We start from the raw sequence: 72,089 nt of genomic DNA, 5'->3' as shown, positions 1-72,089 counted from the left end.
AGCCCAGGCATGCCAACTGTGGGGTCCCTCGGACCTGGTGTTCCCATCTTGGTGCCTGCCCTGGTTGTCTAGCTTTGGCCACCACGGCTATTATTATTCCAGTAAATGCCCACTTGTTTGAAGTTAGCCAGCATCAATTTCTGTTGCTTGCACCCAAATAACCCTAATGAAGCAGTGTAGGAACAAAGGGAGGTGAAGCTGGGGACAGATCCTGCTGTTTGGCCAAGCTAAGGAATTGGACTGTGTTCTGATGACTATGGGATCCTGTGGGTTCCTCTGACACTGCCCTTCTGAGATCTTTTGATTACGTGCAGGTGGCTTCTTACCCGCAGGGATGACCTTTCTTCTACCAACCCTCATCCAGAATTTCTCCCTTCCCCACCCAAGCCAAGTCCCTGCCCCTCTCTATGATTAGCAAGCAGCTGCCCTCAGGCAGAGAGCAGAGAGCCAATGGCTTTGAGCTTGAGATGATTTATCTGTTTCCTGTGCCCCCCCACACCCACAAATGGTCCCTCCATGGCTTAGATAAATGCCTCTAAGACTTTATCCCCTGCCACATTCCAGTGAAAGCAAAGTCAAGTGAGAAGGGAGGAGAAATGGGCAATCAGAACATCCTACATATTATAGGATCCAGGGAGGGCGCTCAGGAGGGGGCCAGAGAGCCCGAGGTTGAGCCATGGCCCCAGAGCGCCTCCTGCCCTTGAATTCCAAAGCAGCAGGAGCCAATCCCTGTATCAAACAGCCAGCTGGTGACCCCAATCCTTCTGCCCCAGCGGTAAGCTCTGGCTATCGTTTTTCTAAGAATACAGTCAATCCCCTTTCCTGTGAGTTCCACCCCATCCTTCCCCCTCGGGTCAGCGAAACCCTTCAAAGAGGAAAACCCACAGCTCGGCTTTTGTCCGCTGCCCTCCCAGCTGTAGCCCAGAGACCCGCAGGCTGGAGTCCCAACTGTGAGGCCCAAGTCAGTCTCCAGCTCCATGCCCATGTCCCATCTCCACTCTCATCAAACTCAACCGGTCCTTGGCCTCCCCCTTCGGTGACCCGCACTGAAGGGTTGACAGGGAGGTCCCTGACCCCTCCTTCACCTGGTGGAGGCTCCTTGTCACGGAATCCAGGAGAGACTTAAGGGCGGAATTGCAGGCAGGCAGCTAGGAGGGATTTCAGGAAGGCCTGGAAAATGGCTGGGGGTTTCCAAAGTGCACGTGTGGGCAGTGCCCCAGGCTCCTGAGGGAATATTCATTTTTCATGCACAACCTGCCCATATCTGTGGGCAGGTTGCTTGGTGATCTCTCCAAGCCTCAGTTTCCCCATCTGTAAGACATGCTTACAATTTTGCGACCTCAGGGGGTTGTTCTGAGAGTTTTTATTGAGAAAACACACAGAATGTACTTAGTACGGTGCCTGGAACATAGTAAACGCCCCCAAAAATGTTTGTTGCAGAAACAAATGTAGCCCAGTTCCAGGTTCTCTGAAGCCCCTGCACCTCCACGAGACTGTCTCCACCTCCACAAGACTGTCTCCATTTCTTCCCTGACGACAATATTTCTGTTCTTTGATCCACATCAACTTCTTAATCACTTTGCAAGGATGGGAATGAGGGAAGTAAAACATGCCCGAAAAGTCCTTGAAATTATTGCCATTCAGGGATCAGAAGACGAAGATTAGTTGCCTGTCTCTGTCTCACAAACAAATTAACCAAGTGGCAGCTTTTGGTGCCAAATATGATTCTTGTCGAAAGGATTAGACGTAGTAAATCCAGCTACAATATACTGTGATCGTGTGTGTGCGTGTGGGGTTTTCTTAAAAGCAAATCTGCAATAATCGTACATTTACAACTAATAAATTGGGTCCTTTAATTCCTCTGCAGTAAGCCTTTGAAATATAATCTGTCATTTCAGACTTACAGAACATGACTTTTCATAATTATAATTCTCCAGCACACATGACTACTTATAATTAAATTCACTTTTAAGAAATCCAAAGCTTTTTGTGTGTGTGTGGATTATCTGTTTGTCTGATGTCATAATGGTAAAATGAATGTATAATCTGTTGAATAAATTTGGTTAGTTCTTATATAAAAAACACACTCTGCTATCGATCAAAACCTGGAAAGATAAGATGGTGAACGAAGTATACACTATTTCTCAGCAACAGGCTTAAACAAAGGCAGAACAAACCCAAGCATGTCTTCTCATCCCTGCCACCTTTTAGGGCTGCTAACCCCATAAAAGAAGAATGTTTGAAAGAGTTGAGAAAACCCAAATGTTAAATTATGGCCAAATGATCTGCTGGAGACCCATAAATTTTGAAAGGCAGTTGAATAAAAGCCCCAGAAAACAGACCCGAAATGGCCCCAAATCAGTGAATACGTGCTGGAAACATACAGACCCATAAAAGGAAGGATAACCACACAGGAAAAGATAAGCAGAGAAAGGAAATGGGAACCTTGAACTCAGAGAAACAGACACAGCATTTGTGGTCTACAGGTACCATCTTGAGCTTTTAATAAAGAATAGCCTAGAAGCTATGTTGCAGTTTTGCAACTCTTGACATAAATGACTTAATGTTTCATTCTTCAGCCAAAGGCCAAGTCTGGATGGACTTGTGGAAGTGTGTGTTCCCTCCTCGTGCCTCCAGAGAAGTAAACACTGCCTCAGAGATGGGATTTCAAGAATGACAGGACAGTTTTCCCCATCAGCGGAAATGTCCTCCAAGGTTGATACCTCTGCCTGAGGTCCAGGAGATCACTGCCAAGGTAACAATTTTTCCTGAGAGATGCTACTTGAACGAGAGTCAAATATTTAGTCAAATATTAGTCAAAAGGAACCTGGGTACCTTTTGAGAGGAAGGGCTCCCTGGGAGAAGAGCCCACCCAGAGTGCCTTGCAGTCCCATGAAGCCTTAGATCAGCCCGTATCTTCAGGCCCTGTCTCAGGCGTCTCTTCCCTCCTTCTGGGGAGGCATTTATGGAGACATTTCTTGTGGTTATGGCCTGGGTGGGGCACAGGGAGGAAGTTGTGGCAGACTCAGGCAGGTGAGCCTATTAAGACCAGCTTAATAGGTGAGCCTATTAAGACTGAGGTGACGTCAGCACAAAGGTTAGCATTGGCCTTGGGCCTGAAATGAGGTTAAGGACCAGACCAGAGGACTTCCCTGGTGGCACAGTGGTTAAGAATCTGCCTGCTAGTGCCGGGGATGTGGGTTTGAGCCCTGGTTGGGGAGGATTCCACATGCCGTGGAGCAACTAAGCCCGTGTGCCACAACTACTGAAGCCTGCGCACCTGGAGACTGTACTCTGCAGCAAGAGAAGCTACAACAGTGAGAAGCCGGTGCACCACAATGAAGAGTAGCCCCCGCTCGCCACAACTAGAGAAAGCCCGTGCACAGTAACAAAAGAACCGACGCAACCAAAATAAATAAATAAAATAAATTTATTAAAAAAAGAAAGAAAGAAAGAAACAGACGAGAAATGGTAACAGATGACAGCTTCAAGTATCAAAGAAGAAGCCTAAAGAAGGGAAGGCATGAGCCCAAGGTCACATGCAGCTTAGGAGCCAGGATAGGCCTCAAGAACGTGACTTTGGGGATTCCCTTGTGGTCCAGTGGTTAAGACCCCCTGCTTCCAATGCAGGGGGCATGGGTCCGATCCCTGGTTGGGGAACTAAGATCCCACATGCTGACTTTTGATCCTTGGTCTGTGCTTAAAACACACGCGCGCGCGCACACACACACACACACACACACACACACACACACTATTATTTAAAAACTATATCTGGCTGCCTCCCTCTGTCAAGTCAAGATAAGACCAGAATGGGGCTGGAGATAAGATTGGACTTGGGGGTAGACTTATTTCTATTTCTATCACATTCCCTTATACCTGGGAGCATTACTGAATATTCACTGGATGGATGGATAGATGAATAGATAAGTGAATAAATGGTTGGATAGATAAATGGATGGATGGACAGACGGATGGATGGATGGATGGATGGGTACTGAAATTAAAGAAGGGACAAAACTGAGGCCTAATAGTTGCCTCCTAGGACTGAAGGCCAAAGTTCATCCACATAAATGCTTCATTTTGGTCATAGAGGTGACCCACACAAGGGCTTTAAATATTTAAAAATGTTAAATATTTAAATAATAAGTAGCCACTACAAAACCAGGAGATTTCACATTAAAAAAATACAGATTTCTGGATTTTCTTGAAGAAAAATCAGAAGATGGTGTGACACGCAGCTTGCATCCCACATATAAACAATCTTGAAGCTGAGTAGCAGCTGCCCCTTTCAAGGGGAGACTGATTTTGAGATCACCACAATCCCCACCACTCCCTACTACCCTGCATCTTCCCCACATCCTCAGTTATGTCCCTCGTCTAGCCCCATAGGTATCTGCATTTTCATCTTCTGAGTTAAAAACATCCCTGTGTCGCTCCTGTTTCCCTTGGTTCACCGATGCTGCCCCAGTCACTCTGAGGCTGTGTTTCCTCACTTTCCTTCCCCCTGCTCTTCCACCCCGCCCCTCATTCTGCAGTTTTGGGCTACGTACCCAGGTGATGTTAACCCCTGCCTTCTAACTCGGGCAACTCAAGATACAGGGAAGGCTCAAGCAGGTATCTGCAGCCCACCTCCCTCCAGTCTCCCGAGGGGATGGTAAAGGGTCTGGACAAGGGCTCCCCCATGGCAGAGAAAAAGGGTGGGTCGAGTGTTTGCTCTGAGTGGACAAGCAGGCAGGCTTGCGGGAAAGAACAGCCTACCTTCCAAAAGTGAAAATGGAATGATTCCCGAAAAAGTCCCCAGTTGCATTTTTGTATTTCATTGACTTTTTTTTTTTTTTTGCGGTACGCGGGTCTCTCACTGCTGTGGCCTCTCCCGTCGCGGAGCACAGGCTCCGGACGCGCAGGCTCAGCGGCCATGACTCACGGGCCCAGCCGCTCCGCGGCATGTGGGATCTTCCCGGACCGGGGCACGAACCCGTGTCCCCTGCATCGGCAGGCGGACTCTCAACCACCGCGCCACCAGGGAAGCCCATGTAATCTTTTTAAATCTGAAAATTTCTGAATACTGAAACACATCTGGCCCCAACAGTTTCAGATAAAGGTTTGTAGTCTTCTACTCAAAACCAGGAAGTATTTTTAAGGTTAACTTAATCTATGTCCTGCAAACAGATTGTACCTTTTTCTTCCCCCCTGTGCTATACAGTAGGCCCTCACCAGCCACCTACTTCATACATAGTAGTGTACATACGTCAATCCCAATCTCGCAATCCATCTGCCCCTCCCCCTTGGTGTCCATACGTTTGTTCTCTACATCTGTGTCTCTCTTTCTGCTTTGCAAATAGGTTCATCTGTGCCATTTTTCTAAATTCCACATATATGCGTCAATATACGATATTTGTTTTTCTCTTTCTGACTTACTTTACTCTGTATGACAGAGTTTCAGTTTAGGAAGGTGAAAAATTTGGGAGATGGACAATGGTGAGAGTTGCACAACGATATGAATGTATTAGTGCCACTGAACTGCACAGTTAAATATGGTTAAAATAATATGTTTATATTATGTGACTTTTACCACGATAAAAAAGCATTGGAAAAAAACCCAGGAAGACTTTCGCGTAAAACTCAATAGTTCCAGCTTCCTTGAAGAGGTGGCAAGAAGGAATTCCTGGCAGTCCAGTGGTTAGGACTCCACACTTTCACTGCCAAAGGCCCAGGTTCGATCCCTGGTTGGGGAACTAAGATCCTGCAAACAGTGCCGTCATGCACCCCTGGGGTGACAACTGTTGAACTCTGAGAGGCCCCTGCCCCCTTGGAAAGGGCCTGCCCTCTGCATTCTGGCTTGGTCCCCACTGCTGTGCACCCATAGGCCAAGATAAGCCAAGGATAGAGAAGGTTCAGACAATCCTCTTTCAAGGTGCGGATGTGGGGTGGTGGTAGGGACTGTGGCAGCCCGCAGTTTCCTAATGTCATTCCTGGGTACCTCTGTCTCCCTCAGGCCCACTGTTTGTCATCCCTGTGAAGCTGTGGAATCCTAAGAGCAGAGCTGGACAGTCTCTTCCACTCTCCAGCATCAGTTCATATCACTGTCACAACAGCCCTGGGCGAGCCTTATTCTGTCCACTTTCAGGTGAAGAGACAGAGGGTCCAACATACTCTGTGTCTTGCCCAAGGCCACGCCCTTAGGAAGTGTCGGGGCTGGACCTGAGAGCTTCCCTTGGCCATCATCTATGGGTCAGTCTGGAGAAGTGACTGGAGGAGGGGACCCCTTGACCTGGTTCAGGTTTGAAAGGAGGGAGAGGAAGAGAGTCAGTGTCAGGAAAGCCCAAAATTAGAGTAAATGGAGGATGTGAACGTGAAGAGCTTTCCGGTTGTTTGGTTCAATGCTCTTGTTTTCTCCCTGGAAGAGATGGAGGACGTGGTGGCTTAAAGGAGACACAGTAGGCTGGAAATAGAGGAAAGGGTCATCGTAGTCGTAGTAGGGACCTTAACTCTGGACTTTGCCATTTAATATCCTTCTCCCCCTGCAACCTCTTTAACTTGCTTAGCTAGAGGGAGGGGAACTCTGGTCTGTCCATCCGTCCAACCATCCGTGCCTGCGGGTCTTTGTTCTTTCGCCCCCTCCTCCAGAGCATGCCCATGGGTGATCTTTCCATGACACTTTCCCTCTTAGGACTTTGAGAAGTAAAAACCCGAGCCCCTGCTGTCGTGTAGCCACACTTGAGCCTGGAGGAATGTTAAAATTCAGCTGGAGAGACGCCTAGTGAGATAGAAGCATAGATAAAAAAAAAAAAAAAAGGGATTTCAGGCAAGAGGAAAAAATAAAATAAAGAGACGTCTCTTTAAAATGTCCTGTGAAATGGGGAGCATTGGCCCCTCGGCACAAACGTCCACGGGAGAGGACTCCTTTGGAAAGCGGTGAGTTTTGTGTGAGCACAGACGCATTTTGTTTTCCTAGGAGGAATCGATGATTAAATTATCAGAAACCAAGCTCAAAACCAGGCTGCTTGCATATTCCCCCATACCTCCCCAGTGTCTCCTGCTTATGAGGTGTCAGCTTTATCTCGGAAGCTTTAGTTTAAATGCCCAACACATCTTATTAATGAAAGTAATAAGCTGTTGTTTATATATGTCATAATGGGGAAAGACTATTTAATATAAATCTGACATTTAAATTCCACTTAGTTCTGAGATGTGGACCATATCAAGGCGTAACTCTTTACCCTGGAGTAAAAACTCCCTGGGTCTGCATTTTCCAGCATTGAAGTTTTCAAAGTAATCAGGTTCCTTTTCTTTTTTTTTTTCCAGAGGAACCAAATTGTGAAGACATCTGTTCTGTTATTAATTTCACATAAATCTTAAGCTCCTCAAGGCCAGAAATGAGGCTTCATTCACGTCGAATTAATGAAACATGATTGTAAGTCCCTTGCATGGAAATGCTGTCACACAATTCTGAGCTGCTTAGAGCACTGAGTAATCTCAGAAACTGCCAGGGGACAGCCACGTGAAATCCGCCCTCCCCTCCCCCCAGCCACCCGAACACAATATCTGAAAATATCACAACACTAACCATATCCTGAAAGATTAATAGAGAGATGAACATTTCTGGGAAGTGAATCAGACTTTCTCGGTAAAGGATACACATATCCTAGGCAAAAGCAGATTGCACAGTGTAAGAGCTCTTCAGATACAGTTTAATAACTGTGCCCCGGGAGGCCCTATGTACACCCGAAAGGGGGGGGGTTCCTGAGATGCCCTGCAAGGATGTCTTTGGAGAGGATGTTGGAGATATGGGTCAAATCTGGGCGGCATAGATTTGAGATGGGAAACCTGGGCTGGCCGAAGCATGATACATGTGTTGGGTGTGAGAATGTGTGTGTGTTTATGTGTGAATGAACATGTGTGTGAGTGCGTGTATGAAATCAAGTTTGTGTGTGAAAATGTGTGCGCTGTTTATGAGTGTGCGTGAGAATATGTGTGCGGGTGTCTGTGTGTAGGAATGTGGGTGAGTTTGTGTGAGAGCGTTCATGATTTTGTGTGTGTGTGTGCACGTGTTTGGTGTATGTGTGAGGGTGTGCGTATCCAGAATGTATGAGTTGGTGTGTGTGTGTTATATGTGTGAGCATAAGTGGCACATATGTCCGGAGAGCACCCGTGTGTGTAGGTGTGTGAGCTTATACGAGTGTGTGAGTGTGTACATAGGAAACCTCTCTGGATGGACATGAATTTGTCAGTGGGAGATGCATCTCAAATAGCTCAGCACAATCTTGTACCCGGCTGAGCTGTTCTTGAAAGAAACTTGCTTCTGAAACTTGCTTCTGGGCTTTTGCATGTGTGGGGCATGATTTTTTGGTCAAATAACTGAGATTTGCCAGCAGAAAGAGTGTCTGGAGGGAGACAGGGAAGGCGGGGGGGCCTGAGATTTCTTAATCAAACTTCCAAGTGTTATTTTTGGTCTTCCGCTGAGCTGGGACCCCAAAAAAGCATCTGCATATGATATTTACATCTCAAAGCTTCAGAGCCTCATTAGCTTTGATATTTATTTATTTATTTATTTATTTGCAAAAAGGAATTTAAATCAAACAGAGAGGCACAAAAGCAAAACCTTTGAATACAGGGCAAAATTAATTAAAACAGGCAGCCAATGGGTAGAATGGAATACAACAGAATTCAGAGAAAGGACAATGAAAGTAATTAGACTCTGATGGGAAAAATCCCTCGTTTAGAATCTCCTTTCTACCACCTCCCCCCCCCACCGATGTTTTAGTGATCATCTACTGGTAATGAATAAATCACCAATATTGATATTGGAAGAAAAGTTCGGAATTTGAAACGCTGTTTTTCCAGAAGTTTCCTTCTTCATTTTCCTAAGACTCTGATCTTCCAAACTAAGCCAATCAGATTATTGGAGGTTGTGTTTATTATATTTTGGAGAAAACAATCTAGTCTGTACCAGCAGCCGTCCATCCCCAAAATAGCATGTAGGTGGGCTGAATTTAACTGACAGCAGAGAAAGCCACATTCAAACGCAAGGGATGTTGAACTCCAACAGTTAGCATTAACCCAAGTGGTGGAACCAATTTGTGTATATGAACAGATACAGTCCCAGCCACATTTTGCCCCTGGATGTTTTGAGGCTTTGCTTTACCATCCATGCTTTGTAGATCTGTGAAAAACATTTCCATCCCTCCAGTTGAAAAACCCTTCACCAACAAGATAAGAAAGACTTTTAGCTTTGTTTAGCATAAGACTACATCAAGGGGTCTGGCTTTCTTGTCGGAGTTCTTTTGAATGAAATGATCAGTTAGTATTTATGCATTTTGTCCTTCTGTATTATGCAATAGCACAAATGTACAACTGTCATAGTGGGACAATTCAATGCATAGCCAGGCTGTCACAAAGTTTTAAAGTTGGCCACATGTGTCTTTGGCAAGTCCTAGGTCCGCTTTCAGCTTCATTTAGAATCTCCTTTCTACCACCCCCCTCCCCCCAAGCCCAGCACTTAAGTCTCTCAGGTTGACCCTGGGTCATTTCCAGCTTCAAGAGAGTGGACTTTGAGAAATACCATGATAAGCCTTAGTTCAATTTTAAAAGATGACGAAAATGCTAATGGGGAAATTTTAGGCTTTGTGGCCGTTGGATGAAAGAGATATTTTTGAACAAAAAAATCATTCCAATGATTCCTCAAAACAATTATTCTCCAATGCATAGAGATAGGCTTGTTTTGATAAGTCAGTAAATTAAACCAGATCTCAGTTTTCCTCTGTGTAAAGTGGAAGGAGTTGAATTGGAACTAGAATGATCTTTAAGATTTCTCAAAGCAGGTATAATTAGTGATTCTGGTGCACACACATACACATATATATGTGTGTATATTATACATATAAATTACACATATATATAAATTACATATATATATATACAGAGAGAGAGAGCGAGAATAACTTTTCTATGTACAATGAAAATCAAGGGTCTCACTTATAAGTAGTATACGGATTCATTCATTCATTTATTCATTCATGTGTGTCTGTCCCCCATGGGCCAGGTCCTGTATCCCACAGTTCTTCTACATCATTTCATTTAATCCTACAACAACCTTTTGAGCTGGGTTTTCCTAATGCGAGTGATAGTCAATCTATTAAACTATCAATACACTACAATAGGGGCCAAACAGAAAGGACACGGAGCAAAGCCCTTGTCTGTGTCAGCTGTTCATTGCAAGATGAGAAGAGGTGCGGCTTTGGAGGAGGTAGGGAGAGCCAGGGTGGCTGGTAAGATGGAGGGGGGCTTGGGAGGCTATTTAACAACTGACCTGGGAAGGGCTTTCAGTTTTAAACAACCAGGACAAGCTGGACCACTAACCATATCTGGATATGGTTGAACTTCAGCCCTGATTTTCAGTCTCCAGATTCTGCAGAGGACAGAGATGAAGCTCTGGGAGCGCAAGTAACCTTCTCAAGAGCAACCCACTAGGCAGTGACAGGCCTGAGTTGGAAGCCACTTTAAGTCTTTAAGACCCCAAAGTTCACGTTCTTAACCATCGTGCTGACTGCAGAGATGCCTGTAAGCTGACCTCAGTAAGTCCCAGGGTGGCCCAGTGCTTCTTTCCCAAGATCCCAAGGAGCTGTTCCAGAATCCAGTTTGAGTCAGTGTAGAGCTGCCAGATTTAGCAAATAAAAATACAGGACACTCAGTGAAATCCGAATTTCAGAGAAACAGCCCTAATGTTTTTGCATATTTTAGCATATTGCACGGTACAGAGTTATACTAAAAAATATTCATTATTTATCTGAAATGCAAATTTAACTGGACATCTTGTATTTTATCTGGCAAATCTAACTGGGGGGTAAGGGAACAGTCACAGGGATGCCAAGACATTTCAGTGCAGAAATATTTTCTTTTCTAGGAGCTCCCTTCTCAGAAGCTGATAGGTCTCAGGGCAGTAGGAAATCCTTCTAACCTCACTCCTTGTACTTTCTTGATTCTGAAGTCAAAATGCCAGGGCAGAGGTCATGTAAGCTAAGACACTGCCTCTTCCGGTCCTCCCTCCACACAAGAAGGCAGAACCCACGGCACGGTGGCTTGGCTTTGAAGCCAGGGAACATTGTCCACGAGGCGTGTCCTCCTCTCCAAAGCACATGGAAACTATTGCCTTCCAGAAGGTCTTCATGGTTAGTCTGCTGGAAGTCTCATGGTTTTTCAGCTGCAGTTATAATTTCTGTAGCACCCCCTGCCCCAGCTCAGATGGTATTGATTAGAACACATTGCTTTTGAAAAGAAAACTGCATCTTAATTAAAGGTTGGCAATCCAAAGCCTGTTTGCAGATGAGAAAAATTAAACAACTACTATGAAGGGGGCAGTGCATCTCCTCTGTCGGTTAAAACCCCAGTCCATATGCTGAGGCTCTCCCGTGTTTCAGGCTATCCCCTCATCTTCATCGGATGCTGTAGGTACAGCAAATAGAAATGAACCACAAGACTAAAGGGAGGAGCTTTCGGAGCAAAAACGGGCTTGTCTTCTCTGGTACTCATTCCCCTTCATGGGCTGCAGCCCAAACACAATGCCTGGGCTGGGAGTGGGGTTAGGGAAGGTTGTTTGGTGTCCAGAAATCAGCCCCATTGTGCACCCCGGTGCATCGGAAACTGAGCCACTGGTGTGGATACTGGGCCTGGTTCTGGGGCTAGGTGGAGGCTGGAAGGATCTGGCCTTTGCCTCACTTCTGAACCAAGATGGACATAAGCTGGTGGAGGATAAAAACGCTGCTTCTCTGGGGTGGAGGGCTTCTTAACTTGGGTCCCATGGAGCAGAAGCCCCTTAAAGGATCCATGAAGCCCCTTAAAGGATCCACTTGCAGCATTCACCGAGTCTGTGAACTTAGATGGGAAAAATTTACACACACGCGCACACATACACACCCATACACTTTTTTTTCTAATTCCTAACTGAAAGTTAGCATCTCCAATTTTGAATGTAGGTAACAAACCATCACCATATTGGCACGACATGTGGCTTCTGTCATCAACAGAAATCAAAGATATTTAATGTCACATTTATAGTGGCTCTAGGATATCGTAAACTAGACTCATGATATCTTGAAATTATAATAGCTATTAGATCCACCTCTATGTCTTGCTATTTAAAGGTTAATAGAAGCACATGAATTCCTATATCTTTTAAAATTATTTGAATAGCTGTCATTTAATATGTTTTTTCTTTGTCATCCTATTTTTAAATTTTATGCCTGTAAAAACATTATCTGTAACAAACCTTGAAGACGTTAAGTGAAATAAGCCTGTCACAAAAGGACAAATACTATATGATTCTACTTATTTAAGGTACCCAGAGGAGTTGAATCACATTCAAAAAGAGACATTGTTCTGTAAAGGGGTTCATGGTACAAACCAGGCTAAGACACTCTGATTCTGGGGGAACTGCCCGTTTTCATACCTGTATATCTTCCCAAGTCTGCTCTACCTGGAGGAATCTTCCTCCCTCTTCAGGGCTCAGCTCAAATGCCACTGGCCTTGTGGCTCTTGTTCTGTCCCCAAGGCTCACCTGGGGATAAATTCTTCATATCCCTCTAGCATCCCTCTAGCATCCCAGTTGGACCCTGCTGCCTACCAAGAGCCTGAGGTTTTGCTCTCTGCTTTAGTTAGGGGTTATTAGGCAAGTATCAGAGAAGTGTTCAAGCCATGTTAGTACCAAACCGAGACTTCTCCTTGGTGCAATGAGGAAACTTGCTTTATGAGTCAATATCACTTAATGCTTTGTCCACATACCATCCACATATATCTCAAGGTAACTTCCCACATTTTGTGAGACATTACATAATCTTAGTGAATCTATAGATCCTAGGATGTTTGTACTATCAGGAACAGCATTTTACAGAGGAGGAACTAAGACTCAGAAAGGTGAACTTGTCTGACCCCAGAAAGTTTTTGCATCGAACATCCTTCTGTAGTGATGTTCCTTAGGAGAAGCCCAGGGCTGCATTAGATGAAGATCAGAGAATCTGGCTTTGAACCTGACAGAGAAAAACGACAGACTAAACAAGCAAGGACTGTCAGATCCTCAGAGTGGGAAGGACCATCTAGTTTGTCCTACCTGTTTTAGATGAGGACACTGGGGCATGGGGAGGGCACACAGAAGAGCTGAGGCCAGGCTTGTGGCCCCGGTGCCCTGGCACCAGCTCAAGTGCTGGTCCAGGCTTCCATCCTCACACAGGTTTATACAAACTATGGTTTCTTCTTCAATCTGCATCCTGGAGATGGAGGGAATGGGAGAGAGGGTCTGGATCTGGAGCGTGTTCTGCTTCTCAGAACCCATGTCACTTCTTGGGTGGACACCAAAACCGTGGTCGCAATCACTGTGCTAGCCCCTTGATGTGGGTTTTCTCAATGATTCCAAACTTCCATCACTTGTGGCTCCCTTTACAACTTTGGCCATATATGAGTGTCATTGAAACTTATCTACTTAGTGCTCCCACCCCCCTAAATGGACCTGCTTTTATTGAAACTTAAATCCATTTACTTACAAAGTGAAATTTATATCACCAGTGTAAATAGAAAGCCAATAACCATATACATTACTTCCATCAAAAACTTTTTCTTGGGCTTCCCTGGTGGCGCAGTAGTTGAGGGTCCGCCTGCCGATGCGGGGGACGCGGGTTCGTGCCCCGGTCCGGGAAGATCCCACGTGCCGCGGAGCGGCTGGGCCCGTGAGCCATGGCCGCTGAGCCTGCGCATCCGGAGCCTATGCTCCGTGGTGGGAGAGGCCACAGCAGTGGGAGGCCCGCGTCCCGAAAAAAAAAAAAAAAAAATTTCTTAAATTCTACCTCGGTATCGCTGCCTAGAATAGACTCAGCACCTTAAGTCTTCTCTCTCTTTGTTAAAACAAAAAGAAAACACTTGTTAGGTGTTAAAGACACACTAGCATCAAATGGAGACTTTCTTGATGTAATTAGGAGGGTCAAAAGGGAATTTACAAGGACATAATGTACTAACTGTGTGAATCAATGATAGTTACTGTCTTACCTGAGCATCATCTAAAATCCTTTTGGGTGTCATCTGTGGTCTCTGTGCATCTCCAAATACTTCATTATCCCAGTTCCTCTTTGAAACAACCCTATGCTGTTAGTACTAGTTAGTATTGCTAGTAGCAGTTATTACTAGTAGTAGTTAGCACTAGTACAAGTTAGTACTACTAGTAGTTAGTACTAGTTACTACTACCCCATTTGATGGATACAGAGAGGCTGCTCGGTTAGCCCGAGGTGGCACAGCCAGCAGGGGCAGCCCTGCTCTCGTTGACTCTGCAGCTGGGGCTCCTCTCCCCCAGGCTGCCTGACCACAGTGGTGTTCTCTTCCATGGCTACATCTGCCCAGGAAGAGAGCATCTGGCAGTATCCTGTGACTCCTCAGGAGCTGCCTAGGCCAGGCGTCCATCCAAGCACAACCTCCACTGTACAGGGCCCCGTGCTGAGACAGAGTGCCTACCTGCAGCCCCGCCTGTGCAGGACAGAAATGCACGTGCACAATGCTGGACCTCCTCAGACTTAGCGAATGACGATGACACTGATGCAGGAAAGGAGGAGTGGACAGAGGGGGAAGGAGGTGAGGGCAAGGGATGGAGAGGAGGAGAGGAGCCTCAGGGTCTTCATCTGGAAAACAGGGATAATAAATCCTACTGCAAGTCTGTTCTCTATGTCTGTGAGTCTGCTTCTGTTTCTTAGATAAGTTCATTTGTGTCATATTTTAGATTCCACATATAAATGATATCATGTGGTATTTGTCTTTCTCTGTCTGATTTACTTCACTTGGTATGATAATCTCTAGGTCCCTCTGTGTTGCTGCATTTGGTATTATATCATTCTTTTTTATGGCTGAGTAATATTCCACGGCATATATATGTACCACGTCTTCTTTATCCATAATGGAAAAGAATATGGAAAAGAATGTATATATGTATAACTGAATCACTTTGTTGTACAGCAGAAATTAACACAACATTGGAAATCGACTATACTTCAATAAAATACATTTTAAAAAAACCCTATTTCATAAGATAGGTGATTGTCAGGAGGATTTGAGCACATAGTAGGTGCTTCACTCTCCCTCTTCTCTCCTTTCCCCTCCCCTCCTCTCTCTACGTACACACAAAATACGCACATGAGTGTGTATATTGTTTTAAGTGAAAAGAGGGATTTTGTAGTTGAGCACATGAGAATAAATGTGACACGTGGGACAAGAAAGACACAGGCAGATACAGCCCCTTGAGTTTCAGGGCAACCTTACCAGAAGGTGGAGTAAGGGGTCCCTCAAGAGGGATCGTCTGACATGGACCAGGAAGTCCCTCATGGCCAACAGCCTGTAATCCCACCATTGGAATCTCACGCCTTTGAGCTTGGCTCTGGCCTCGCTTCTGTAGGTTCCCTAGAGAAATACAAGAGCCGACACATAAAGCAGAAATGGGGATGTCAGGTGCCTTCGTTCAAAAGAGACTCTGGGAAAGGGGGGACCCCAAGAAATGGAAGGAAGGGGCAAAGGACTGGACCTACCCAAGGGGCGTGCCTTTCCCTCCCCCGTGGGCTGAGAGATCCTGAGGCGTCGCACGTGCCTAGGCGTGGGTTGGGTGGCCAAAGCCCGCAGATTGTAAGAGGGCAGAGGAAACCATTCTCAGGGTGCGGGGTGCGTGCCTGCGCATCAGTTTCCTCCACGTCAGCCTCTTATCTCCCGCAGGCAGAAAGGCGAGGCTGATGTGAAGTGTCGATTACACCCAGACCAGGCCTGCTTCTCATCGCTGGCAAACCACTTCCTTCGGGCTCCCTTGAGCTCGGCACATCTGGCAACCTGGTGGGCTTTTTCTCAGGACCAGGGAAAACAAACACAGCGGCGCGGGTGTGCACGCTGTATAAATATAGCCGCGGTGCGCCAAGAAGGCTCAGAGGGGGAGCCCGGGATCAGATGTTCTAAGTTGCTCTGTGCGCTGCAGTAAGCCTGTCTCCTCCGCGGGGCCTCAGTTTCCTGAACTGTAAACTTGTGGAGGGGCGACAAGGCTAGTTGATGTCTAAGAACTCTTCTTGTTCTTTAACGATGTGGATACCCCTCTTGGATAAAAATACAGATACACAAGAATGCACAGAGTAATACTCGTGAATTTGAGTGCGTACTGAAGCCCCATCTCTGCAGGGCCAAATACCTAGACAGTCAGAAAAATCCATCTTGACAGAATCTCAATTATCAGCCAAAGGGTGGGACTGATGCAGACTTAAGGGTCATATTTTTTTGCTCTGAGTTAATGAGCTTAATCTGAACCCAGACATCAGAGTTCAGCCACCGGAGGCTTTCTTTCTTTTGCACTGTATGGTATTTTTTAAAACCGAGTAAACATTTGAATAACAAGATTTCCCATGAAAATTCCAATATCTGACATCTCTACAAAAATCAGCGGATCTGAGACCATCAGCAGGAATTGAGTCAGCCTGTCACGGCCATAGTCTGTTCATCCTTGTCCCTACTAGGTGACATTAATGTCACCGAACCCGGCCTAGGTGTTTGAGTTTGAGACTTTGTTTTACAAGGAGAATGTCTGGATGCTCCAGGCAGAAAGAGAGACACCCCAGTTGGAAGTGTTATTCTCTTCCCTGGTGACTGATAAGGGCACAGCCCTGAGTGTGCCCCGCCTTAACCTGGTGGGCTTACCTGCCTCATCCCAGAGCCGGCCTTGCCCAGTCCCCTCTCCCTCGTTGGCTGTGAACAAGGCTGGGGACATGTGGCTGTCTGAGCCCTCTGGAAGACTGGCTGCCCCGCCCCTCAGAAGCAAGTATCAGCCTGAGCAGGGCTGGGGCCCATATGCGTCCCAGAAACGTCCCAACCTCCCATTTGATATGGGTTTCCTGCTCAACCTTGCAGCATCTACTGCCAGCTCGTGGCTTTCATGTCGTCTGCCCAGGGCCTTTTTCCAACGTGTGAAATTGCATTCTCTTTTTTTCCTCAGGTGGGTCCCCCTGCTTGCTGAAGGGGTTTTGAGATTGAGGCTTTTGCAAAAAAATGACTTTCTGGGGCTTCCCTGGTGGCGCAGTGGTTGAGAGTCCGCCTGCCGATGCAGGGGACACGGGTTCGTGCCCCTGGTCCGGGAGGATCCCACATGGCGTGGAGCGGCTGGGCCCGTGAGCCATGGCCGCTGAGCCTGTGCGTCCAGAGCCTGTGCTCCGCAAGGGGAGGGGCCACAGCAGTGAGAGGCCTGCGTACCGCAAAAAAAAAAAAAAAAAAAAAAAAAAAAAGACTTTCTGGGTTAAGGCTTTTGCAAAAATGACAGTTCGGAGAGACTTTTCCCTCCCTGACTTTCAAGACCCCTCCTACCTCGCCTGTCTTAACTCTCCAGCTCTGTTTCCAGCTGGCTGTGCCCCAGCGGAGGCCGGAGAGGGACGGCTGGGGGCGATAGCCAGAGAAAGCTTCCAGAGGAGGGACTACTTGGCCATGGCTGTGGGTCGACTGCTAAACATGGCAGGTGAGTCACGTGAGGAAAAGAGAAGAGCCGGTGGCAGGTCACCGAGGTAGGAAAGTGTTAGGCATATTTTGCGCAGCATTTGGTGGGAGGAATGTAAGGCACCTGCGGGCATCTGTTTTAGGGGCTTGCGTACTAAAGGATGGTGAAGGAGGAAGAGTATGCAGGACCCAGAGTGCCAAGGGCCGTGGATGTCATGCTACACTTTGTCCTGCTGCCAGCGGAACCATTGGAGGTTTAAAGCCACAGAGCAATGCAGTCAGATCTGCTTTTTGGAAACAACGGACCGACTGGAAGAGAGACAAGGAAAGTGGAGAGAAAACAACAGCAAGTGTCCACACCTGAGACAGTGGTTGAACTGGATGGTGGTGGCCTGATGGCGGGCGGTGGGTGAGGACACCCACTTGATGGGAGGGCCACTTCTCTGGATCGGGTGTGGAAGAGGAGGAAGAGGGATGGGTTGGAAGTGATCCCAACGTGCCTGACCTGGGCTCCTGGGTATCGTGACTCCAGTAAGACTAAAGAGGGGGAGTAGCTCAGGGGAAAACCCAGTGAGTCTGGTTTTACACTTAGATAAGTAATTCATATATAAAACAGAGATGCAGTCTTGGATTTGTGGTACCACTTTGCACACTCTCCAAACTAGTTATGGGCATGCATGCATGATTTTTGAACTCATGAAAGATTCATGCTGTGTTGGCACACAGAGCACTTTGGTGTCAAGGAAAAGTCCTCTTCTTTCTGCCCTTGCTGCTAGGGACCATCACTTCAGCCTTCCAGGCCTGGCTCAAATGTCATCTGTTCCAGGCAGAACTCCTCCCAGGTTCCGATTTCATAGCAGCCCTCACTCCATGGACCTAGAGTTCACTGTCAATGACTCTCTCTCAGTGATAAGCATATTGATTTAATCTTTAAACCTGCCACCTGGCACAGTGTTAAATATATCGAAATTGTCACTAAAAGTTGAAGAATGAATCCATATTTTTTATATCCTTCTTACAGCTTTGGATTCAAGGCACAGAGAAATGCAGCCACTGGTCCCAGATCACACAGTGAGCTTAGACCAGATCCCCAGGGACTTTTCTCAGTTTTGGTCTTTCCCAGTGACTTCACATTCATGTTTTACAAAACACTTATCTGCCCCACACAGTTATTTAGAAGTTAGAGCCCACATGGAAATTGGGAGTTTTCACAACTAGGTCTGAAATTTTTGTTTCTTTGCATAAGTCAGACAATCTGGAGACATTGAACAGTCTCCTCTTCCCAATTTTCCACACTCCCCACCATTCCCCAAGATTCCCCCAACAGTAGGGAGGGAAGACAGTTGCTGTGTAGTATTGTGCTTGTATTGTTGTTGTTGTTGCTTTTTCCTGCATAGAGGAACATTATTATACAGTCACGCCCTTAACAAATGTGGATACAAAATGAAACTGGAGTGGGCCTTGTGTTTGGAGAGGATGAGAGAGGACATATTTTTTGGTGGAAGTAATGACTATTTCTATGTGCTATCTTTAATATGCAAATGACCCCCTATTTCCCTCACTTTCACTGTTACTCCGGTGCCTAAGGACCCAAGCATCAAGGCCCCTCCCACAGAGGCAGCTGGACACAGTGGTTAGGAGCATGGCTTTCTGGGTGACCTTGGGCAACTTCCTTAAACTCTCCCTGCCTCTGTGTCCTCATTGCAAAATGGGGTGATGATGATAATTGTACTTCTTGGAGGTGGTTATGAGGACTGAATGAGTCAAGAAGTGTAAGGAGCTCAGAAGAGCCCCTGATCACTAGCAAGTGCACAGAAGAAAGGAGCTATTTTTGTCACTATGATGCAGGGTAATATATTGACATTCACTTACTAGTTAATTGGCTTGGTGAACATCTATCGGTAGATGCGTTTGAAAAATGCCAGATTATAAATTTTAAAGGTTTCTTGGTCTAGGTCTGTAACTCAGTGGTTCTCAATCATGATGTTCATGGACTTATCTGGGGAATTCTGACAAAATACTGATGCTGGGGGCCCCACCTAAGACCAAAGAACAGATACTCAGGAGGCAGAATCCATGGCTCTCATATTGATGACAAACTATGTCAAGTTATGGTCAAGATGGGGCACTGTCTTCAAGCCAGGGCCAGGTCGTACATGACCCTGATAGTGGGTACTTCCTTAACTTTTGCACTCCGGTCCCTCATTTGCCTCGCCTGACCCTGGCCCTGCCCCAGACCTCTAGAACAGAAACTCCATGAGGGCAGGGATCTTTTTTTTTTTTGGTCTATTTTCTTCCTCCTGCTCTATCCCCAGTACCTGGAAAAGCAGCGAACACAGTATGCCCTCAATAAATATTTATTGAAATAATAGCTGAATGAATGAGCCCATCATCCTAAAGTTCGAGCTACAGCTGCCTCTTTGCTGGAGACAGCTGTGTCTGCTCTACACAAACCAGAGGAGCATAGTTCGGATGCTGAGCGTTTCTAGAGGGAACCTTGGAGGTCAGTTGGGACAGGAGTTCCCAGAGCAAAGGCGTTCGGTCTCACTCTCAAGATGTTTGCCTTACCCGCATCCCTCTTGAAATATTATTTCTTTACATCAATCCATGTTTACTTATCTATGTTTGTCTGATAAAGAAGCCTTTAAAAATCAGTTCTGTAAAGGAAAAACTATTTTTACTTGCCATGAATGGGTAACTGTAAAAATAAGGACAGGGCTTCCCTGGTGGCGCAGTGGTTGAGAGTCCGCCTGCCGATGCAGGGGACATGGGTTCGTGCCCCGGTCTGGGAAGATCCCACATGCCGCGGAGCGGCTGGGCCCGTGAGCCATGGCCGCTGGGCCTGCGCGTCCGGAGCCTGTGCTCTGCAACGGGAGAGGCCACAACAGGGAGAGACCTGCGTACCGCAAAAAAAAAAAAAAAAAGGACAAAAGAAAGAAATCGTGTTATTAACTTTAGTTGAATGCCATTGCCTGTGGAGGGATGGGAGCCTGAGTCCTCCTCTCTTATTATTATGAAGGGAGGTCTAAGAACATAAGAGAGGTGTTAAAGACATATTAGTTTTGGACTGGCAACTTTCTCTTGGGGGGAAGCAGAAAGCTTGAAAGACAGCTCAAAAGTGATACCTTTCTCCCTCTGTATGATTTAATGCTACATTCAGGTTTATCACCCAATCCCATCCATATGGTACCCAACCATCATCGTGCCCATCCCACTGGGGAAATCCTCAGTTAGTCCAACTCTCTCATTTTACAAGACTTTTAAGCTCAAAGAGGAGAAGGGTTTACCCAATGGCACATTCATTTATTCATCCATGCATTCATTTGACATCTATCTACGGAATGCCTCCAATATGCCTGGCACTGTGAACGAGACAGGCCCAGTCCCTGTTACCATGGAGCTACCATCCTAGGGCCAGAGGAGGGACTCTATCCCAAGTCCCCTGATTCCTTGTCTACTGCTCCTTCCCTTCCCCTTCCCATCCGGTAGGAGGTGTTTTCATAATTCCCGTCCATATCCTGCCTGCATGGATGACTTGGACCCTCAGTGTTGCATTAAACATCTTTTCATTTTAATAAAGCAGCTATATTTTCACTCCATCCCGGGCTCCCCGTCCCTGCAACACACACTTTGAGAATGCTGCTAATTTCAGCGTCTGGCTTCCAGACCCAGACGTCAAAACAACTACCTTTCATCTCAGGTTTGTAACACAGAAAACCTTCAATATTGGGAACAGATAGCCTCGAAGGTGGGTTCATATCTCTCAGCAAGATTGCTGTAACTTAACTCTCCCGCGTCCGATCAAGGCTTTCTCTCTGCCTCGTAGGTATTTTAATACAAATGTTCCTTTCATTTGACTGATTGAAGGTCTTCAACCTGCAGTAAATGAAACATCTGATCCCCTTGAATCCAAATCACTTTTTCTTTGATTTTCTTTTACTTCTATTTCTTCGTCCTTTGTTCTACAGCTCGAGTCAAATTTCCCTTTAGAAATTGAAAGAATGTGTGTGGCGTTTGCCTGCCTTAAAAAAAAAAAAAAAAGCAACACCAGGCTCTAGCGAAACTGCAGGCTCATGGACTAGAATATTAAGATCGGATTCAATGGCTGCCTGTCGCCACAATGTGCTTTACGTGCCATTGTCCCCCCAGTTTCAGGCAACGGCCACACACATTGGCCTCTGTGTAGGAGTCACCAAAGCCGACTTCTTGAGTAACCCCTAGGTTTGGGAGAAAATATGACTAAAGATTTTTACCCCTGCTCAAAGAGCTAAGTTATCCGTGCACAAAGGCCTACATGTTGGCATCTAGCTATGGAGGTGAGCATTTAATTGCCTTTATAATGACTTATCCCGTCCACATAGTAACGGGTCCCCAGTTGCAGGCAAAGCATGTTCGTACTTAGGTATGTCAGCAGCTGGAGACCTTCACCTTCCAGCTTTGCTGGCAACTTGGACAACACTGACAAGTACAAGTTCAGGCAGGTGCCAAATCCAGGTTACTCTGATACTCTTTTCAAGGAACATTTAGGCTCAACATGACTCTGCTTTCACAAATGGCCCACGTGGCCATTTTAAGATGAATATGTGTGGATATTATCTGAAAGAGCCCAGGCTTTAAAATCAGACAGCCTTGGGCTGGACGCTGGGCTCCATCACTTTGTAGCATGTGGTCCTCGGACAAGTCAGCTAAATTCTCTGAGCCTTTAGTTCCACCATCTATGAAATAATGACAGTAGAATTGTTGAGATATTATGATTTTTTTAAAAATCATGCCATAAAGGATTCAACTAAGAAAAGGGATCTTACTTCATTCCCCTCTCTCTGGAAGGAAAAACCTACTGCAATTTCTTGTCTGGATATATTTCTTCCACGGTTCCTAAATAATTTTTGGTGGCAATGTGGTGAGTGAAGGCAGGAAGGTGTTTCAATGCTATAGGACCTTTGATCTTCAGCTGGTACCTTGGAATGGCCCAGAATTACTAGTGCTACCGGATAAGCCCAAGGTGATTTAGACAGAAATTAACTACCCACCTCATTGTAACAAAAAGTTTGAGAGAATGAGAAAGCGAAGAGAGAGAAAGAGAGATTGCCACCACGACTGGCACATGTCCCAAGCCGAACCACAGATACCTGAGTTGGGCATGAGGGTATCAAGGTATATTTACAGACCCAGCGCCATGGCTGGTGGAATTGACTATGTGAACTGGAGTCTAAACTCTGGCCGGTGACAGCATCCTGGGCCTGGGCTTTTAGAAATCCCAGCCTAGGGAGGAGGTCTTGGCGTCCCCATCCTGAGTGGGCCCAGCTGAGCTGCAGGAAGGCCCGAGCTCAGGCTGATTTCCCTGTTGATACATCCCTAGGAGCTCAGCCCAGGGCTGTGTTGGGAGAGTGTAAGCTCTTTAACACATGCTGTTGTTAGTTTTAAAGGGTCTCGTTGTCCTTAAAGCTCTCTCAGCTGCCATGGCTCTCTCTTCCTTCTTTGCTCCCTTTCTTGGTTTTTCATCTCTGGTTTGTTTCAAGCATGATTGGAAACCTGATGTTGTGAGTTTGCATGGAGGAGGTGAAGGCGTCTCCCGTCCTCCTGCTTTGCCTTCTTGCAGGAAGGCAAACATCAAAAGGCCCTGCGCCGGCTCCCCACGAGGCCCAGATCTTCCTGTATAATGTGGAGAGGAAATTGGGGCCTTTGTGCTTCCCTTGCTCAGATCATATCAATTCAGTTTTCCCCTTCACTTAATTTGTAGTTGGAGTCGTCCTTGCAGGCAGGGCAGCAGTGGGTGAAGTGGAAGGTCAGGAAGGGGAGAGGAAACGGGCTGGATGCTGGGGCTGGTACAGACTCCCGGAGATTTTGGAAATGAGGGTGGAGCAGAGGGTAAACCTTTGGTCAAGGGATTGGAGAGGGGCTGCAGTATTAACCCCGAGTGTCCCCGGCCTCCCCGGGACTTGGCTACTTTGTGTTCTGAATCCATAAAACAAGGAGCTGGGAACAGATGAATGTTAGATGCCTCTTCAGCCATGATTTTGGGATTCTATACCGGTTCTGTCTCTTAAAATATGACTTTGGCCATGTCACTATCTCTAGGCCCCCTTTTAATCATCTCTGTGCTGGAGGTTGTGAGGTGACTCAACAAGGTGATATCCACAAAGGTGCTTAGCTGACTCCTGGAGCAAGAGGAGCCTGATGGATGCCACTTAAACATGCATCTCTTCTCTGTGCCTCCTGTGTCCACATGGGGAGTGCCCAGGGAATTCTTAATTTGATACATTTGTTCTCTTAAACACTTGAGGCTTTGTGGGCCATGTATGGTCTCTGTTGCACACTTTATCCCTCTGCCTTTTTTTTAAAAAAGTCTTTATTGAATTTGTTACAATATTGCTTCTGTTTTATGTTTTGGTTATTTGGGTCCGAGGCACGTGAGATCTTAGCTCCCTGACCAGGGATCGAACCCGCGTTGGAAGGCGAAGTCCTAACCACTGAACCACCAGGGAAGTCCCTCCCTCCGACTTTTAAAAAATGTGAAAACCCGTCCTAGCTCGCAGGTTATACAAAAACATATAGAGGACTGGAGCTGGCCTGTGAGCCATACTTTGCCACCCCCTGCCCGAGAGAGACAGACTGTTGAGGTTCAAATGCCAGCTTAGTCACTTACTAGCTGCGTGACATTGGGCAAGTGATTTAACCTCTCTGATCAGCATTTTCTTCATCTATCAAATAGGGCTTATAACTACCCTTCTCATAGTAGTACTATAAGAATGATGTCTACAGATACAACACTTAGAATATCTGGCATACAGTTAGCCCTTAACAGTGGTTTATTATTAATGTTATTAATTTGCAGCTGGGAATTTAGGGCCTGCTTGGATAAGAGCTTGGTTGGGGATAGAACTTCATTTTTTTTTGCCACAGGGTCAAGGGAGAAGTGGGGGGTCTCTGAGCACAAAGCCTGGGGCATCTCTGGGCCTAAGATGCATGCATGCATTCATTCATTACCTCACTCACTCACAAACCTTTATTGAGGGTTTACAACATGCCAGGCACTATAATAAGAACTGAAGACACAGCAGAGTACAAAATGGACCAAATCCCTGCCCCCAACGGGTTCATATTCTAGTGGAGGGATATAGATGATACACACACAAATAAGGTCATATTTAATATGTCAGAATGTGTCAGGAAAAATAAAGCAGAGTAGGGAGGGTTAGGAAATGCTGCAGGGGGATGGTTGTTTTGTGTGGGGAGATCTGAGAAGGCCTCACTGGGAAGGTGTTCTACGAACAGAGACCTGAATGCAAGGATGGAGGGAGTCAGCCACGTGGATGTTTGGAAGAAGAGAATTCCAGGCACAAGGAGCCACAGGGGTACAAAGGCGCTGGGGCTGGAACATAGTTGTCCTGTAACAGGAACACAGTGGGAGCCAGAACACCAGGAACATGTGATGAGGCCAGAGTGAAGCGTACTGAAGGGAGATGGCAGAACAGATATCCGAGAAGGACGAGGCTGGGGAGGGCGTGCAGCCCGTGTTAGGCCTTGTAGGTCACTGTAAGGCCTTCATGCCTGAGGCTGCTGGGGAGACAGCCAGAGTCTTCTCTCATTCCCTCTGCAGTTACTTCTTCAACATCCAGTATTCATATCCGCACAGCACCCACTCTGTGCTAGTTATTCTCTCCGTGGTGTCAGTCACACACCAGCCTCTGTGCTCTCAAGGAACTTAAAATCAAGTGGGGGCAGACAGGCATTCATTCAATAAACCCTCCAAAGTCAGACCACTGCCCTGGAGAGTGATGGGGAGAAGAGGCTTTAAGGGACACTGAGGCGGTCTGGCAATCAGGGAAGGCTGCCTGAGGAAGGAGTGGAGGAAAGAGCTGGGCGTTTGGCAGGTGGCAGCATGGCCCCTTCTAGGAGCTCAGAGAAGCCAGTGCGGCTGCAGGTCGGAGAGTGAAGGGGAGCATGGCGGGCATGTGCAGCTGGAACTGTGGGCTGGGGCTCCCCACACCTTGTGGGCTGGGTAGGGCTCCTCCTTTCTCCTGTGTGCAAGGAGGCCTCTGAAGTGGGCAAAGCAGGGAATGACACAATCATATATGCAATTGGACTGGATCACTTTGGCTGCCCCCATGGAGGGGGCATCAGAGTAGATTTGGGGCCACCTGTTAAGAGGCTATTATACAGTTATCAAGCTGAAAAATTATAGTTGCTTTGCCCTATTTACCATGGCCAAGACATGGATAAAGAAGATGTGTTTTTTATATGTGTGTGTGTGTGTGTGTGTGTGTGTTATATATGTGTTATATGTATATATATATACACTACCCAGCCATAAAAGAGAATGAAATAATGCCATTTGCAGCAACATAGATGGACCTAGAGATTATCATACTAAGTGAAGTACATCAGACAGAGAAAGGCCAATACCCTATGACAATACTTATATGTGGAATCTAACATATGACACAAATGAACTTATTTACAAAACAGAAATAGACTCACAGACATAGAAAACAAACTTACGGTTGCCAAAAGGGATAGTAGGGGGAGAGATAAATTAGGAGTTTGGGATTAGCAGATACAAACTACTATATATAAAATAGATAAACAACAAGGTCCTACTGTATCGCATAGGGAACTATTTTCAATATCTTGTAATAAACTATAATGGAAAGGAATATGAAAAAGAATATATATATATATATATATATATGTAACTGAAGCACTGTGCTGTACACCAGAAACTAACACAACATTGTAAATTAACTATACTTAAATTGAAAAAAATAAAATTATAGTTGCTTTGATGAGAGTAGAGGAAGGGAGGCCTGAGGTTGGTGGCTGCACCCAAGAATATTTTGCAGGTAGGATTGAGAAGACTTGGTAGAAAGATGAGGCAGGAGGTGTAAGGGAGAAGAAGGCATCAAAATGCCTCTGAGGTTTGGGATTTGTGCCCCCAGATGAAGGGCAACCAGGGTGCTGGCGGGATGGTGAAAGCCTTGGCAGTTCACACTGCTGGGATCTGCTGGAACAGGCGCCTTGCTGGTAAGGACCACAGCTGCGTTCCCTCCCCAGCGCCTGGCTCCTGACCTGGTCGACCGCAGGTGCGGGGTCAGTGCAGCGTTGAGGGTCCCTTCAAGCCAGTCTCCCTCGAGAGGGTCAGGAGACAACCTGACAGCAAACAGAGCTGGCCAAAGTGGAGGGCCATCCAAACTCAGTTTGGAAGCGATGAGAATAAGGCTTGAAATATCTGGGGTGGGGTGGTGTTTCTGCAACGAACAGTGAAAATGTGGCCATGGGGCTTCCCTGGTGGCACAGTGGTTGAGTCCGCCTGCCGATGCAGGGGACATGGGTTCGTGCCCCGGTCCGGGAAGATCCCACATGCCGTGGAGCGGCTGGGCCCGTGAGCCATGGCCACTGAGCCTGCGCGTCTGGAGCCTGTGCTCCACAATGGAAGAGGCCACAACAGTGAGAGGCCCGCGTACCCCCCCACCAAAAATAAAAGTGGCCATGACTTTACCCATCAATTTCTCAAGGTGGCTTTTGACTGCCTGAGTCCCCCTCCTTTCACGCCTTCCCTCCAGTCTCTCTCTCAGTGATGATCCCTCCTTTCCCTCTAAGAGCCTGTTTCCAGAGTTCACTTTGGAAGGGATCCTCCAAGCTCCTTCCTACTTAAAGCCTCTGCACATACTGTCCTTTGTGTTGTGAGTGCCTGTCCCTCCACCCTACCCCACCTCGGTAACTCCTTCTGTCCTTCTGTACCACTTGTCACCTGCTCAGGTAGCCTTCCCAGAGCCCCTGGCCTAAATTATTCATTCCCACAGCATCCTGTACTTGTCCTGTGTGGCCCTTCTCACCGCTGTCATGAATTCCATATTCTTGTCCTTTTTTCTTCCTCTCAGTAGTTTATGGTCCCCTTTTCCTGGAACTGGGCCAGCACAGAGTTGTGTTCAATGACCAGTTACTGAGTGAACGAATGAATGAATGGGCTGGGGTTATCCAGTCTTAGGGCTGGATAAGCCAACCAACAAACTCATATTTTCCAAAAGTATTTCGGAAAGAAGAGATTTGGCTTGACACTCCCTAGGCATATCTGCATTTTATGAGATGAAGCAAACCTTGGACTAAAGGAATGCACCTCTTGTAATGGAGAAAGTATTTTAAAAATATTAAATGCCTGTGGTTTTCATCCAACTCCTCTATAAATAATGTTGTCTACAGCCATCCTCCCGTGATTGCTCCAGTGAAGGGTGAATGTCACCTTGGGAACGAATATGCTATGAGATAGGAAATGCCCAGACTGGACAAGAAGAGGAAGGAGAAAGCCCCTTCCTGGCAGGTGAGAGGTGAGTGGAAAGTGAAGGGCATGGTCGTGTAGGGGATGCAAGAAATATGCCACCGGAGGACCACCCTCCTTAGGGCTGGGACAACTGTCTCTACATAAGTAACAGCCTGAATGTCCAGATGGGATAGATCATTGGGAGGCTGTGGTTCTGGGAGCAAAGCAGACACCAGCAGCTGCCTTGCAGAAGGCACTAGCGAGTACTCAGAAGGCACAGTGTGGACAAGGGGTCCCCTCTCCCCAATGTCATAAACACGAAGACTAGACAGGACTATTTGAACTCAAAGGAGATGCTTCAAACTGAGGAAGTGGAGTCGTCTTTAAATAGCAAGCTTAAAATATCCATTCCTGAAGCCACCACCCAACATGCATCCTCAGTGGCAAGAGGTTTGGGGAAAGGAGAAGATCAGTTATACAAGATAAAGCTGCTACTTTTTCTTTGTACATCTGAGTAGCAGTGTGATTGAAATGGCGATCCCCCTGCCTCCACACCCTGTGATGGTAGAACCTTAGGCTGGCCTTAATATTACACCGAAAGATGTTTGCCTGTTGGCACCATCCCAGCCACCCAACAATTCCAAGCCTGCTTTCTTCTCCATGATGTGCTTTGCCCCCTCATCCTCTTCCATCCCTTTTGCAATGACGATGCCCAGTACTGAATGACTGCAGTAGTCCAACAGCAAATATGAAGTGGGGGTCTTGGGGCTGAGCTGGACAGGTTCCTGGTCTTCCAGCTCAGCTTCCCAGGCCCCCAGACTCTTTTACCTGAGACAGTGATGCACAGCGACCATGGAGGTGTGTGTGTCTGCATCCATCCATCCTTCCTTATGTCTCAGATGGGCTGTCTCAGCCTCACCTGTCCATGTGCAGATGCCGGAGCCTTGGCTACATCCAACCATCCCCTCACAGGTTCTGTACTCTTAGTCTCTTTAAGTGAGCACACTGACTCCACCATTCTCTTACGTGGACACTCTTGCCTACAGATCCCACTGCTAAAAATTAATACCCGGTCTTTCAGTTCCTTGCTCATCCTCTGGTTCACTTCAATTACTCTCTGCTCCTACTAGGAGTTAAATATTCCTGTCATGGCTTGACCCCTTTGAAAATGTCTGATGGTCGTATCATAAAACAATGGCGAGGCAGTTTAATTGAATCCTTTTTTTAAACTGCATATTCACATCTGATGCAGAATAATAATGCTTAGCACTCACAAGAGAACTTTTCATCTTCAAAGCACTCTGCTACCATTAAAGGCCACATTTGCCGAAGATAGATTCGCTTTCCTTTGTGTCACGCTGAATCACATCAGATTGAATTTAGAGGGGACAAGTAGCAGGGGACGCCTTAAAATGCTGAGTTGTGCTTGAAAACAGGCTGAAAATAAGCACTGGAGAGATCTCAGGATAATTGTCGTTTCCATCTCAATTCCTCTCAGTTGTGTCCCGGTCATGCCTTCTTCTTATTTCCTTTTTTGGGCAAGATAGGGTATATGATGCTGTAGTAACAAACCATCCCCTGATTGCAAAGGCTTAAGATGTCAGAAGTTGATTTCTGACTCATGCTACATATCCAGTGGCTCACCTGGGGCTCTGCTCCATTTCTCCTCTGTACGAGGGACCCGAGATGTACGTGTGGCCCAGCAATTGAGATGAGGACAAATGTCATTCAAAGGAAAAGAGAGAGTGTGGGCAATCACACACTGGTTCTTTAAAGTTTCCACCTGGAATTGGCACGTGTCACTTCTTGTCACAATTCATTGGTAAGCAAGTCATATGGTCACATCTCTCATAAGCCTGAGACCTGTCACGACCTTCTAAATCTCTGTCTGATCACTTTCCTTCCTCTTCATTTCTACCAAACCCACCAGCCTCTCTCCTTGCCTAGACTTCTGCAGGAGTCCCTATCTGACTTCTCTAAATTCATTCTTGTTTCTTTCTCTCAATCTGCTGTCCGTACTCCAATCCGAGTGAATTTTTCAGTATGCAAATCTGATTTCATTGCCCTCATCTCAAGTTAAACCATTTCACTGGCTTTCCATTGCTCTTAAAACACAGACCCTCCTGCCCAGTGTCCGACAGATGAATGGATAAAGAAGATATGATACATATATACAATGGAATATTACTCAGCCATAAAAAGGAATGAAACTGGGTCATTTGTAGAGACATGGATGGACCTGGAGACTGTCATACAGAGTAAGTCAGAAAGAGAAAAACAAATATCGTCTATTAACGCATATATGTGAAATCTAGAAAAATGGTGCAGATGAACCAGTTTGCAAGGAAGAAATAGAGACACAGATGTAGAGAACAAATGTATGGACACCAAGGGGGGAAAGGGGGTGGTGGATGAATTGGGAGATTGGGATTGACATATATACACTAATATGTATAAAATAGATAACTAATGAGAACCTGCTGTATAGCACAGGGAACTCCACTTTGCTGTACAGTAGAAACTAACACAACATTGTAAAACAACTATATCCCAATTAAAAAACAAAACAAGGCACAGACACCCCCCGCCACTCCCTGCCAGCCTCATCTCAAGTCACACTTCCTATCACTCTTCTTCTATAGCCTCGTTTTGTTTCTGTTCAGCTGTGTATTCCCACAGCCTAATCGCATAGTGCTTGGCACTCCATACATATTGATTGACTCAATGAACAAATGAATGCGTGAATTTCTCTCAAGTTTGTCTCCCATTTCTATTTGCCCAAATATCCAGTTCAGGTCAAAGACAAATCCCTTTGTGTCCTTTCCTTATGACGTTTATCTTATGCTTCCTTAGTCTACAATCATTGTGAATTTGTCTCTCCTTCTCCTGTGGTGCCTAGGACTTTCAGAGCCTTGCCCATCATAGACACTTAGCGTATGGCGTTAAATAGACCTGAAGTAGCTAAACTCACCCTTTCTGGTTTTGATACAGAAGGAAGTCTGCACGGTGTCCCTGTCATACCCCGTGGGGTCTGGCTCTGCCCGTCTCCCTGACCTCATCCTCATCTCTGCCTCTTCATCCCATTCATCCCTCTCTAAAGGACGCTCTAGCCCCAGGTCTTTGCATGATTGTCTCCCTCAATTAATTCAGGTAACTACTCAAATCTCTCCAGAAAAGTCTTCCTAATCAAAAATGGCACAGCCGGGCTTCCCTGGTGGCACAGTGGTTGAGAGTCCTGCCGATGCGGTACGCGGGCCTCTCACCGCTGTGGCCTCTCCCGTTGCGGAGCACAGGCTCCGGACGCGCAGGCTCAGCGGCCATGGCTCACGGGCCCAGCCGCTCCGCAGCATGTGGGATCTTCCCCGACTGGGGCACGAACCCGTGTCCCCCGCATCGTCAGGCGGACTCTCAACCACTGTGCCACCAGGGAAGCCCGGCACACCCTTTTTTCTATTTTTAAGTCATTCTCTCTTTCTAAATTGTTTATTACAGCTTTTATAAGGGCATGTTATATAAATATAAGTAAATAAATATTTATTTTCTGACCCTTCATTGGGATGTATAGTCCATGAGGGTGGGAGCCATTGCTTATCATATCTTCAGCCTCTGGAATGGTGCTTGGCACAGAGGGGATCAATGAACACCTGTGAAGGAATGAATGATTATTAATTATGATGCCAACCAACTGGCTAGTTTTGTCACTGGGGGAAATAATTAAGAGATTTAACTTGATGGTTTGATATTTCGGTTGTAGTGTAACAGGTATTTTCTAGTTGTTCTTGTAGGAATAGTTGGGATTGTCTTTCAAATTTCAATCTATTTCTCTTTCCACTTCCGTGTCTCTTTCTGACTCTGCCTCTCACTTTCTCAACCAAAAGTCTTACACAAATATACACATACATCTCCTCAGAACAACTTTATTAGATCATTAGCTGAGGTGATGGAAAGTTGACTCTCTTTGATTTCATTCTTCATGTGTTGTAAATTCCAAATAAATTAAGCTCATCCCAAGAAAACAAAGTATTCATTTTGCAGTTTTCTGAGAATTATTGGAACCAGGCCTTCAACATGAGATATGAGTCTATAAATATTTCCAATCCTTAAAGCAGTAATTACATTTAGGTGCTGATTCACATGTAAATACTTTCATATTTCCACCACATGCATGTTGGAGTGTACAAATTTTTCTTTTTTTCTTGTTCTTTTTTTTCTTCAGAAAAGCATATAAAATACAAATCTTTCTACTTCAAAGTGGCAGCAGAGGAGTTAGAGTTCTAAATATTCTCTGATTTGGAATGGTGTTCCACTAGCATGAAACCAACATTTCATCAAAGTGGTTTGCTTCAATCAGGGTTGTACCAGTGAGATATAAATTATAAATCATATCTTCTGTTTTACATGGGAAACAGGAACTCGGAGGTGGATTGCGCTCGAACAGATGGACTCGAGGTGGTTTCATGTTTTCTGCTTATGTTTTGCTTCTAATGTCGTTTTCAAAGATTCCATCATTAACTTCAGAGGCGCTCAGGCAAAGAACTTTCAACAACTAAATATGGGTTTTGGCAAAGGTTCCAGCTGCCAAACAAGGCAGGGTGGCGTGGGGTGCCTGGGAAGCACAAACAGACCAGAGGGGTGGGCACAGGGAAGGGGGAACAGCAGGGGACAGAGAAGGGACATCCCCCCCACTGCATTCGCAGCTCCCCTCAGGGAAGTAATGTGGGACTGACTTTATCTGCATCCCGTTGATTACACTGGGCTCCGGTTTCCTAGCTATTCAGTATTCAGAATCCGTAATAGGAGGAGTTTGGACCGAATCGGGGCTGAGATGCTGTGATTCTGCTGTATAAGGTGTTGAATGTTGAAATACTACTTGTTAAAAAGCCCCCTCTAGGGACTTCCCTGGTGGTCCAGGAGTTAAGACTCCGCACTTCCACTGCAGGGGGCGCGGGTTCCGTCCTTGGTCGGGGAACTAAGATTCCCACATGCCTTGTGGTACGCCAAAAAAAAAAAAAAAAAAAAAAAAAGCCCCCTCTATTGGTTTCCTGGAGCTGCTATAACAAATAACCAGAGGCTGGGAGGCTTAACACCACAGAAATGTATTCTCTTACTGTTTTGGAGGCTAGACGTCCAAAATCAAGGTGTGAGCAGGGTCACGCTCCCTCTGAAGGCTTTAGGAGAGAGTCCTTCTTTGCCTCTTCCGATTTCTGGTGGCCCCAGATGTTCCTTGGCTCGTGGCAGCATCAATGCTGTCTGTGCCTCCATCTTCACGTGGCCTTCTCCGTGTGTCTCTGTGTCCTCTCTTCTTCTTTTTTTAATTTTCATTTTATTTTATTTTATTTTTGTGGTACGCGGGCCTCTCACCGCCGTGCCCTCTCCCGCTGCGGAGCACAGGCTCCGGACGCGCAGGCTCAGCGGCCATGGCTCACGGGCCCAGCCGCTCCGCGGCATGTGGGATCCTCCCGGACCGGGGCACGAACCCGCGTCCCCTGCATCGGCAGGTGGACTCTCTACCACTGCGTCACCAGGGAAGCCCCCCTCTTCTTCTTATAAAGGGCACCAGATGATTTCATCTTGTGATCCTTAACTAATAACATCTGCAAAGACCTTATTTTCTAACTAAGTTTGCCTTTCTGAGGTTGTGGATGAACATGAATTTTGGGGGGGCACTATCTCACACAGGACACCCTCTGAATGCCTCTGCTGTGCTGGCTTTCTTGGCTCTTTCCTTGGACTCCCTGAACCTGCCCTGCATCCAGCAAGTAAAGTATTATTTCCTGGCACAGCAGGGCACCTCAGGACCCCGCTCCATGCCTCTGGATAGGAATAGAGGATCCGAAGGGCCCTGTTTGCTCTGGCATTCTGACCCAGCCAACAGCACAGACAGTACAAGGGGAGAGCAGAGATGAGCCCGGGGAGGACCAAAGAGGCTTCAGACGTAGGTGGAGGGAAGATGTGATTGGGGAGCGTATTCTGGGAAGACTGGGACCCAGCGCTGTGGTGTGTACATGTGTGTACGTGAGTGTGTGTGTGCATGTGTAGCCGGGGTGGAGGTGTGTGTTGAGAGCAACCTCTGCTTAGCCAGACTGGATGCCTTCACTATGTGACCGGGCAAACGAGGTTTTCGTACACCGAAACTTTTACCTGTGTTGTTTCTTTGCCTGGAGAGTTCTTCTTCCTCTTCTTAGGCTGTATTCCTCATCCTTCAAGGCTTTCTGGAATTTGGTTCATAATGATTGTGCTGAGGATCCATTCCTTGTATTTCCCCTGCTCTGAACTACAAGGCAAGGAGAGGTGGGGCCAGAGCCCTGCAGGCTACATTTCCCAGGTCCTGAGTCAGCTGGATTCAACCAATGGGAGGCACTCCTGGGCCCTGGAGGGAGGGAGGAAGGGAGAAGCCAGGGTATTTTTCCCCTCCCTCTCTGCCTCTGGTGGGGTCTCCAGCAGCAGCTTTGTCTCCTCCAGAGTTCCAGTTTCCCTGGGCTGACCTTCAGTAGTTCCATCTTTCTCTGGGTCATGCCTGGCCCCTGGCTCGCATAACCCCCTCTCCTCCCTTTGTCTCTCCAGCTTAGGGGTGGTACCTGCATCCTGCTATTGTTAAGATCTCAGCTGCTTCCCAATCCCATGTTTGACTTTCTCTACCATAGGTAACCAGTTCCTTGTATTAAATTGCTTCTGTTTTAAATACTCAGACTATTTGACTGAAGTGCCTTTGTTGTAGCACCATCCACACTGGTTTGCCGTTCAGCTATTTATCTCTCTGCCTCTCCAACGAGATGATGAATTTGAAATGAGCAGGACCTGTGTTTTCCTGATTTTTGGATCCTCTCCCAGATCAGAGCCTTCTTCTCCCATCCTGCCCTGTCCAGGGCTTTTCACAGAGTAGGTTTCCTCTACCTGTCTGTTGGTTTAATGAAGAAATGGTAGACAAGATCAGCTTTCCACAAGCCTGAAAACTGGAGAGACTGTCTTCTCTTTCCTTGACACAATTTACAGGAGTCTTTTCTTTGCCTAGCACTTGTCACAGTGTATCGTTGTAGCTATTTGCATGTTCATTTGATTAAGGTCTATCTTTTCTCTTTATCCTCAAGGAGCAAAGCATGGAGCAGTTGGCTGAGCCCACTACATTGTGCTAGCACAGGGCCTAGCAGACAATAAGTGCTCATGAAAACTTTACTAAATGAACTATGGATAGTTCAGGCGGGCTTTCAGAATTTCTAATTGCTTTGATCTGAAAGAGAAAACTTTGCTTACTTTGGAATAAAAGGGAAAATATATTGGAAATAAATAAAATTGAAAGACAGAGAAAGTATTTAAAAATATTTTTGCTTGCATGACCAAAATAATGTTCCCTTTCACTCTTACTGACTATTACAGATTTTATCTCAGTTGACTTTAGAGATCTCTGTTAAACAGGGAAAGAGAAAGATTATTTCCCCTCCTGCAGCTGCGGAGACATGGGCAGGGCCTCTCTTCCCCATCATTCTGTGACTCTCAGGGTGGCCCTTTGCTGAACCCTGCACTTATCAGACTCCAGTATTTTGTAGGTTACACATCTGAGTCTCTCACAAGCAGGAGGGCAGGAACTGTGCTGGGTCATTAGTGCTGATCACAAACGCTCCAGTTCTTCCCTTCTTCCAGCACGTGGTAGGATTGCATTTCCAGGCCCCCGTAAAGGTAGGCATGGCAATGACATGCGAGCAGAAGGGACCCGTGTCACTTCCAGAAGGAAGCTTAAAGAGTGAATGTGTGATTTACTACATCCTTTTCCCACTCCTGCAAAAATGCAGACGCTCCTGTCCAGCCTGGGTCCCTGAGAAATTAAGAGGAGCAGAGCCCCCTGCTGACCTGTGAAGTCAACTCCCTGTTTTACCATTCTCAGATGCTTGTTTTTGTAGCATGATCCAACATCTCCTGACTGATATTCATACCTTATTCACTTTTCTAGCTCCTGGATCCAGGACAGTACCTGACATATTATGGGCCCTCAATAATTATTTGCCAAATTAATAAATGAATGAAGACAGAGTCCTTACCTTCCAAAGGAACAGTTTTCATGGGAGTCAACTGAGTAGGAAGGAGGTGAGGGTGGGAATAGAGAAAATGCCAAAGGTGAGTTTGTTGTAGAAGTAGATGGATTAATTCCCAAACTGGAATGCTAGCACCTGTCCAATCCTGTCTCCTTGGCAGGCTTAAAGATTAAAATATAATTCTCTTGATATTGACTTTAGCAGTGCCTTGGTAGTTAAAAAAATTTAAAAAGGCAGAAAAAAGAATTAATACTTGACTGCTGAGCTAAAACGAGACAGAGGAATCAGCAGGTGGTGAGTAATCCACTCCCCTCCCCTCATTTCTTTTCTCATGGCTTAATTAATTAATTTTGAAAAATTGAATTAATTTACGATATTATATTAGTTTCAAGTGTGCAGCATAGTGATTCAGTATTTTTGCAAATTATACTCCATTAAAATGTATAACATGAGAATGGCTATAAATCCCTGTGCTGTACAATATATCCATGTAACTTATCTATTTTATACATTGTAGTTTGTATCTCTTAATCCCATACCCCTACCTTACCCCTCCCCTATGCACTCTCCCCACTGGTAACCACTAGTTTGTTTTCTTTATCTGTGAGTCTCTTTCTGTTTTGCATATACATTTGGGTTTTTAAAAATTTTTTATTTATTTTATTTTATTTTTTTGGCTGCGTTGGGTCTTCGTTGCTGCGCACAGGCTTTCTCTAGTTGCGGCGAGCGAGGGTTTCTCTTCATTGTCGTGGGTGGGCTTCTCATTGCGGTGGCTTCTCTTGTCGTGGACCACAGGCTCTAGGCACGCGGGCTTCAGTAGGTGGGGCATGTGGGCTCTGTACTTGTGACTCGCGGGCTCTAGAGCGCAGGCTCAGTAGCTGTGGCTCACGGGCTTAGCTGCTCTGCGGCACATGGGATCTTCCCAGACCAGGGATTGAACCTGTGTCACCTGCACTGGCAGGCGGATTCTTAACTACTGCGCCGCCAGAGGGGTCCCTGTTTTATTTTTTAGATTCCACATATAAGTGATATCATACTGTATTTGTCTTTCTCTGTCTGCCTTATTTCGCTAAGCATAACGTTCTCTAGGTTCATCCATACCAGGGCTTAATTTAGTTGGGCTAATTTATCTGCTCTCCATTGCTCTTATCTATTCACAGATTCCTCCTGGGGTTTAGTCTGCAGATATGGTGAGTAGTTACTAGGCGCCAGCTCCTGGCTTAGGTAATAGGCGATACAATGTGATCTATTCTCTTTAGAAACTCACAGTTGTGTAGGGAGAAAGGCCCAAGGTAGGTGCTGTCACGCCCAGGCCCAAGATGCTTGAGAGAACCCCACTCAGCACCTGCAAGAAGTAACTGTGCATTTCCCCCTAAAGTCCTCAGAACCTTGATTCCTTACTCCTCCAAAGTCCTTTAAATTGCTGCCTCATCCTTGATCAGTACAGCAACTCTTGGAAAGAGGAAAGGCAAGTCGTATTCTCTTTATTTGCAAGATGGGGAAGCAGAGGCACTGAGGGAGTAGGACATTCATCCAAGGTCAGTGTCGGAGCTGGGGTGGGGACTTTGTGGTCAAGATTTCTAGAGTCAGAGGAGACCAACCCCTCATTTCTAGGCAAAGACACCAGTCCAGCACAGCCCAGTGGCTTCCTCAAGGCCACTGGACTAGTTCTCTGGGTCTGCAAGATTCCAGGATGTGTCTTATCCAAGCCACACAGGCTATTTAAAAAGCCAGGTTCATGTTGATTGGTTTTGCTTCAAATCAAAACCAACTAGATACAAGTCAGAAACATCAGGCAGACGACTGCCTTCTCAAGACCCTCCTCGCCCTGACATGCACGGATGAAACAGACCTGATTCTGGCCCGCATGCTGAGTGGAGTTCCTAACGGCCCGGTATGCCAGTTGCACATAATCAATGTTGTTGGTTGTTTGTACCAGCGTCCCTTAACACCAGAAGCCGAGGAGGCAGGTGGATAATTTTGCACTGGGGGAGAAGGAAAGCAGGCCTACCAGGTATCTGTTACTCGGAGAGAGATGAAAGAGAATCAGCAGGTTCTCTTCGAAGCTGAAAACAGCCCGCGTCACGTGGATGGCCGGCCAGCTGGGCGACAGGAATTTCTTCCACTGTGGTTGACCGGACCAGGAAAACTTCTCTGGGCTGCTTGTGTTAATAGGTTGTTAATGATTGATGCGGGGGTCTTTTATGTCACCAAATGAAAGGCAGAAACAAGGGGCCCGACTTTGGAGTTGATGACTAGACCAGCACTTGTTCCGTGCAAAGGCGGAATTTTAAAACATTTATGTTGGCTGAGCTTGAGCTGGGCTACACAACAGCTCGTTGGAGGAATGAAACGATCTTCTCTGGTGCTCGACTTCCTTTGTTCTTTCACTCAGACATTAAAAATACAGCAGGCTAAAAGGAGAAAATAAATTTCAAAGATCCTGCTAGATGTCAGGTGCAAAGAGGAGGGGAGATGCGGGGTGAGTTTGCTAAACAGATAAAGCAAGTGGGTAGGGATGTGTAGTAGATTCTTTGGAGACAGAGACCTCACGCTGTCCAGCCTCCTTGGGGTATTTCTTATACACGGACCTAGTGCACCTGCTACCCTATTTCCTGGGTTAGGGTTTTTTACAGAGCATTCTAGAGTGTCATAGTGAAATAGCTTTTGTCTGTGCTCTGAGAGTGGCTTGGATACTTCAAAACAATAAACTTATTTATTGATGTATAATATAAATACAGAAAAGTAATTTCTGGAAATCACGAATGTGCACCTTCATATGTATACGTGTTCACTAATTGAATACACCCGTGTAACCCCCACTGGCATCAGTGAACAGAACATTAGTTTGGACACGTATTATTGCTTTGGAACTCTCTTCCCATTGCAGATCAGATTCTCACATACTTTGATAATAACTAGGGTGACCATATAATTTATCTTCCCAACTGGGAAACCTTTGGGAGTAAAAATGTACAACAGGCATACATTGGAATTGTCCCAGGAAGCTAGGATATGTGCTCACCGTACCAATAACAACAGTACACATTTATCAAGCGCTGTGTTCTTGAGTCTCCATTTGGTACTGCTGTGCACCATCCTTTTGCTGCCTTCTCTCCCTGCTCTGGGATCCAGGACGTGGACTCTTGTGTACCACATATCTGCGTTTCATTGCCCTTTGGCTTCAGCCAGTGGGAAGCCCAACAGGAGATCCTAGGTTGGGAGGAGAGAGAAGTGGGAGCATTTCTTTCTTGCTCCCTCCCTCCACTGGCGCAGCATCTCTGGCTGTGGCTTCCTCCTTCCATGTCTACAGCTCTTGCCAGGTTGGCCCTCCTCCAAGCCCCAGTCCTCCCTGGCCTCCACTAGCACAATTTCCTCTCCTTGACTTTCAGGGCTAAGAGATGGAGCAGTTTTTCTCTACTGCTAGTTTTTAGGTGCTTGGTTCCTACACCTGCCCAGACCTCTGTGAGTAGTTCCTTCATTGTAGCTTTCTCATTGGAACCTCCCAAGTGAATTGTTTCTCGCCAGGATCCTGACTGATACAACTGCTTGCTATGAGCCACTACTTTATCCACATCAACTCATTATGTCCTTACAATAGTCCGTGAAGTGATGACTATTGTTATCTCCTTTTCGTAGATAACAGACTAAGGACAGAGATGTTAAATCATTTACTAAGACATACGGGGAGAAAGTAGTGTCATCGATTCTTATAGGAGTGACTGGAATCTAGGGACAGTGAGATAGGTCTTTCTCAGAACGGCACTCAAACCGATGACTTCGGGGCCTCTGACCACATCCTGTAATGACCAGGCAGCTCCTAGCAGTTCAGTGCAAACCCTGCAATTCAGAGAAGAGACTCAGATAAGAATAAGACTCATGCTGGCTTTCATCAGACAGGTCTACATTTTCATCAACCGTCTACATTATTGTCTTTTTGAGCCATTGCTTTAATATTGTAGAGCAGTAAGGTCACCAGACCTGGAGCAAGAGGTCCTCCTGGGAATTTGCTAAAAATGTGAAATCCCGGGCCTCACCCCAGACCTACTGATTCAGATTATCTGCAGTGGGGTCCAGCAACCTGTATTTTAAGAAGCCCCTCGGGGGATACTGATGCCCTGGCCCTTGGGCTCTTGCAGCTTCCTGCCTGAAGCCTGACCCTATCTGGCTTTCAGAGTTCCTTGGGATTTCCCAAATTCTTTCTTTTTCTGATGGGATTGAGAATAAGTGAGTAGATGACATGAAACCCTCAGTATCCCTGCCTTCCTGCTTCCCCTGTGGACCCCATCTCTATGTGTGCAGCTGTTAAAATCATTGAAGAAGTTGTTCATGAGTATTTCAGGGCCTCAGACAAATCCCGAGTCTGATTAGAAGAGCACAGAGGGAAGAACCCCAGAACTGGCTGCCCTTACAGGCTGTTGCAATAGAACTAGGTTTTTTTTTTTTTTTTTTTAGAACTAGGTATTTATTCATTGAATCCTTGTGGGGTCCCCAAATCTGGAAGGAGGAGGTCTTGGTCAACCTCTTTCTGATGAAGGGTAGAGGTGATGGCTGACCTCCTCCATGCCCAGAAGTTTCTAGAGGAAGACTGATGGGGACTTTCTCAACACTGTGATTTATGTGGGGCTCCATTACTTGGCGATAAGTAACAGAAACTAAATTAAAGAGAAACAAAAGAAATCTATCAGAAGGTGTATCAGTTAGGGTTCAATCAAAGAAACAAAACCAGTAGAGGATATATATTAAGAGGTTTATTGCAAGGAATTGGATGGCTAAGCAAGTCCTAAATCTGAAGGATAGGCCATCAGGAAGGGCAGGCTGGAACTGTCAGGCATGGGCTGAAGCTGTCGTCCACAGGAAGGATTTCTTCTCTTCTAGAAAGCCTCCATTCTGCTCTTAAGGCCTTTCACCAGATTGAATCAGCCCTGCCCAGATTATCTAGTATAATCTCCCTATCAAAAGTCAACTGATTAGGGACCTTAATCACATCTACAAATTCCTTCATAGTAGCACTGACGTTAATATTTAATTAAATAACTGGAGACTGTAGCCTAGCCGCATGGACTCATAAAACTGACCATCAGAGAAGGGCATGGAATAGTTCCAAGAATAAAGGAAAAGCCACACTAAAAGAATCAAGGACTTTTCTAAAATCCAAGTAGCAGGTGTGCATGGAATTCTTCTTCTGGGAACCATATTTAGGGAGAAGAGTTCCAAACAATTTTGACCTCATATGATTTCTCTCCCAGTTACAATTCTTGGATTGATGTGATACCTTCAATTCAATTCCTTCATTCCCTCTATACATTTGCCCTCTCTCACAAGGAGAACAGTGGCTCCCAACAATATTGATATATTGACTCATTTGCCCTATCTTACAATACACACAAAATCATTTCAGATTTGCTACCTGGATACTCCTATGGACAAAAGATGCTTTAAGTAAAGTTCAAGGTTTCTTTATACTTATTTTGTTCTTAGACTATATCCCACAATACGTGAAGTCAGAATATTATGTTCAGAAGTTGCTAGAAGTACTTTTTGTGTGGGTGTGTGGTTGTATTATCATCGTGATATATAGTTCAGTTCATTCATATCTCTTTGATTTCAATGTTAGGGTTTGCTTTCTAGACCCTTTTAAATTTAATTCTGTTCTTTTAAAATATTCACAAGGTTCAAACGTCAGAGCCTTATTTAAAAGTGTGTATTCAGTAAAGTCTCCTTCCCATCCCCCTCTCTTTTGCCCTTTTCCAGCCCATCATAATAAGAAACAATTTTCATTCATTTCTGGTTTACCTTTCCTCAGTTTCTTTTTACAAAAATACGATATATATATATGTTCTCATTTCCTCATGTTTCTTACACAAAAGTTAGCATTTATATACATTAAATTAAAAAAAATTGTGGTAAAAAATACATACACAAAACTTACCATCTTAACCATCTTAAGTGTATGTTCAGTGCTGTTAAATATATTCACACTGATGTGCAACAAAGCTTTAGAATTTTTTCATTTTTCCGAACTAAAACTCTATACCCATTCATTTCCCTCTCCCTGCAGCCTTTGGCAGCCACCGTACTTACTGTTTCTTTTTTTTTTTTAATTCAAACTGATCATATTCTTTATTTTATTTTCATTTTTTAATTTTTGGCCGTGCTGCGCAGCTTGTGGGATCTTAGTTCCACGACCAGGGGTTGAACCTGGGGCCCCGGCAGTGAAAGCACTGAGTCCTAACCACTGGACCTCCAGGGAACTTTCCATGCTTATTGTTTCTGTGAAACAGACTAGCAGTCCTGTTGAGTCAAAGGAGGGGAGACCAGTGAGGGTGGTTGGCCTTCAGTGTCTCAATTGTCATAGCAACAGGCAGAGTGGCAATGTTATCATAATGACGCAGATGAAGAAACAGAGACTTGGGCTCTAGTCGGGGAATCAGACCTAAAAAAGTAAATAAATGAAAACATGGCCAGTTGTCATAAAAGCCATGAGAAAAGATAAAACGAGGCTGACATGGGAGTTGTGGGAGAATCTAGGGAGGACTCTATTCAAAAGAGTAAGAAGGAGTTAGCTAAGAGAAGAAAGGAGCAGGAGGGGATCATATCAGGTGGTGGGAACAGCATGTACAAAGGCCCTGAGTCAGGAATGTGTGGACTGTGCTGGAGAAACCGAGGGAAAGAGTTTGGGTTTTACTCTAAGTAGCTCCCTCTGTTTACCTCCCATTTCACATGCACATGCATGTGCTGCGTTAGCTCCAGTTCAGCTGTTCCGTTCTTTGGGGTAGAACGTGGAGCCATTTCTTAATTGCTCTATATTTAGCTTTGTTTAAAAATCTATAATTTAAAAACCGCCAAGGGTTGGGCTGGTAATTGAGTTTCCATGGTCCATTTACTCCTTGGCCTTTGCTCCTGAGCTGGCCTACCAAAGTGACGGCGTGTACCAGTCCCAATGGAAGTATTTGTTAGCAGAACATCTGCTCCCCCAGAGCTGACCCGGCTCTAGTTGCCAAATCCCCAAACTAATCTCAGGGCCTCTTAGTTTAGTTTCCTACAAAGCGGGGCTGGAGAGGGACGGCAGAATACCTGGGGCTTAGTGGAGTGGGTGGAGAATAGCATCACAGGTCCGGTATCAATTTAAGCCTAGGCTGTGCTATTTATAAACCACATTGCTTCCTGTCTCTGGGCCTCAGTTTCCTCGCCTATCAAATGGATTAGATGAAATCAGGTGTCCTGAATCTAGAAGGTACTCTTATTTACTATTAGTGGGATTGTCAATTGGTACATCTTGTTGCAGGGTTGTTTGACAATATCACAATTTTAAAGGCACTTTCTCTCTGTTCCAGCAGGTCCACCTCTAAGAATCTTTCTTCCAGATGTGCTCACACTTTTGTACAGTTAAGCATGCACTGTTTGTAAGAGCAAAGGATCGGAAACCACCTGAATGTCCATCATTAGGGAACTGGTTATATAAATTATGGTGCGTCCGTACAAAGGAATATTATGCAGCCTTTGAAAAGAGGGCGGCAGCTCTCTTTATATGGATAAGGTAGGGTGCCTAAAATGTATCATTGTGTAAAGTGGCAAAATATTAGTGCATTTGTGGTTTTTGAAAAGGTAATGACGTAATATGTTTGCCTGGCCTATTGTATCCCTAGAAAGAGAAGGTACTGGTAACAGTGGTTGTCACAGGAGCCTTCAGGACAGAGTGGGAGGGAGGGTCCTTTTCACTACATATACCATCGGTAAAACTTGAAGTATTTCCCAAATGCATAATTAATCAATTAAATAAAAATTTAAAAAATTTTAAATGTCTACAGAACCCAGATAGGTAACGTAAGTGACTGAAACAGGCTAGGAGTGAAATGCCAGGGAGCAGTGGGGATGTTGGTGACCTGGAGTGCTCAAGTCCGCAGAAAGGGGCAGCTGTCAACCTCACTTGATTGTGCCCATGGGGCATGGGACCAGGGTAGCCAGACCTGATTTCCCAAGAGAAATAGAAATTGACGTTTTAATGTGAACTCTTCTGATGCTTAAGTGTTGGCAACTGGTTAAAACTCTGATAAACAAAACAAAACTCTGTGGGTCCAAAAAGTCTGGGGCCAGCACTGGTTTCTGGCATCCAGTTGGTAGCTGATGTATTAAGCGCTTTTTTTTTTTTTTTTCCTCCGTACGCGGGTCTCTCACTGTTGTGGCCTCCCCCACTGCGGAGCACAGGCTCCGGACGCGCAGGCTCAGCGGCCATGGCTCACGGACCCAGCCGCTCCGCGGCATGTGGGATCTTCCCGGAGCGGGGCACGAACCCGTGTCCCCTGCATCGACAGGAGGACTCTCAACCACTGCACCACCAGGGAAGCCCTATTAGGCGCTTTTTACGTTTCCTTTCAGTTTTGACAGTCCTCTGCCCGGGGCAACTGCAGCCACTGCACACGTATTTGCAAGCACAAAATGGGTTCTTTTCAGGTTGTTACTAGTAACTGTGCAAATGGTGGCCCTGGCACAGTGATGGCTCCACACCAGCTGCCGTGGTAAATGGAAAAAGCACTGGGCTTTAGTAAACACGGGATGCTTGATTGGAGGCCAGCCTTGGTTTTTTCATCTATGAAATGGAGACAACCACCAACTTGCCCTGCCTGTAGTTGTAAGGATCATATGAATTGTTGAATATAAGAGTGTTTTGAAAGTGGCAGAGTGTGGGTATGACGTTGTTTCAAGGACACAAAGCCTGGGCGGCCAGCATCAGCCTTCCCGGGCCCTTTCCTTCCATCTCCCATGCTCACGGGACCTTGGAGAGTTTTCAGTCCCATAGAGGAAGTTCAGCGAAGCCAGTTACACCCATCCAGACCCCAATCCTACTCCAGCAAATTCACCAACCCTAAATGGATAAACGTGCACGCCTGTGTTCAAGCTCACATCCTCCCAACATATTAGAATGGAAACGCTGTTTAGTAAGAACTGTGTTTGAGCCCAGAAAGAGGTTATTTTCTACCACCTGTGAAATGTCTTGACCCAGAAACAAAAAAATGTTCCTATTAGAGCAGTGCAGAAACCTTCTACAGCAGAGCCAAAATTTCTTAAGTAGTCCCTGATTTTGCCCTAATATCAATATGCTTTTATTGTCTACATTTATACAGTGGTGAGTAGATAAGAGCCTCCTTTAGTGTGGCTGAAGTTCTGAGCTCCACAAGAAAGATGTTAGCATTCAGCAGGCGGTAAATAATGTATTAAAAAGCAATTATTTATCTCTTTCCCTCTAATGGCTAGTAGCTGCCTGTTTCCCCTTGAATGGATCTGTTTCCTAGACTATAGCTCTCAAAAAACATAATAATAAAGCTGGCCTTTCTAAATAAGAACACTGATTATGGAGGATGCTTTGCTGGGTTCGCAGGGGCTGTGAAGTGTCTGGTCAGTGCTGTGCAGAGAATGTGATTATCTCCTCACACAAGGCTCCCCTGGAACAATCCAGAAAGAGAAGCCTCAAAGACACACTTGAAAGATGATGGTAAGAGTGGAATGCATCAGTCAACTTGGGAGGGACACCATCACCGTGTTTCCCCAATTATGGGCCTGATGCAAGTCTGAAGAGAGAGCTCTTTGTATAAAACACTCGAATGCAAATCAACACTGGAGCCTGCAAGCTCCCCGCGCCTTGGCCCCGCCTGATCGAGATGCTTCTGGACTTCAGCAGAACCTGGAGGCCAGAATGACGCCTCTCTTCACATCACTAATGAATTCGCGGCCGGGCGTCTCATACTCTCATCTCCTCTGCCTGCGTCTCCTCAGTCCCTGTCCAGCCAGCCTGGGGACCATTGAGCAGTCACTGCTGTGCTGAGTGTCAGGCGCTGGGAGCTTTCAGCCTCCAATCAGCCAAACCAGTGATTTGGAAACAGAAAGAGGCAGTTTCAGGATTTGAACCCAGGACTTGCTACCTCCAACGCCCAAGTTCTTTCCACTAAGGAAACCTCCTGGGCTTCTAATTGTTTAGGAAAAAAAAAGATAAGTCCGTAGCCTGGCATTCAAGGTCTCAGTTCCCCTGACCCTTCTTATATCTGCCAGCATCTCCGAACCGGCACAGACAGCCTCTGCGCTTACCGTTTCTGGAGCGCTCTTTGAACTATGTTGCAAGTGCCCTTTATCTGGGATCCTGGTCCCTCATCTCTCCTCTCTTATGCTGCTCATGGCTTAACCTAAGCTCTGGGAAGCCTGCCCTCTCCTCTTCATTGTGGGGTATGCAGCCTGGTCTTATGCTAGACCTTCTGCATGTCTGAATCACCCCTGCCCCACCCTCATCCATCACAGAGCACACCTATAGCAATATCCCATTTTTCCTGTAGTTCTTGTCCAACTATTACACTTGGCCTAGAAGAAATGCTTTGGTTCTAGCCCCAGTTTTACTATTTGTAAACTTTGTGATGTTTGGCAAGTGAGAATTGCTTCCCTGCCTCACTTTTCTCATTTTGATGGAATAACAATCTGTGGTCTGTTAACAGAGTTCTTGGGGGTGGGGAAAGAGACAATAAGATAACTGAAAACCATGTTGGAACTTGTAAAATAAGTTGTATTATTATAACCATTACACGTTTTGAATTTTTCTCCGTCACATTTCGCCCATCAAATGTTCCTGTGAAAAGGAGGTAGGAGAAAGCATTTTCGCAGTTTTTATAGATGGGAAAACAGGACGCTATAAAGCCTGAGTGACTGATTTAAAGACGAAACAGAATAGAAACAGAGCCCTGAGAGGGTCTTTAACTTCCTAACTTTTTGCCTTTTCGTTAGATTACAGGTCTCTTTAACAGTCCTCCTGTTCTTATTCTCAGAGAAAGAATACTTTTAATGACTCAAATTCAGAAAGCTTTTAGTGAGTATGTACTTTGCACCAGAAAGAGATTCAATGGTTCGGGCTGGCTCAAGGAGCCTTAGTTTATTAGTTTCAGCCCAAGAGATGGAGCTACAGTAAGAGCTTAGAGAGGAGGTAGGATAGACCAGTGGTCGGGCATGTGGGCTGCCTGCCCCTTCGTCCACTGCACCACTGACCAGCTGGGCAACATTGGGCATGTTGGTTACCTGCACATTGTCTCAGTTTCCTCATCTGTTAAAGAGTATCCCTGAAGTCTTAATACTTGTAAAGTGCTCAGAGCAATGCCTCAATTACTACTACTGTTCCTTTGCACAACAAATATTAGGTAAATGCCTACAGGGCAGTAGGCATTGTTTTAGGCACTGGGCATACAGCAGTGAAGAGAACAAGAAGTCCCTGCTCTCGTGGGGCTTATAGTCACAAAGGCAGGCAAAAATAAACACATCAATGAATACAAACATTTTAAAGTCATTGGGTTAGCTTTTCTTACAAACTGTCATTTTATAGATTATTACCTTTTTCACTTGATTTTATTGGCAGAGAATGTGAACAGTTATTGGGTCATTGATTCTAGATTTCTAAACTCATTTTCTAAAGATCCCGATTTTATATTGGTGTTTCACTGCTGATCGCTCACTAGAAAATAGCCACCCTGGAGACAATCCTACTGTAGCCTGGAACTAAAACCAGTTTGGTTTTTTGATACTAAATGGTATAAACTCTGGGTTTGCTTAAATTGGGACTTGCAAACTTAAATTACTGCTGAGGTCAGGTGAGTCACATCAAAAGAAGCAGCCGGCTGGGCCTGGGCCTGGGAGACTGCTGTCACATGGGGAAGTGGACCCAGTAAGGCCAGATCTTCTGACATTTTTCTGAGATGGGACAATTCAGAAATTTTTGTATGAAATGTCCAGATTTTTGTTTAGTGGAAACACATTCACCTTTAAGATGAAGCTGTTGAATTAGGCCTAGTGTGGATTAAACAGAACCCTTCTGTAGGCCAAGTTCAGCCTGAGAACCACCAGTCTGCAAAGATCCTTGGTTTATATCACTGCATATGATTTTCAACTTTGTCCTAAACTGCCCTGCCGTTTGAAGACACTGCAGTTTCCTTCCCTTTGTCCGTCTCTTTCCCCAGCATCATCTATGGCAGCAGTCCTTGTAAACAGATGTTCTGTGCCAGGTCATTGCAGCACCGGAGAGGCTGGTGAGCTTGGGTAGTGGAATCCTCTCCGTGGCAGCCTGTTTTTCGGAGGGTCTTAGAGTCCATCTGAGCTTGGGGAAAAGAACCCAGTCCTGCTTTCCCAGCTTTAATAATCACTGACTCTTTGTACTTTCCATCTTTCTGGTGATGTTTGTTTTCTTTGCATATTAATATGTCCCACAGAAGAATGCTTAAATCCAAGAGGGAGCAGGCGTGGGGAATGTGTACAGACACATTCATAGTCCTTCTGGCATAATACAGATGAAACCGGAACCCCTTGGGCCTCCTCTGCTTACCCCAGACATCCAGGAGACTTTGGCTCTTTGTTTTCCAAAGATTACAGGATTAGAGTCACTGGTCACCCTGTCCCAGAATATAATCAGCCGCATGGCTGAGCGGGGCTCAATTCTGCGCCAATGGTGAGTGACTGGCAGAGAATTTGGGGCCAGGCCTCTATATGAGTGAGTGAGTCTTTATTCCTGCGGTCTCGGAGCCAAGGAAGGCAGCTTTGAATCATAACAAGCTTTTCAAGGCTTTGGACTCTGGCCTTCACTAAATGGAATTCAGAGGTGATGAGTATGAATTTTGACTGGTATTTTGAAGCAGCCCTTTCAGCAAACCCACAAAACCCCATCAACTTCGATGGGAGCGGTTCTGAAAGTTGAGCGTGCGTCGGAATCACCTGGAGGGCTTGGAAACAGGTTTCTGGCCCCTCTTCCAGATTTTGATTCAAAAGGTCTAGGATAGGACCTATCCTACCTCCAGGAAACTTGCATTTTTGGCCAATTTCTAGGTGATGTTGATGGTGCGGTCCAGGGATCACACTTTGAGAACCAGTGCTCTAAGGAATTGGCAAACAGGTGTCTAAAAAATCAGGAAATGCTTCCCCTTACTTGTCTTACTATTAGAGGCTGCCAGTCCTAGTGGAAATCAAGTCAGGAAACCTGGGTTCCAGCCCTGACCCTCTGTTACCAGCTCTGTGGTCTTGGGCAAGACACTTACCTTCTCTGAACCTCGGTTTTCCCACCTGGAAACTGAAAATAGTAATTCCAGTCATGCTTCCTTCCCAGGGGTTTGGGGAGATGCCAAGGACCTTAGGGGTACGTGTGCTTGAGACCCTCCATTCAGGCACGAGGGACTCTTACTGAGAGTGTGGAACCTTAGGAATTAGTTTTCCAGTCTGTTCTTGTTTTTCACTCTGGGGAGACCTCATCTGTAAGACTATTTTAAGGTGAGAGACCCTCAGAATTTGGGATCAAAAGGTTATTTTCCTGAAGAATGAATCCTTTCTGAGAGAAAACACTGTAACTTCCTCCATCTCCAAGAACACTTTCTAACCTGAGAAATGGGTTGACTTAGTGGAGTAGGCGAAGCCCTCAAAATAATGGCAACTTGTGGATGTTCTAAACAGACAGCATTCCTGTCCATGTTGGGGATTCATTTTAAAGATTATAGACATATAAAAAAAGATTGCTGACTTGGAAAATTCAGCATCAAGGAAGAGCTTAAATAGGCCAAGACAGTAAGTAGATGTTAAAATGGTGGAGAGCAGAATGGGGTCTCTTCAGAACGACCGGGAATTGCCTTGCTGAGCACACTCTCAAAGCTTCTTCCCCAGCCCAGTGGATAGAAATTCTCCCACAATCCACTCTGGATTTCTTTCCTGATTACAAACAAATTTCTTTCACCTGTTGGCCCAGCCCATCTCCATACTGGGCAAAACAAGAATGTTTACTCTTATATTGTCCAGGCTTTTCTGCAATATCAAAGCTAAATTGTGTGCTGAGTTGTCGGTTGACTGTCTGGCAATCTGACAAGGGCTGCAAAAGGATAACAGTCCAGATGAAGAGGGCAACCTGGGACTGTGAGATAAGATGAGCGTCCCACCTTCCCTGTTCCTAGGCATGAAATCCCAGCATCTTCCAAAGAAAGACTAGAGAGACCTTATCATGCAGTTTTAAGCTTTCATCCAGTTTGTTCCTTAACCGGCCAATTGATTATAAGCATAGTGTATGCCTACCATGGGCCATCTGTAAAGGATCTAGAGCCAGATTGATGATAAGTTTAATATCATCCCTCAGCTCTCAGCTGTGAAGTGGGCAATTTCATCAAAGCAAAGAGGAAAAGAATGTGAGATGACCCCCACTCTGTTTTCCCCTGCCACCAACAGTCCCACATCCAGTGTCAGCCATTCCTTGAATCAAAGATTAGTGGTGTGATATTGTGCATTCAGAGTGAGACCAAGACTTCCCAAGGGTCTGAGAGAAGTTGAGGCAGGAAGGACTGAGTTGCAAAAATGAAATCATGGCATGTTGCAGTCAAAAGAATGTTTATAGAGCATCAGGTCCAATGGGGAAACTGAGGTCCACAGATGGGAAAGGACATGTCCAAGTCACTTGGGTTTTAGTAAAAGAATTACAGAACTGAAAGTCAAAGCCAGAAGGGCTTTAAGGTCATCCAACCTATCTACCCATTCAATGGGTACCTATCAGGAGACAGAATTCCCCTCTGCTGCTGGAATACCTCCCGTGACAGAGAACTTACTGCTCTCAGGGCCGGCTCATTACTTTTTCCCGTAGCTGGGAGCAATAGAAAGTCAGTGTTTTCTTTCTGTCTTCCCGTGGCTTCCTATTTCTATCCTTGGGGATATGTGATTAAATCCCAATCTTTCCTTTAATTGCCAGTCATGTGGATATTTGAGGTCATCTATCATGTTTTCTATAAACATTTTCTTTTTTTGGCCTGTGACGAGCAACGCTTATGCCTCTTGTGATTCACTGTCCAGGCCTCTCACCACCTAAACACTGCCCACATTTATCCGAATCCCTCTTGAAAGTATGATGCCTCAAACTGAACGCAATCTTCCTGTGTCTAATTTACATGATCATGTGCTTTGTTCTAAAGACTTCATATCTATTCATTCATCCTAAGATCATATTGACTGCTCTCAGAATAAACCATTTAGGGTTCCTTTGGTTGTAAATGATGAAAATTAAATTCTAACCAGCTTAAGGAAAAGTGGGAATTTAATAGCTCACATAACCAAAAAATGAGGGATAGAACTTCAGGGATGAATGGCTCAGGCAACATTTGCCTGAGGTAGGTATCTCTGTAAGTATTTGCCCAGCTTTGCAACTGTTGGCTCCATTGCTAAGTAAGATAAATGCCTGCCATGCCCTCTTCGTCCGTTCGGGCTGCTGTAACAAAATGCCACAGGCCGAGTAGCTTATAAACAACAGAAATTTATGTCTCATGGTTCTGGAGGCTGTAAGTCCGACGTCAGAGGGCCAGCATGGCTGGGTGAGGGATGTCTTCCAGGTCAGACTTCCCATTGTGTTCTCACATGGCGGAAGGGGCTAGGGATCTCTCAGGAGCCTCTTTTATAGGATGCTAATCCCATTCATGAGGGTTCCACTGTCATGGCTTAGGCACCTCCCAAAGGCCCCACCTTCTAATACCACCATCTGTCGGGGTTACGATTCCAACATGTGAATTTTGGGAGAGCACATTCAGACCATAGCACAGGCCAAGCTTAAATTTCAAAGTACCCAGTACATGGGAATAAAAGAGAGTGGGCCTCTGTATTAGGCTGCTAGGGCTACCGTAACAAAGTACCATAAATCGAGTAGCTTAAACAACAGAAATTGATTGTCTCATGGTTCTGGAGACTAGAAGTCTGAGATCAAAATGTTGCCAGGGTTGGTTTCTTCTGAAGGCTGTGAGGAAGAATCTGTTCCATGCCTCTCGCCCAGCTTCTGGTGGTTTGCTGGAAATATTTGGTGTTCTTTGGCTTGTAAAAGCCTCATCCCGGTCTTTCATCTTTACATGGCGTTCCCCTATGTGTGTGTCTGTCTGTGTCCAAGTTTCCTCTTTTCATAAGGATGCTAGTCACAGTGTATTAGGAGTCCCGCTTACTGCGGTAAGACCTCATTTTAACTCATCACCTCTGCAACGATCCTGTGCCCCAGTAGGGTCATATTGTCCGGTATTTAGAGTGAGGACTTCAACATATGTATTTTGGGGAGGACACAGTTCAAACCATAACAACCTCTTTCATAAGAGTACTGCCAAGAACACCCAAGGCTGCATTTCATGGGCTCTAATGAATCACACACCCGTCCCTGAACTAATTAATCACAGTGATGCCAGGACAGAGACACACGTCTTTCCCTAGAACCACTGGTGAAGCCAACGCAACCTAAACCACAGGGACTGAGGGTGGGGGAGGGGAGGGTCTCGAGGAAAATGAAGGCGCCCTTAGGAGAGGCAGTAATGGGTGCTGGAGGCACAAAACCGGTAGCTATTTACTACACAAGGGAAACTGAGCAAACGCGAAACCATGGCCCAGGACTTGGGCAACAGCTGAGGCTGCAGAAATAGGCAACTTCAAGGATGCGCTTGACTCTTGCCCATTAAAAAGAAATCATTGTGTGTGTTGTCATGAATCAAGCCGGGAAGTTGAGCGGCCAAAATGTTTTCAGTTCTTACAAGGCATCACGGAAGCCGCTTCGGCTCCTGGTAGCTTTGTGTTTTGCATTCATTTCTTTTCATACTGGGAGATTAAAACAATAGCTTCTGGTTATCATCCCACATATTATTGATTAAAATCCTTGCCTGAAGACCTTCCATCTCACTTTCCAGCGTGGCATGATTTACTTTTCTTTTTACTCCCTGTAACATATGATTAATGCTGATCTCCGGCGTCCCGGTGAGATGAAGCTGGGTGTCAGGTACAATTTGTCAGCTTGGAAGTATAGATTATTTTATGTTTCTCGAACTTTGTGGCCAAGGGAACACAGCTCTTGATGGTTAAATCCATCCACACTTTCCCCTGGGCTATGAAATGCCAGAAACATTAAATAGCCCACTTAATACATAACCTCATTCTGTATGCTTGACTATTTTGTTTTTAATTTTTCTTCCCTTTCCCGGCTGCTCACATGAAATGGGATCAAAGAAAAAAATTATCCTCACTGGATTTTGTTAAAATATTAATAGGTTAGGGTTGACTGGCTAAATTGAATATCTTTGCTGATCTCACTTGCATGTTTAACTTGTGCTTAGGAAAATATGTTTCCTAGGTGATAACCTTTTATGTACCAGCCCGACTTCATTGAAATGCATAGAGATAAAAATATGTCACGCTCAGCGGCTATGCTATTCTTGTGTGGCACTGTGATTATTCAGATGGTAATTGACCCCCACCTGTAGACAGCTCCGATTCTGTAGTCAATCATTTCATTTGATGTTAAAATATGTGAAAGTACAATTATATAATTTACATTACAAATCATGCTGAATGCTAGGGGTCTCTGAACCGCTGACAAATGCAAAGGAATCGGGGTTGGGGGAGAGAACTCTGGTCAATAAATGAAGTGAATTACACCAGGCGAAGGGTTCACTTTTCTCATTTGTGTCCATAACAAGAGCTTTTGTGCATGCGTCACTGAAAGAGTAGCTATGGCCTTCTCTCTGCGCCATAAATGGCAACGTTTTGGACGCCTTTCTAAGGATGTTTCCCCTTTTTCTGGCAAAGAATCACTCCTCCCATTAGCTAAAGAAGTGAGGGCTTGTCCAGGCCAGAAGGGAAAGCAGAGAATCTAATGAAGGGAAGACGGCGTCAGGTCTGGGAGGTTGCGGTGGCTGTTTGGTGCCAAAACCAACACAGGTGTGAGTGGTAGACTGTAAATTACGCTTGCACGTTTCCAGACTTCAGATCTCGGCCATCAAACTTGAAACATGTACTACTATTATTAGGAGTCACGGCTATTATTTCTCTAGTATTTCATATGTTCCCGGACACTGGGATAAACGTTTTAGATACATTATCTAGGTAACCCTCCCAACACAGTCATATGACTTGGATCTGCTGCCAGTGCCGTTTTTAGATGAAGAGAATGGGCACAGACGCGTTAGCAGGCTCGCCCAGGGCCACTCCGTTAGAAGATGGAAAGCGGCTCGTGGCAGAACCCGGGCCGGTGACCACCCTCCCAATTCTGGATCAGGCGTCAAATGCTTATGGTGGCCATGCAGGACTGGAAAGGAGCACAGGACACGGTTTCTGCCTCAGTGGGGCTTTTGGGAAAGCAGGTGGGTTGGGGTGGGAGTGGGCATCCTTGGTGAGGGTGGTCCAAGTAGGAAACTCACCAGCCATAGGGTTCCGATGGAGATGGAGTAGCCACTGAGGTACAGTGGAGGACCGTCTCCAGTCCTGCTGCGGTGCTCTCGTAGGTCAGGGGAGGCGGCATGGTTATGTCTCCTGCGGATGCATAATACTTCCTGCATCAGAGCCATCCAAAGCCAGACTCTCAAACTTCCTTCTACCACATTCCAAAGCAGCTGGGCTGGGCTGTCCCCAGGGCCTCTGGCTTCCAGAGTGGGTGCAGTGCTGGTCTGGGCCCATGAACGAGAAAGCTTCACTCCCCGCAAAGTGATTTTGGGCAACTAGAGCTGGGTTGGTTTCCAATGTGGACACCTGATCCTTGAAACGTGCTGGGAATCACGCCCTGTTGGCTAAGGAGCGCAGGTTTGCTGCCAGCGCCTCTCACAGGGGCAGGGGCCAGCTTCTGCGCCACATCCTCAGGCAGCCCTCGGGAAGAGTACATTCGTACAACATCGCCTGGAGCAGATGCCGGACATCAGACAACTGCCTCCGTGATGTTCATATCCCATCCTCCTATCTCTTAATCACTTCACTCTGTTATACAGCAGCAACTAACACACCATTGTAAAGCAGTTATACTCTGATGAAGATGTAAAAAAAAAAAGTGCACAGGGTGGAGATAAACAGCTGGGTTCCAATCCCCGCTCTGCCATGTGCTGGCTGTGAGATCTGCATAAGTTAACCTCAGTTTGCCTCAGTTTCCCTAATTGTAAGTGAAGTGAATAATAGTACCCACCTTATAGAGTTGTTCTAAGAATTGAGTTAAAATGCAAAGCACTTAGAACAATGCCTGATACATGGTAAGAGAATATGTAAAGTGTTAAATAAAATGTCCTTTGTTCTTGAGTAAGGATGATTTTTTTTACCCGATTGTATATGAGAGCTAAATATATTTCTAATAAACTTAAAACATACACATAACTACTAAATATTGTTTTAAAATCTGTTTATGGACTCCAAGTGGTCCGGGCACTGCACTCTGTGAACCCCCAAAGAGTCAAGTTCAAACCCTTGGACCTGGCATTCTAAGTGGCCCCCAAAATTGTCCCCCACTCACCTTTGCAGCACTGTCTTCCCTAACAACGCACTACATACGTTGTTTTCTGTTGGGCTTTGTACTTAAACAGCATGAAGTCAGTTCATTATTTTATCAAGAGGCAGTACAGCTTAGTGGTTATGCACACAGCTCTGGTGTAAATGACATGGGTTTGAATCCCAGCTCTGTGCCATCTTAGCTGAGTAATATCAGTCACTCATCCCAGCTTTCACATCTGTAAAATGGGAATATAAATAGGATCTACTTCCTTAGAGAATTAAGTGAGTTGATTCATGAAAGCATTTCGTACAGGGCATGGCTAAAGTGAATGCTCTTTAGATGTGAGCTAAGCTAGTCATTGGTATTTGGGTCACATTTTATGTTACGTACAAGTCCTTAAGCCTGCACGCAGGCCCAGAGAATGAAGCAGCGGCTTCCTTGTCCAGGTTCTGGGACTAGTATTTGAGGAGCTCGAGGCCCTTTCTCCCCGACTGGAAGCTGCTGTGCTGAGGAGGTAGGGAGCTGACCTCGGGGGAGGGAGCCGGCCGTTTCTCCATTCAGTCAGAAATCCCAGCAACAGAAATCACCCACTTGGTGAACGAGCCAGACGCTCTGGCCAGGGAAAATTTCCCAGGCGCTTTCTGGAGGCTCATTTTGAAAGTGAATTGAGACATTATTTTTAATTAAAGTGGCAATCTGCCCCCATGAGTTTCTCCGTCCCTCGCTGCTCAAATGATGGCCTCTGTTTTGTCCCCGCCCTGCCTTCTCTTCCTCCTTTTAATTTCAAGCCCATAAAACGGCCAGTTTACTAAATTGGTTTTAATGGAAATTTAGCCAACACGAACAATAATGAAATGTAAAATTATTCCTTAGCTAATGAACAGCCAGTGGCTTTGGGGTTAATCGTTTGCTTCTGGTGTCAGCTTATTTATATTGAAATAGAATTGTAATAGGATTCCAAGCTAAAACTGTTTCATCTTCTCCATCATCACTTACCTTAGGGTTTATTCTTTATCATCTGTTATTGTTTAGCAATCTCTCTCACTTTGGTCCTACTTGTGAATTAATTAATTACCTAGTTAAACTTGGGTGATGTTTTTTCCTTTGAAAAATAGAAAACTTGTCTTATTTTACCTTAGCATTGTGCTTTTATTCCAAAGCTCTCCATACACATGGAAACATCTTCTTCATTGATTTTTACATCAGCTGGTCATCTTGACCAGCCAGGAATCAAGGGGTTCTCCCTTCATCAACCATGGCTGATCCCCTCCGGGGTCTCCAGACAGAGTACAAAGGGGCAGGCAGCAGAGAGAGCAGCCACTTCTAGAAACTCATTTTCCTTCCCCAGGACTCAGTGTCCCATTTAAAAAGGTGGGGTGTTCGATCCCAGAACAACGCTTTTTAAACCTGTGGAGGTTCTTCTGAAGTTATTGCTGGAGGATATTGGTGGACTGGGGATCAGGTTCTCATTTGGAAAAGAACTGTTCATTCAAGAAGTTCTCTCTTTTAAAGATAGATTTTTCTGAGTGAGTTTTTGTTTGGAAAAACCAAAAGCGAGGGAGGTGAGAGTCACACTGTCTAAATAAAAAAAGTTTAGATTATGGACCAGGTTTAGGGTTCCCAAATTTGGCTGCATCAAAATCACTCAAGCTCTTTTTTTTTTTTTTAATTTTTAAAATTTATTTTTGGCTGCATTGGGTCTTTGTTGCTGTGCGTGGGCTTTCTCCAGTTGCGGCGAGCGGGGGCTACTCTTTGCTGCGGTGTGCGGACTTCTCATTGCGGTGGCTTCTCTTGTTGCGGAGCACGGGCTCTAGGCATGTGGGCTTCAGTAGTTGCGGCATGCAGGCTCAGTAGTTGTGGCTCGTGGGCTCTGGAGCGCAGGCTCAGTAGTTGTGGCGCACTGGCTTAGTTGCTCCGCGGCATGTGGGATCTTCCTGGACCAGGGCTCGAACCAGCGTCCTCTGCGTTGGCAGGTGGATTCTTAATCACTGTGCCACCAGGGAAGTCCCCCAAATCACTCAAGCTCTTGAAGTGCAACAGAAGCACAGGCAACAAAAGAAAAACAGAAAAATTGAATTATCGCACTTAAAAACTTCTGTGCATCGAAAGACACTATCAACAAAGTGAAAAGGCAACCCATGGAATAGGACTGCAAATAATATACCTGAGAAGGGATTACTGTCCAGTATATGTAAAGAACTTCCACAACTCAACAACAGAAAAAAAAACCAAACAATCGATTCAAAAATGGGCAAAAGACTTGAATAGATATTTCCCCAAAGAAGACATACAAATGGCCAAATAAGCCCTTGCAAAGATGCTCAACAGCCCTAATCACTGGGGAACGTAAATCAAAACCACAGTAAGGTGCCACTTCACACCTACCTGCCTAGATCTAAGGATGATTATGAAGATTAGATGATAAAATACTTGGAAAGTATTTAGCACAGTGATATCTAAATAAATTATTAATATATCAGTTAGTTCTCCTGACACATATTGAACACCTTGCCAAGGTGCAAGGTGCTCTAGGTTATACGGACCATGTCCTACCAATGAGTTTGCAAGAGGACTGAGAAAAAAGTTAAATGGTACTAAAAGATTAAAATGTTTAAAAGTAGGTTGGTTTCTGATGACAGGTATTTATATCAAGCAATTCTTATTTTTTCCTTATTTAGAAAGAGCAGGATATTAAAAACAAAACAAACAAAACAATCTTATTTTTCAGTCTTTAAGGCTGTCTAGTTTCTAAAACGCCTGCCTGTGAAGTTAACACCAGCCATCCTGGATTAGGCCTGCTCCCGTTACACCCATCTGGAATTCACTAGAAGGCCAAATCAAGGCACTTTACCCAGGCCCTTCCTGCAAAGCCGAATTAGGTTAGACTTTCCAAGGAGAAGTCGGGACCAGCCCAGCAAAGCTGCCCAGTGTTATGAGCTGTAATGTCAGAACCTGAAGTTGCCTTTAGTGTCTAGTTCAACTACTGCATCCTGTAGCCTGTTCAACTACTGCACTCTGAGACCCAGAAGGGGGAAGGACCCCTGCATCAGTCAGGTCTTAGGACACAGAAGGGGGTGCACATGTGATATTCTAATTGTCTCTTGGTCTGTCTTTGCACCGTTCCCTACTGAGCATCTGTCCCCCCGTGGGGCCTCTGCCTCTCCCACCCTCAGGTGACCTTCCACCCAATCCTTGTTAAAACTGTTGAAAATGATTAAAGAAGACCATATAGGTGATACAAACAAACTTGAACGCTCCATGAACTGGGCAGTGTCTGTTCCCAAGGGTCCAGAGAACTGCAGAATGGGGCCGGAGGCAGGAAGCTTTTATAAGGTAAAGAATAAGGAACAAGGAAGAGATAGATAGAAAACAGAAAAGGAACAAGCAAGTAAGTATAAAGCCCAGAGTTGGCTTGGCATCTGGGAGCTGGCTGACTGATATCCTGTGTTTCTGGTCCAGCGGGGCATTTACAGGAACAAAGAAGTTGCCTGAGTTTTGGTTTGCTGACCTGGCACCCCAGGCAGGAGCGGCTCCATCTTGAGTCTAGAAAGTTATTTCAACACAACCCTTGCTCATTCAGCATCACATTGAAGGGTGAACTCTGACCTTGATGGGGACGTTTGCAGCACCGTGGTAGACTGGTTGGAAGAGCTTTCTTAGGCTGGGGACCTGTGATTCCTCAAGTAGCCCCACGCAGGGAGCCCCTGCCTTCTCCCACTTTCCACTGCCTCACAGGAAGGCTGGACCTGAGTTTGTCAACAGCTGTGGAACTGGAAGTTCCAAAGACGTCAAAGTAAGTGTTTACCAGACTTACCAGGTACAGAATTCCCCGCAGTCCAAAAGTACAACGTTTTGTACTTTTGTATGAAGAAGCAATTACTTCGTGACACATCTTTCTAACAGATGCACAAAATAAATCGAGATAAAGCACAGATGCTCACAGATACGTAGTTCATACTATGAGTTCATAGCTCATAGTTCAAAGCTATGGCAGCCTGATGCTGAGATGCTGAGTGTAGTTCTTGGGAAGGAGCCTGGCAACAGCACGCTCACTCTTCCAGGTGCCTCTGTACTGGCTCCTGCAAAACAAACTCTGAATGTTACCTTCACTTTTTGCCTTTTTTTCCTAAAGGCTAAAACCTTCTTTGAATTTCTTTCGGTTAGTGAAAACATGTACTACTGGAGGTCTTTCCTAAAAGCGAGGTGGTGTTCAATTCGAATTTTCGAATAGTGGGGGAAGCCTGTACTCAGGACCCCCTAGTGTGCTTTCATAAAGGGCAGAATTCTTAAGCCCTTTCCTTGGAAACTCCAATTCAGTAGATCCCACATGGAAACTGGGAATCTGAATGTTTAACAGCATCCAGGTGATGTTAGGATTTATCCAGCTGAGTCAATATTTCCTGTCTTTCCTTCCTCCACGGATCTTGCAGATAAGAAAATCGAGTCTCAGAGATAAGAAGTAATATTTTCAAGTGTGGAAAACATAGTTCTAGAGCCCACCTACCTTTTTAAAAATAATTTGTCTTTGTCCGCAAAAGCTTGGAGGAAGACCTTAAAAAGATAACCGTTCCTTTGTTGTTCACAACCTTGACCTTGGAGCAGCTCTTTCTCATCTCACCTTCAGGATAATCGTTGTCATTTTCCTTTGGCAATGACTTCAGAGTCACCTCACCGGTGAGTCCTCTATAAAAACACCCCCATGTCAGTTCACAGAGAGGAGTCACAATGTGCCTGGGAAGAAATCTCTCCTCAAATTAGAAAAGAAAAACATCAGCCTCTAAATATATCAACTACGATGAGCCTTCTATTTTTGATCCATTGTTGTATGGCTTGAGATCCTGAGCTATTAGCGCGGCTAAGCTTGGCCGAAATTAGACCGGAGATATTAAAAGCAATTAATGTTCTTCCCTTTCGTTTTATTTATTTATTTTTCAGTTTCACAATGCAATTACTTAAGAGGCTTTCAGGAGAAACCCTGAGAATCATTTTCAATCAGTAGAATGAAAACGTCGCCTTTTGTGATTTGGCAAATAAACGACGGGGTGAAATGACGCCCTTCTATGTCACTGTGTACTATTCATTAAAGGCTAATTGCTGCGGTCTCTAAATGAAATACGGCAAACTGTTCCACCTCTATGCCAGTTTGTTTAAAATCTGCAAGAGCTTTATTATTAACACTATTTAATTATGAGAATGTCAGCCATGGAAAATTCCAAACCCACACTTTCCCTTCATCATTAGTAACAGGGCAAAAATGAAACACTTTCAACAATGAAGGTTCATATTTCAAGCTTATACAGTAGCTGCTAAAAGGCTATACTCAGAAAATCAATTTTATTAAAGTCCTTCCAGCACTAAAGGGACTTGCATGCAACTAAGCAATTTTAAAAACATGTCCAGGAGTCGTGACTTTTTGATCCATGTTTTTAGTGGGGTGATTTTGGACTGTTTTCAATATTGTCTCCTAACAGTGGGGTCAGAAGTGATTTGGGGAAGGGCTGAGAAAGGCAAAGGGAACACGTTCTCACAATTCCTCCCTGCCTCAATTTCCATCAGACACGGGGGTCTGTGGAGTATGCGATCCAGGAGAGAGAGGCGTGACCACTCGCAAGATTGAGAATGGAGGCGGAAGGGCGGCAGGGGAAGGAGACAGCATCTTTCCTCTTTTACTTTTTCTTTCATTTTAAACTCAGGAAAATAAGATTACATATGGATCTAAGTCACAGATATACAGGCTTAGGCCCTGAAGCCTGCATGAGCTCTCCCCAGCTTCCCAACTTCCACTCACCCTCCCAGTATCATGTTTTGTTCAAACTCCTCATTTGGCAATTCATTTACTGCCTTCCTACCACCACCTGCATTATTTACTTCTGTCTTTGAACTTGTCTCTTCATGATTTGTGTGTGTTGCCTCCTCAAAAGGGTCCTGAGTGTTTTGAAAGCAGAGACCACCATCCGTCTCTTGGAACCATGAAACCAACCAAATCTTTTACCAAACTATTACCTTCGTCTTTAAAGAATACTTATCTAGTTGTCTAATTATGTCTCTTCGCCCCAGCCTTTTTGCAAACTCTTTGGCGTGATGTGGCTATGTCACCAGTGTCCAGAACAGTGCTTGGCACACAGCAGGAATCAACATCAGTTGGTTGGATCCATTGGTGTATTAATAATCAACAGATCCATCTCTGTCGTACCCAGATAGCCTGGCCTGGTGCTTTTGTTTTTGGGTCGGCTCACAATGATTTCTTTCAGCATCATTGTTTTAGTATTTTAATAGCATTTAGTATTTCAGTATTATTGTTTTTGGACTAATCGGCAGAATAACATGGGAATGAAAGTACAAGCCCCCAGATCAGACAGATTGGGTCTGAATCCTGGTGATGCCTAGTCTCAGGGGGTGGTATCTTCCCAAGGGACTCCAGACCACTTTAAGGCAAGAACTGGGCCCTTCTGCTTCCCAGTTTCTCTCCTGGTTTAGAGAAATGGCAAAGAACCTGGCCTTTGTCACCACAAAGGCCTCCATTTGAATAGGGATTTTGTTCTGTTCCCGTATGACCTTGAGCTTGTTATTTAACTCTTGGTTTCCTTAGGTATAAAATGTGCACAGTAATGTCTAGTCACAGGATTGTTCTAAGGATTAAATGAGATGACATGTGCAGCATTAGCGCTGGATTGGGTACATGATGAGCTCAATAAATGGGGGCCTTTGATGACAAGAACAAACACCATGGCTATTGGTAGTTTGGTTGCAGGGGGACAAGGTTAAGGTTTCAGTGTAAGGGTATAGTGGAGAAGCCAGGATATTTGAGCTTAACCCAAGTCTTTGTGGCTGTAGGCAAGGCCTTCCATATCTCAGTTTTATTGTCTTTGAAATGGGTACAATCATATTTACCATGTTTGCATCCTAATGTTGTTGTGAGGGTAAAATAAAAGAATAGATCTCGAAGTAATGACGCTGTACACAATTACTCAGCTTCTATCTAAAATAAGTATTTCTTGAGGGCTTGATACTGGCCCAGCTCTTATCACGTGGTGAAGACATGTATAATCTAAACCGTCTTCCAGGATAAGGTAAGGCTAACCCTAGCCTAATAATAAACTTACCATTTATTGAGCACTTGCTATAGAGCTGGCACAGTTGCCAGTACTTCGCAGGTTAACTCATTTTATCCTCATAACAAACCACTAGGACAGTGTTAGTTCCCTCTTAATTTACAGCTGAGGACCCTGAAGCTCAGAGAGGGGAGGTGATTTGCCCAAAGTCACACAGCTAATCAGTGGCAGAGCTGAGTGTCAAACCCAGGCTGTCTAGCTCTCCACTACAAGCTATCTGTAATTAGATGAGCTGTTTTCTTTCTCTGGGTCTTTGGTTTCCCTTTCTCAAGATGAGCGAGTAATTTTACCCTGATGTTCCTTGGAAACTGGAAGGCCTCGGGGACAGAGGGAAGGAGTGGAAAAGGGATTTTGGCAGTAAGAGTCGGGGGAGGCCATGAGTAGCACGGTCCTATTTTAATTAAAACAGAAAAATATTTCGTCAAATCCTTAGTATTTTCATATACAGCTCCCTTCCTTGTGTGTATATTTACAAAGATCCTCTCCAGTTCAAGGTCGGATCAAAAGCTCCCTATCATTTGGTCTATTTCTTGTATTATTTTAGTTTTACATTTATGTGTTTAATTGAGATGGAATTCATTTGAGCAGGGAGAGTGAGGTGAGGCTTTAACTTTGTATTTTCTAAATAGTTAATCAATTTCCTTGGCACAAGTTCATCAAATCATTATTAATTTCCTAACTTATTGGAAACACCTCCTTCATCAAACAAATGAATATGTAAATTTGAGTTTGTTTCCGAACTTTTTCTTAATTTGTGGATGTCTATCTACTCGTGTTTCAATACAACAGTGGCCGTTGCTGGCTGATTAAAATAAATCCATACCCGATGACTGCACATTAATAATATTTAAAAACTGAGAACTTTGGATGTGAGGTCAAAGACAACATGGACCCATTACCATTAGGACTTAACAGCTGGGCAGCATTCCATTGGAACAGTGCAGTGATCTATCAAGACTCTGATTGGAAACATTGTGTTTGCCAATTAGTCATTTGACATATTGTCCACATGGTCAGTGGGAAGTCTCGGCAACCATCATTGAACATTTGTAAAAGATAAGGACACACTAGTTGGTTATGTGAAGTACGAAGAATATGGTGAACTTTCCTTGTTTCCTAGAGCCTGCAGAGGCATTTAGAGATGATTTTCCATGTTCACTCAGGGTCAGCCCATGATACCCATCTGGGCAGAAGAAGCCACTGCAGTATGTGGAAAAATCCACTCCACGCAGGGGAAATGTCCAGGGAGAAATTGTCTGGCTCTCCGGCTCACATCAGTGCCGTGTGCATCCGTCCCACAGCAAGTACGCATTTGGAAACATTGGGATCCCTTCAGAGTTTAGAGCCAGAAGAAATAATGCTGTGTGAAGGGTCACCATTTGCTTTCTAAGCAAATGTGCACCAGTCTCTACTCTCTCTGACCCTCCATTTCTTGTTCTGTAAAGTGGAGATAATTGTCCTTGCCATCTTATATAGCTGGGAAGACCCAATGTGATGATGCATGTGAAAACACAATTAACTTGTAGTCTTTTAAACAACTAAACAATGATAGTTATGACTACTACACTTGGGTCATGATTTTTTAAATAGATGAATTGTTGAAGACCAGATATTTTTCTTTTCCTGTTGATTTGGAAAAAAGCCAAATTGTCCAATAGTCTCTAAATGTTTAAGTGAGAGGTACAGAATCCTCCAAACCTCAATAATAAGGAATGTGTCCAGTCGGGGCCATTCACTGGACAGCTATATGGTTAGTTTCATTTGTGTTATAGGATTTTTTTTCCTACTGAAAAGAGGGTGCTAGAGACGCTGTACTTTATATAAAAGCCCGTCTTTTTTTTTTTTTTTTTTTTTTAGTACTTGGAACACTTGGTAAATTCTCAAGTGTAGGCATGTGGCAATGCAATGCCTAATGAGCAGCTGGTGTCTTGCACTTCCATGGAAATCCATGTAGGCACTGGGTGCCTTTTCATCACCCCAAGCTTTAAGGTTATGGAATTTCACAAACTAATTATTTCTTCTCATTATCTTCTTCTACTTCTTCCACTCTCTTTTGAACCTGGTTCAATCAGGCTCCTCTCCACGGAGAAAGCTCTTGTCAAGGTCATGTTGCTAAATCTCACGGTCAAGTCTCAGACTTCATCTTTTTTTTTTTTTTTTTGCGGTACGCGGGCCTCTCACTGTTGTGGCCTCTCCCGTTGCAGAGCACAGGCTCCGGATGCGCAGGTTCAGCGGCCATGGCTCACGGGCCCAGCTGCTCCGCGGCACATGGGATCCTCCCGGACTGGGGCACGAACCCGTGTCCCCTGCCTCGGCAGGTAGACTCTCAACCACTGCGCCACCAGGAAAGCCCTCTCCCCAATCTTTAAATGTTGAAGCATCTCTGGACTCAGCCCTCAGATTCCTTTCCTATCCTTCTCTTCCTTCCCCTTTCCTTTCATTCCCCTTCCGTCCCTTTCCCCTCTTCTCTGCTTTTATTCATGCCTTTGGTGGTTTTTCTTCTCTGGCTACTCATTTAGTCTCATGGCTTTAAATACCATCATAAAACGTATCTCCAGATGAGACCTCTCTCTTGAACTTCAGACTCTCTACCTTCTTAAGTGTCTAAAAGGAATCTCAAAATTAGCATGTCCAAAACCAAATTCCTAAGTCTCCCACTCCTTATGACTTGGTTCTTTTGTAATGTCCCCATTTTGGAACATACCTCCATTTTCCCAATCTTGTAAGCCAAGCCTCTCCTACTCCTTACTACCCCCAAGCTACTAACATGGTCCAAGCCACCAATATCTCTTGCTTGGATGACAACAATGGCCTCCTATCTGGTTTCCTTCCTTCCATTCTTGTCATGTATTTACTGAATTAAATCTGAGTGATTCTGTCAAAATCGGAATCCGATTATGTCATTCTTCTTCTCAAAGCCCTCCAATAGCTTCTCTTACTTGAAGGAAATCTCAAATCCTTACAATGCATAAATAATCTCCTTTCCCAATCTAATTTCCCATTTGCCCCCTCCCTTATCCTGCCAGACTTGCATTTTTGTTACTCTGGTCTCAGGACTTTTGCACTTTCTGTTCCCACTGCCTGGACTGTTCTTCCATCAGATAGCTGCGTGGTCTACACCCTTCCTTCCTCCTGATCTCTGCTCATATGTCACCCAATCAGTGAGGTCATCCTTGCTCACCACTTACACAATGACAAATCCTCCCCCTTGCCTTTCCTATCTTCTCTGCCTTGCTTTATTTTTCTTTCTTGAGCTTATCATTACCTGATATATGCTTGTGAAAGCACATAGTTGGTCCTTATGAATACTGTCAAATGAATGAATGAATGAGTGAATGAGCTCTGGCATACACAAATTCCTATGAAAGTACTTTCTGTTCAGTGGGCTTCTTCCTTCTGGGGTGGAGGGATATCCACTGGCCCCCAGTCCTTGGACCCTCACATAGGAGGGGTTTGCTCTATTCCACGAGTCTCCAAGGGGCAGGGAGTGAGAGTAAAGCTTTGCCCAAACCTCTGAGGTCCAGATCCTGGTGACAGGCCAGGCTGGATGGGAAGGACTGAGGGTTTTGTGGGCATGGCAGGCATTCGGAGTCTTGAAAACGAGACAGAGCTACTTCACAAGGGAGACCAAAAACCAAGCCGTCTCCCATCATAATCTGCCGCGTTCGCTGTCCTAGGTTTGTAGAGGATTTGCCTGGCCTGATTTCCTCCAGGGAAACAGTAATGTGTGTCAGCAATTACTCTTTCAAGTCGAAGCACTATCTTTATCAGAGGGCACTCAGGCGCTTGCTCCGAGGGCTGTAGGACAGGGAGAGGGGCGATAAGGTAGCCAAATGGCTTCGGGAGGTCTCCTGAGTCCTGTGGCAGGGATGGGGGTGGGAGCGGACACCTCCCCACCGCAGCCGTCTGGAGGGACCCCAGCCTGCGGAGCTCGCTTGAGACTCCAGAACACCCCTGAGCTGGAGCTCGGGAAGCAGAGCCAAGCCGCGCAGGGCCGGTTTTACGCTTTTACTTCTGAGATAGTGATCGTGGGGGAAGATTCCCTGCGTTTGTGGAATCATAAATTTTTTAAAGTCTCTGGGCTCCACTTTTAAATTTAGTGCCTGAATAAAATGTTGGCTGAGTTCCATATTCGATTATTAAAAATCATACTCAGGCCTGGGAGACGAGTATTTACACATTTTCCTGCTCATCTGAAGACCCACATATCAAAATATGGCTCACATCAGAGTGCGGTTTCCTGGGAAAAGAGGCTCCCGTGAGCCGAGCGCCACATTTGTGAAATGAGGGAGTTGTGCTAGAAAAGCCCTTAAAACTCTTTCTTGTTCTAACATTTGTAAGTGTTCTTGGCTATCCTTCCACCAAATTCATTGTTTGTTTTTTCCCTTGAAGAACATGAATGCCTATGTATGTGTGTGTGTGCACACGCGCGTGTGTGTAAATTAATAAGAGATAGTTCTAGAAAGTTACAGACTAAGCTGATAACAGCGGGTTACCTCTAGAGAAGGAGCTGGGGTGGGAAGGGGTAGAGCTCAAAGGAGACTTCAACCTTATATGTAATATTTCATTTTTTTCAAGGAATATGTATTCACATATTATTCAATTATTTTTTAAACTAGCACATGATGGCTGTAGATAATCCAGAAGCCATAGAAAAGGATAAACATGAAAATAAAAATTTATCCTATGTCTCAGACCCCGAAGATAACATGGTTGGTATTTTGGCATTTTTATTTTAGGAATAGTTTTCTCGTTACAGGTCCACTCATACCAGGTGTTCCCATCAGGGTTACAAGGACATAGCTTTTAAAGACAGGCCGTAGCTTTGGTTCCATTGCCAAAAGGGATGATGCATCTTTTCCCCTAAATAAAAATCAGTAATAAAATACCCTGAGGAGTGAGATATGGAAAATGTCCATTTTGGCCCATTTGAAAAACATCTGTACTTTTTATTTTTCGTGGATTATGGATCATAAGAGTCCCAGGCATGATAAGTATTTACCCAAATGAGGGAGAGGGGAAAAGTCACTAACAGAAGGAGAGAGGAAAGATGCTGAGATAAAGGGAAAGCTTCTCATTTCTATTTTTAAAGGAAGTTTAGTAAAAAGATAGCTTCCTCTCAATGGTTCTATTAGACCTACAGAAAGGTCATAAAAATACCTGTAGTGCAGGTATGGCTGACACGGCAAAATAAATAGATTCTTTAAAAAAGAAGGAGCCAAGAAACAGCTAATCTGCTGTATCTCGGAAATTTTTTTTTTGCATGAACTTTTCAACTGGACTTGAACAATAGCAACAGAGTATGCATGCACGAGCACACACTTGCACACACACACTTTAAAAGTATCAAAATGGAAAAACAAACACCAGTAACTAGAAAAAATTTTTTTTAATATTAAATGATTCTCAAAATAATGCCCCAAATATGAATGTACAATATAATGGTAATCTATACTATTAAAAAAATAACAAAAACTTGAAAGAGACATAGCAATGCCGCTTGTGTTAAGAGCACGGGAGGGTGAATGACTCAGCTTCCATTTTAGAAAAGAACAGGTGATTCTGGCTTAAGAGGAGGAGAGAGAACAGCAGTGGGATCAAGAATCCCATATTTGGTAGGAACTGACCAAGACAAGAGCCCTTTAGCCATTGGGGTCTCCTGACACCCAAGTAAGGCAAACCTTGGTGCAGTGTCCAGATATCAACCCTGCCCCCCCATCTACCCAGCCTGCAAATCTGGGTCTCTGGGAGCTACGTTCCTTTTCGGGGAGCCCCTAATGTGTGTGTAAGTGTTGGGTAACAGGAGAAGTTGGCAAGGGTTTGGGTCGGGTGTAGGAGCCTTACTCTTAAGGGCAATTTCTGTTCCTTGCTTTATGCATTGAGTCTGTCATTTTAATCATCTTCATAGCATCCCTCTACCTTCATAAACATAATTTCCCTGCAGGAAAAGCTGGGTCACAGATGAGGAAGACCTGATTCGAACACCAACCTCTGCATCCGGGAAACAGATGCATCATGGTTCAGGGTTAGCGGGAACGTCAAGGGTACCTATCAATAGTTCAACCTGCTTCTGATCCTTGAATCTCTCCAATGACATCCTGTTAGGCACTCTCCTCTTATATGCCCCCAGGGGAGAGGAACTCACTACCTCCTCACATCTGAGAGTCAGTAACTTTTCCTCATATTGAGTTAAAACCCAGCTCTAAAAATCCTTCCTCCAGTGGTCTATGCTGTGGGGTCTCCATGACAACAGGCTGTCACATCTCCCTGGAGTCCTCCTCTGCTTTCTTCAGCTATTCCTCACATACGTTTCCAGGTCTCTTTCCTAGGAGCTCACTGGGCTACCAATACCCCCCACCCCATCCACACACACACTGAACTGGGACGTCCGGAACCTCATCTGGGTTTGGGTTAATGGGTATCTACAATTCAGTTGTTCAAGGCAGAGATCCGATTGATGGACTAGATTGTATTATTTAGGACTCCTTCCACAGTCAGTGATCGAAACCCAGCTCAAAAGGGCTAATTTTAAAATAGGGAGTTGAAGTGGTTCACATCACTGAAAATCTAGGCATGGCTTCATCCATGGGCTCACTAATCCCCATCTCTCCCTTTGGCTTCTCCCTGTGGGATCCCAGGATGGCAAGATGGCAACCAGCAGTGCCAGGCTTTCAGAGCTCTGAGCCCTGAAGGTTTGGGCCGGAGTGCCGGGCTTGACTCCTATTGGCCTGAATTGAATCCTGTGCCCATCCTCACACAGATAGCTGAGACCACAAGTACGGCACAGCTGTGACTGGCCAAGCGTGGGTCAAATCCCCACCCCTCGAGCTGATTTTGGAGCCAACTTTCCCTCAGACACATGAACCAAGAATGGGATTTGCCAGAGGGAAATGGGAATCCTGTCACTAGAAGGAGGGAGAGTAAAGCTGGGGGCGTGAATGTCCATCACATCAACTAAAGTCACCACGTGGTCCTGTTCAGAGGTCACCCATGGGGCCGATGAGGAGATCCTTGAAGGGTTAAGGAAGAGTCATGGTGGGTTATCCCTGCAGGCTGGGGAGGTCCTTTGTAAGCACAGAGACAGTCAGCTTCCCCCTTGGGCTTTTGATAAAAGCTTTTCCTCACAAGTTCCTTAGCTTTAGCACCATCTTTCACAGCTTTCAGGTTGTTGCCACATTGTTCAGAAGGAAAGTTGATTTTCTCACTTAAATTAGTTTGCTTAAAAAACCCCAGCTGTTACCCTTCCTTTCGTCCCCCGCTTTCCCCGCTTTATTCAAAGACAATATCCCTTACCTGGGACCCACCAGAGCCTTTGGGTGTTAGATGTATATCCTGGGAATAGGGAATGAGAAGTCCAAGTGCAGATACCGCCAGGCCCTTAAAGATGGTCTTTACCGGAAGGTGGGTGGTGCTGGGGCTCCAGGGGATGCTAAAGAGAACTCAAATGGTCACCAAAGCGGAACCCTAGTGGAGCGACTCCTGTCCCACACGGATGACAGTTTGGGGAACAGGAATGAACGGGAATGAGATTGTCTAGTCACCAATGACTAGATATCAGACCCAAATGCACATGATGCCAAGCTTTCCTTCTTCCAAAGTTTTGATTAAAATACTAAAAGCCTACAAGCAAAATACGGCAGAAATAGTTCAGTCAACACTGTGACAGAACATTAGCGCCCCAGTTATACAGCATCCTCTTACAGACTGGTTCAACTAAGGTGCATTAGTTCGACTAGTAGAAAAATAGGTCAAAGACTTGGCTAAGAAGTTCCTAAATGAATCAACACAAATGAAAGTTCAACCTTCATAGCAATCAAGAAATTTAAAACAACGAGATGCAATATTTGGGGCCTATATAAAAGGTAAATGTATTTAAAGTGATGCTACCCAGGGTTGGTGGAGATGCGAACATAAACTCTTGTACCCTACTTAGGTGGATTTGAAGTGATCCAAACTTTTTGGAGGGCGCTTTGACAATTTCTATCCAAAGCCTGAAAACTATGCATGCCCTGTGACCCAGCAAGTCAACATTTAGGGACTCTCCTGAAGAAATTACCATAAACATTTATAAAGATTTATGTCTAAGAATAATTACTGAAGCCCTATTTGCAATAGCAAAAAGTTGACAAACCTGAATTACCAGTGATAGGAGATTGGTTAAAAGACCCCTGAAAATCATATTTTTGCAAGAATTTGATGACATGGGAAATGTTTATTATATACACGAGATTGATGAGTAAAGTATGAAATAGTGTATAAATTATGTGTAACATATATATGCTTATATGTCGTATATATTATGTAAGCTTGGAAGAAAGACTGGAAAGATAATCTCCAGAGTATTAACTATGGTTATTTCTAGGTTTGGGATAACGGGTGATTTTTTTGTATGTGTGTTTTCTATATTTTCTATGATTAAAAAAACAAAAACAATGTTGAAAATGGTTACTATTTATTGAGGGCTTAATCACATGCCAGGCATTGTGATAAACTTTTTGTAGATTAATTTACCACACTACTACCTTGTAAAATAGGTATTGTAATTATACCCACTTTACAGATGAGGAAACTAAGGGGGTGTGCCCACCCAAAGCTCATGCCCCTCTTCTAGTCCTTGCCCTAGAAATCCCATACCATGGAGTTTCCTGCTGAAAGGGCCCTGTTACGGGACGACAGATCAGGGCCAGTGAGGAAAGTGAGAGAGATTTCTACCTGCCACTCAGGTCCTCCTTTGTTAGTTAATGCTCACAGGTGTATGTTCTCCATCAATTTATCCTGCCCTTCTTTATCCTAAAAGGAGGAAGCAGAGCACACTGGAAGGAGCACAGTGTAGAATTTCAGTCCCGGTTTGGCTGTGTGACCTTGGGCAAGTCACTTCCCCTCTCTGGGCCTCAGAGTTTTCAGCTGTGGTTAGACTTGGTGGTCTGATGCTTCGTGACTCCACTCACTAAAGAAGATCTCTAAATAACTCAGGGGAATTGCTGAGAGCTGGGATAAGGGAATCCTTGTTCTTCAGGCAGCAAAGCAGGATATCTAGGTCCAAAATTCTTGACACCTTCTGAGGCGCAGATGATGAAATCCATTCATTCATTTGCTCATGTATGTAACGAATCACTCATTCATTGGCTCATGTATGTAACGAATTCCTGTGCACTACTTTCACACATGTGTTCTTATTCAGTCCTCCACGGGGGCTATACTGGGGTGGTTATTAAATGACTCATGATTGGCCTTTTGATTTCTGGAAAGAAATACATTTTTATGTGCCTTCGTCAGTTATGGGATGAGAGAAGTCAAAGACAATTAAGGTTTTGTTGGTGTCCTCTTTGAACCCTCCAGGCGAGTTTAGTTTCAGAATCAGCTCTCATTTTATTTGTCATCATCCACCAACCTGCTGAGCATAAGTGAGGTCTGTGGGTAGCACCCAGAATAAGTGGGCGTTCACCGTCTGCGTATGCACCTAAATCCTGACCCATTTTCGGTTCCGTGCACCTTGATGAGGTGGCTGCTGTGGGTTACATTGCCTGTAAGCACCGGGTCAGAGGTGAGAAGCCTGGAAAGGAGGGCCCCTGGGAATACACACAGTTCTGTGCAAGTAAAGGATCACATCAGCTCCACGCTTACAACCCTCCAACAGAGACCCCAATTCAAACGTCTCAACTGGAGTCCACAGATCCCAAGTGATGAAGCTCCACCCACCTCTCTGATCTCACCCCCTACTCCACCCTCCAGCATCCTCAGCTCCAGTGCCCTGGCCTTCTCTAGCCTACAGAGTTACACCGGCCTTATGTCCACCCTGGGAACTTTGCCATCACTGTCCCTTCTGCCTCGAATGCTCTTTCTCTGGATTTTCACATGGCTGCCTCCTTCTGGAGCTGACATTTAGGTGTCCCCGAAAAGGTATGGACCTGATTTGTTTCAGTCACCACTGAGAATCTCCAGCATCTGAAACAAT

The 72,089-nt window shown here is 45.2% G+C and overlaps 2 long non-coding RNA genes across 2 annotated transcripts; both read right to left on the bottom strand.

The window, feature by feature from the left end:
- Nucleotides 1-39,424: 39,424 nt before the first annotated feature.
- On the bottom strand, nt 39,425-54,191 carry LOC132510350 (uncharacterized). The gene is made up of 2 exons (XR_009537291.1): nt 53,971-54,191; nt 39,425-39,610 (listed from the first exon to the last, which is right to left on the bottom strand). It is a non-coding gene; the product is annotated as an uncharacterized LOC132510350 (long non-coding RNA).
- A 2,489-nt stretch (nt 54,192-56,680) lies between these two features.
- On the bottom strand, nt 56,681-59,758 carry LOC132509612 (uncharacterized). The gene is made up of 3 exons (XR_009537073.1): nt 59,527-59,758; nt 58,837-59,101; nt 56,681-57,047 (listed from the first exon to the last, which is right to left on the bottom strand). It is a non-coding gene; the product is annotated as an uncharacterized LOC132509612 (long non-coding RNA).
- Nucleotides 59,759-72,089: the final 12,331 nt, after the last annotated feature.

Source organism: Lagenorhynchus albirostris, chromosome 19, assembly GCF_949774975.1.
Source record: "Lagenorhynchus albirostris chromosome 19, mLagAlb1.1, whole genome shotgun sequence".
Taxonomy (NCBI): domain Eukaryota; kingdom Metazoa; phylum Chordata; class Mammalia; order Artiodactyla; family Delphinidae; genus Lagenorhynchus; species Lagenorhynchus albirostris.
This window is presented reverse-complemented; position numbering and strand designations above follow the sequence as displayed.